This window comes from Zosterops lateralis, assembly GCF_965231275.1.
Source record: "Zosterops lateralis genome assembly, chromosome: 3".
NCBI lineage: Eukaryota > Metazoa > Chordata > Aves > Passeriformes > Zosteropidae > Zosterops > Zosterops lateralis.
This window is the reverse complement of record NC_139764.1, coordinates 14,452,100-14,523,942: the sequence shown is the minus strand read 5'-3', so window position 1 is coordinate 14,523,942 and position 71,843 is coordinate 14,452,100. Positions and strand designations below refer to the sequence as shown.

Sequence of the window (71,843 nt, the reverse complement as noted above, 5' to 3'; positions counted from 1 at the left end):
ACACAGAAACCAGCCTGATGGAACCCTTTACCCTCTGCTTCCAGTTTACACAGAAAAGGGTCCAGGGCCAGATTGAACAACAGAGGTGACATTGGGTCGCCCTGCTTGACACCAGAACTGATGTTAATGGGGTCAGTCTTCCCGTCTCTAGTGACAATGCACGTGGTGATACCCTTGTACTAACCAGATGGACAACATGGAGATCCACCCCTCTCCGGGTCAGACCCGCTATAATGTGTTTATGAGACACAGTGTCAAAAGCCTTAGCAATGTCCACAAATACGACCCCCAGGTGACAATGCTCCTGTTTAGCACTTCTCACCAAAAGCTGTAACAGCTTAAGGTTTTCAGAACAGCCAGACGCGCTGATAAAACCCCGCTGTCTGGGGTGAATGGGACATGCACATGACAGCCTCGCATTAGCAATCCTGGAGAAAATCCTAAACACCACTGATGCTATGGTGATAGGCCTCCAGTTATTGATATCACCAAGCCTCTCCTCACTGGAGGACTTGGGTATCAAAACTGTCCTGCAGTCCCGCAGTGAATCCGTTATTGTTCCTGTGACCAGCCAGAGGTTGAGAATCGCGGTCAACCGGGAGAACTTTGGGTCTAATTTAAGAAGGTGACCCAAAGTAATCTCATCTGGCCCAGGAGCAGAGGTTTCCCTCATCTCAGTCATGTTCTTATCCACCTCCTTTTCCGTAATCAGGTCCTGGAACGCGATGTTATCAGCTTCCCTATATACAGGCAAGGTTCCAAGACCTACAAAACCACCAGATGTTTCCCATTTAGCCTTAAACGCATTGTGGACAACGCTAGATGGTATTTGGCATTGCAGGGCTTCCGTGTTATCCAAAATGACCCGTGCCAACCGCCCCCTGTGAAACTGGAACAGTTTCTGGTATCTGAGATATTTCCCCCTCTTTCTAGCTCTTTTTTGCATCCACTTAGTTGTTGGTCTGGATGCACCACGGCCACGGGTCCTTTGTGACTTGGAACCCCTGGGACTTTTTGGGCTAAGCCCACTCAGGCCTTCGAGAAACAATCCATAAACCTCATTTACCACCACTTGCGGATCGTACCCTTCTATTATCTTTTTGAAGGCCTCCTGGCAACCAGAGAGTCCGCCTGCTGATAGCCTCAGCCCAACGATGTTCCGATAATGGAGCTCTGACTGTCCCTCACGTGGCCCTTCAGCAGACCAGGGAGGTTCTTCTCTCCCTGACTCACTGCCCTCCATTCCTAGATCTTTCCTTGAGGGACCTCCTCCCAGGCGGCGTCTCTTATCACTGATCTGCTTGACCGTCTTAGATGGTAAATACTCCATAATGAGCTGATTGATGTTCTTACTACCAGCAAACCTGGCCTCCAGCTGCCTTAGGAGATCCTCCTCCTCCTCAGTCCATACCTTCTTGTGGGCCCCTCTTAAAGATGTTACTTTGGAGCGGGAGGCCTCGATCCTTTCCCGATTTCGCACAAGAGGATGTTTAAACCTCTTGTGCTGGGCCAAACCCACCTTGGTAGCGAAACCGCATGAGCAAACCTCACAGACCCATTCTCCCAAAGGAACCACAGGTACTCTCCCTTTGCATCGAGGGACATGACAGGCGATACTGTGGTATTTCTGATTTCTCTTACCACATTTGGAGCATTCAAACATGATCTTACTTTGGCCATGTGCCCTTTTAAGATGTTCAATCAAGCCCAGCATCCAATTAAACCGGTCAGCACAGCGCAGACATGATGGACTTTTGTCCGGAACCGACACCACAAGTGTTTTAGGAGGTGACGGAACCCCGCTGGCTCCCGGCTGAGCCTCAGATGTTTTTGGCTCATCAGATTCTCTTACTTCACACTCAGCCTGCTTCTCCCTTACCACCCTCAAAGGCAAGATCTCATACGGTTCGGGAAGGTTGGCCAAACACTCTCTGGCATTATCCAGCTGTTCCCTTCTCAAAGACACCAAATTGGAGTTACAAAACTCCAATGGCACAAGATGGAAACTTTCCTCCCCAAATGGCAGAGGTGGACATGGAATTTTGGCCAGGACCTTTAGATCTAAAGGGTCGGTCTGTGTGGCCGTGGACACATAGCGTAGAACCGTTGTCTGTGCCATTGTCTGACCTTGATGGCGTTAGGTCAAGTCAAGATCAAGTGAGGGTAGTCCAAGCCCACAGTTGGAACCCTTGACCCAACTGTGGACTGTGTCCAACTTTGCCCGCGGACAAGGCCTTGGGCAACAGCGAACGGCTGCGCCAATAACTTATTTTCAGCAATTAGTGAAGCTACCGCTGGGTGGCGAGTCCAAATGATAGGGAGAAGTACGGAGTACCCCTCACACACACAGGGTCGGTGCTTCCCACTCAGAATTCACATCTCCACTGCATGGGGCAGATGGTTCTTTCGTCGGCTTAGTATCCCAAATTGAAGGTATTTTCTCCCCGTCTCCACCAGCTTGAATCCATAATTTCTTGTGCATTTGTTCCATTCGATCTTTCTCGATGAACATCTTCATCATGTCATCGGATGACTGGGCATTTCTGTGCAGTCTCCGAGCTTGCATGCTGGGAATCAATGCCGCCAATTTGGTGATGCCCAAACTGCCATCTCTCGTGCTTGAGTACAGGATGGCATTGCAGGTACTCGAGGGTAGGTGGAGCCACTCTTTAACTGCTGTTCAAAACTTCTGGTCAAGATTTTCCAAGAGTCCTGCTTTCAAATCTGAATGGTCAGCCAGGTAGGTTAGTCTAGGGATGGTGTATGTTTTGAGGATATCAATTTTCTGCAGAGGTTTGAGTGGAGCCCTATCAATTCATTCGAGCCAGAATTCCAGTATTGTATGGAGGTCAGATTTTGCTATTCCAGTCCAGGGGTCAATTTGCAGGCCCAGGTATTTCTCAGAGTTACCAGGGTCAATCATATTCAGGGGTGTACCATTGATAGTCCAGGCAGCACAGTCATTAACAGTGTAGGAGTCTTTTGTCGGCTTGATGTAAAAGCCGTGGCATTTTTCCCCCTGTGTTTTGAGGCCGGTGAGATTACAGAAGGTCTCTAGTATTTTGATGTTCCGTGTCATGTCCTCCCAGGAGTCACTCAGCAGGACCAGATCGTCTGCAAACGCCATTGCTGTGATGCTGCTCCCTCCACGGTGGTGCCCTTTGCTGCTCTCTTCCAACTCGCACAGGAGGGGATTCATAGCCAGGTTGAATAAGAAAGGAGACATTGGGTCACCCTGCTTTACTCCGACCTTTATCTGGATGTAATCCGTCTGTGTTTTTCCTGTGGCAATACACGTACGGATGTTTTCGTACATATTGCTCACCAAGCTGACAATGTGAGGATCAACTCCTCTTTGTTCCAGACTCTGTGCTGGTGACTTACTGTATCAAAAGCCTTAGCAATGTCCACAAAAACAACACCCAGTGGCCTGTGTTCTCTTTTGGCCGACCAAATTATGGATTGCAGAATTTTCAGGTTCTCAGAGCATCCTGCTGCTCTTATAAAGCCTCTCTGCCTAGGGTTGAGGGAGCACGCCTTAGTCAGTCTGGCTGTCATGATCCTGGAGAACAGCCATAGCAGGATGGACCCGATTGTGATGGGCCTCCAGTTGTTGATGTCCTTTAGGCGTTCTAGTTTGGTTGATTTGGGAATTAGAACAGTTCTGCACCCCCTCACCATGTCTGGGATCTTTCCTGATGTTAACCATAGGTTGAAAATCTCCATGGTCTGGGTGTATTTGGGATCCATCATCCTGATGTTTCTCAGAGTAATCCCATCTGGACCAGGAGCTGAGTTTTGGCACATCTCGTACACATTCTTCTCAATTTCTTTGGCTGTGATCAAGTCTCTGAAAGCAGTGTTGTCAGCTTTTCCTGTAATTTTGAAGTTTCCAAGGCTTTTGAATGACCCAGGTGTCTCCCATCTGGCTTTGAATGTTGAATAGATCTCACTGGGTTGAATATCACAGGATAAACATTCTATATCGTCCAGAATAATTCTAGCTAATTTTCCCCTATCAAGATGAAACAGGCGCTGAAAGCAAAGGTAGGTTCCTCTTTTAATGGCCCTCTTTTTCATCTACTTCTGAGGAGGTCTCCGTGGCTGTTGTAATTTTCGGGTCTCCTTGGTCTTATCTCTCTTATCTTGGGTTGCTCTTTTGATCTGGCTCATCGATTCAAGGCATCCAAAGCAGTCCTGGGCTGATTGATTGATCGTGGATTGCATCTCCTGGCCCTACAGCAGCTGCTTGAATGTCTCTGCAAAGGTGTTAATTGTCCCATCAGATAACCAGGCAGTAAGGCTTTCCCCGTAGTGAGTCTGCAGCTGTTTCTCCTTCTGTTGTTTTCTGTTCCTCAGCGGACCTTATCTGGGTGGCTTATCTCATCTTTTGTTCTCTCTCTGGCAGCTGGAGGTAGCTCAGCTACTCCACTATCCTCCTTATCTATGTCTGTTGGGTGGTGGCTCGTATTTCTCTTTGTCCTCCCCCTGGTGACTGGGCCCAGTGCATATTCCTTATCTTTCTCCTCCCCTTCATCTCCTTTATCTAGGTGGTGGCTTATCTCTTCCTTTGTTCTCGCTCTGGTAACTGGTCTCCTGGCTGAATTTTCATCTGTATTCTGTGTCTTGGGGAGGATTCTCCTTTTATCACTAATTTGTTTAGTCGTTTTGGTTGGAATATGCTCTGCAATTAACTTATTAGTATTCCAGTGCCCCTCGAACTGAGTTACCAATTTCACCAGCAATTCCTCTTCACGTGTCCAGCATCTTTTGTGGGCTCCCCGGTTGGATGTTTCTTTTGGGTGAGAAGCATGGATCCTCTCTTCGTTCCTTATCTCTGGGTGTGCTAATCTTTTGTGTTGACCTAAACCAATTTTAGTATTGAAATTCCTGCCACATACTCACAGATCCACCCTCCGACCTGAGATGAAACTTCCTCTGGTCCCTTGCATTTTGGAAAATGACAAACAATACTGTGATAGTTATTATTTTCCCTTCCACATTTAATACATCGAAAACGAACCCTCATTTTCCCATGGACCCCCTTCAAATGTTCAATCAGGCTTAAGACAGAGTTTACCCGAGTACCACAACAAGGACATGATGGATTCTTTTCTGGAACCGTCACCGTGGTGATGTTTCCCAGATTCTGTTCCCCACTGTTTGCCGGCAAAGCTGGATTTTTCGCCGACACAGGGGTAGGCTCAGGTCCAGGCTCGGGTCCAGGCTCGGGAGATGAGTCCCCAGTGTGTCTCTTGTGCCAGGTTCGCAGTTTCCCTCTCTATTCCCACTCGATGTCAGTGAAACCTGTTCATAAACCTCAGGCAACCCACTCAAACCCTCCCAGTTAGAGGAGAAATAAACACATTCAGAGTTATTAGCAAACAAATCCGATCTATAAAATTCCAAATTCACCAAAGAGAGTCATAGTTACTCCCGCCAGAGAGTCATAGTTACTTCTATCATAGTTACATAGTTACATAATGAGTGACCACCTTACAAGTCACCATTCCTGTTAGAGAGTTGTATTAAGGTCTTATGGTACAAATGATCATTCAGAATTACTAAACTCAGTAACATAAAAAGGTCAAGCTACAGCTTTATCTGTGTTGCAAACCCCTGGATTTTCATCTGAGGTTTGCAAGACTTGTGATTAACTTTAATCAGAATTGAGTCAGGATAACAGGGAATTAATTCCACAGAAATACTGCTACACTGAATGAAAGTTACTCTGTTTAATACATGGCTTTCAGTTTTAACTTGACAATTAGCACAGCCTAAGATTGAATAATTGTCCTGTTCAGACTCACACTGATGTTTATATGCCATGATGTCAGAATATTTAAAAATAGGCTGCATTTTAATGAAAAAAACTTTGGGTTGTCTGACTTTTTCCCCCACCATCAAATTCCAAGTTCCTATTATACTGCAACATGCCAAACCAGAAATAACTAGGCTTCTTTCTTCTGTGTTGTCTTGAGCAGAACTTACTGAACAAATATTCTTAACTTTAAGACTCATTGCTAACATTTTCCATGAAAGTTACAGCAGCTGATACCAAGTAAACATATGGGCTCTGAATTCTTTAGAAATCTGGCCTACAAGCAGTCTAATTGTGATTTTGGGAAGGGGCATGGAGATGAGGAACACTTGCTGTAAACTGTTGTGATGCATAAGCAGTGTCCAGCTAGCAGAAAGACTTTAAATAACCCACGAGGTATTGGCATCATGTGAGGAACCAGATTTCATACATGTCAGATCTCTGCTTCCTGCAGCGGGCACCTGCAGTCACTGAATTGCTTCCAACTGTCTGGGTCACTTAAGATGCTGACATTTTTCTAACATTTACTTCAGGGCAGTGTTTAGATGTTATCTGTGTTTCCTTCACAAAGGACCAGCAGGGTTTGGGAGATTTTATATTTAAAACAGAAATCAATGAGAACAACTATTTTTATAGTGTGTTTGCCTTACTTACAAAGTGTTGTATTTGCTGAAACCGACAAACTTTATCTTTGTGTTCATCTTTCTTATACTAATTGTATTACTCCAGGTAAATGGTATTTTATGTAATTTTGGATTCAAACACCCATTGAAGTCAGTGGAAGTCTTTTAACTGACAAAGTGGGATCTGCATCAAAGTCTCTAAGAATAAAAGAGAGGCAAAAAAAAAAAAAAAAAAAAAAAAAAAAAAAAAAAAAAAAAGGAATTGTGGTAATGGTCTGTAGATGATTTTTTATGTCAGTAAGTTAGAAACTTGCAATGCCTGCTTATTCCAACCAGAAGAGAGCACAAAGGGTAGGAAAAGTGTTACTGGATGCCACAGCTGAAGCTTTGCAGTGATTGGGAGCAATGGTTCTCTTGCCCCTGGGTAGCAACTCTTGAGAAATGATGATGCACTCCACTGAACTTGATACCAAGCCACTGTCATCCTCATGCTCCTTGATTTGTTTTCCTCCAGATTCTGTGTTAATTGTCCAAAAGTATTTTACATCTGAACACATTTTCACATGTTACTTTTGGTTGTGTTTATTTTACCTGGCAGCCTTTTTTTGCTGCGGTATTGATGTCCATACTTCTATTTTGCATTTATTTGTCTTTTTGTTACTTAACACAGTAACTAACTGCTGCAGTTAGTAGTTCATAGCAATAATTTTGATAACTCTGAAGCAGTGCTGTTACTCCTAATGGAAACTATAATTTTATTTGGGTCTTTTGTCAGTATAAGTGCAAAGAAATCATGCTGATAATCTTGTAATAACATTTTGTAGATTGCATATTGATTAAAAAAATAAAGTTGTATTTCAAACTAGCAGTTTCTTGTCCCTTCACTAGAAATTTATCAAGCTAGTTTTGAATTTACTGTAATTAACTGGTTGATCTTGATCATCAGGTATTGCAGCTTATTAGAAAGAACAGTTCTAGTCTGTGAGTGGGGAATATCACTCAGATAAAGCTGGTTGCAGAAAGCTCAGTGAAGCATTATATTACATTTATTATCATAAAATGGTTTGGGGTGGAAGGGCCATTGAAGATTATCCAGTTCCAATCCTCCTGCCATGTGTAGGGACAATTTTCCCTAGACCAGGTTGTGCAAAATTCCAGCCAACCATGAATGCTTCCAGGGGTGGGGTATCCACAGCTTTTCTGGGCAACCTGTGCCAGTGCCTCACCACCCTCACAGTAAAGAATTTCTTCCTAACATCTAATCCAAACCTGCCCTCTTTCAATTTAAAACTATTCTTCCTTGTCCTATCACTAATTTCTCTTGTAACAGCTTTTTGTAGCCCCCTTTAGGTGCTGGAAGGTGCTGTAAGGCCTCCCTGGAACCTTTCTCTTTTCCAGGGTGAACAGCCCCAGCTCTCTCAGTCTGTCTGCACAGGAGAGGTGCTCCAGCCCTCTGAGCATCTCCATGGCCACACACTGAACTTGCTCCAGCAGGTCTGGGTCCATCTTGTGTTGGGGGCCCCAGAGCTGGATGCAGCACTCTGACAGATTCTCACAATGATTTATGGCAGACCCCTTCCTGACTTATTTCATAGCAGTATCACCCAAAGAATACTGTGGTTTTTCCTATTGAGTGCTCCCTCATGTCTCTCTGGGATATTTGAATATAATGTAGCGACAACTGCTTAAGACTTTCACAAATTTCAAAGCCTGTTCTGTTACCAGGGAAACAGTGAGACCTCTGTGGGGAAATACAGGAATGAGGCAAGAGGTTTATGAGGCAGCCTTCAAACAATGGGCTTAAAGAATAAAATAACCGTGCCACTTGTCCTATGCTGCGGTGTCTGTAGCAAAGCAATCAGCTATTCTGGGAAACACCGGAAAATAGAGTTAACATCCATTTTCACTTCAGTGGTGTGCTATCCTTCAGTGAGCACCTGCAAATGGAAAGCAGGTATCTAGCAAAAGTATAGTTCTCTTACAGAGCTTAAACACTGTGCAACGTTTAAAAGTATCAGTGAACAACATGATTCAGGGACATGAAAAAAATGAGATGGCAAATTGCTAAAATATAAGTAAAAACATGAAAACATTTATTTTGGGACAGCTTCCTAGTATTTGCAATGCCTTGTATGTGGTATTTTATAGCACTGTTCTTTTCTTAGCAAAAACAACCTCTAATTTTTTACAATAACAAGCATAACATGTTGTAAGTGATGCTCATGCTCTCTGCTGAAGCCTCACTAATAAAAAGAAAAAAAAAAGCATTGGGCTCAAAATTCTTCTTTGCCATCCCAAATCCCAGTGTGATTAGGTATTTCTAATTATGGGTGGGTACAATCTAGTGTTACTTTGCATTGTGATGGCCTTTTTGGTTTAATTGAGAATAACTTTCACTTCCATTCCCAGCAATAAAAGTCCAAGGGGAAAAGTCAGAAGTAGGGATGTGCTGGGAGTAATGTGTGAGGAGTGACCAGCAGTGGGGGTAAGAGAGAAGAAGCAGCGAGTGAGCCGGCAGCTGGCAGGAGAGGGCAGCAAGCAGAGTGTGTTTTCACCGAGTTGTCTCTAAGGAGAACTGATGCCTCTCCAAGTCAAGTTGAAAAGTTTGCCGAGGAGCGGGACTGAAACAGAGAAGTGCGGGGAACCCATGCAGAGAAGCGCCTTCAAGGGAAGGTATTGAGAACAAAGTGGGGAATAGCTACGGGTGGTTGGGTGGAGAAACAAACTGAATGATCTCCTGGGGTGGGGAGAAGGAGCTGAAGCAGCTGGAAAAGGAACAGGGGGAACATGGGCAGAGCCACTGCAGGCACAGCAGGTGGCTATGAGGCTGATGTGGGGCACATTGAAGGTTCTCTACCCGAGCAGGGCAGGGCCAGGCCAGGCAGGGAGCCCTGCTTTCATCCAGTACACATCCTGCCATTGTGCACCAAGCAGAACCTGCTGGACCTGGAGCATCCCTGATTCATACATCTGCACTGCTCTCAGCAATGGTGACTTGTCCTCAGGACAATCTTGCTCATGCCATGGAAACGACAAGATCAATGCTGTAAGGAACGCAATGAAAATATCAAACAAAACCCAGCAGTGAAACAAGGAGGATTTAATGCAAGAATTTAGGCATTAGCCTGGTGATATCCAGAGGTGAGCTACCACTGTAACCGTCTTGGACTGCCGTCTAGGAAGGGATCATCATCTGTAGCATGGAGCAGATGTTACTGTCTAAATGTAAGTAAAGACACCAGGGTTTAGATGAGACTCCATCAGAAGTGGAGGGAACCAACTGCTGCCTGAATAGAAAAGGGAAAAGGCTGCTTTAGCCCCCTACATGTAAATCCATTACTGAATATCTTTGATGTTAATTATGTGATAGTAATGTCAAAATGAGAGTGCAGAAAATCTGCTCAGGGTAGATGTACACAAAAGTGGAGCTGGGGGTAAAAAGAAAAGAAGAAAACAAAGAAAAAGGAAAAGGTGTGTACAGCTGTGTATTAGGAAAACAGGAGCCCGTCCTTGTTCTCTCAGAAAAGGAAGATCAGGAATATGACCTTTAGCAGATACTGGGGTCCTGATATAAAGGCTTCCCACAGCCAATGTGGCAATGAAGGTTACTCTCCATACATCTGAGTTATTCTTTAGCAGAGTTAAATTGGTATTAATGAGGCAGTAAGAAGGACAGCCTGACTGCTTAGCTGTGCTTCAGCCTGTCTCTCAAAGTCACTTGCTGGGTGATTTTAGTGCTTGCTTGGTGCTGCAAATTCCACTGCTGGTGGAAAGGCCTGATGCAGTCACTCAGCTTTATTCCTCTTAGAATTACCAAATGCAAAGTTAGGCAGAGTAAACTGGCCTTGACCAAAACATGCTGCTTGGCTCTTACTTAACTTCACGCTAAAACTGCTGGACTTCTGCAATCATCTGCTCAACAGTGAACTTCCAGAAGCTACTTCAAATAAAGAGAAATGATGTTTCTGGCATTTACTCTCCCACTGCCTCTGTGTGGTTCTGCACACAGAGCTAATCCCTCCCCACTGGAGCCAGGGAGCCAGGAGCAGATGACTGGCAATTACAAACAGGTGAGGAAAGGGTGAAATTTCATGAAGAAAGGTGAAGAAGGGTAAAACCAGGTGGCAGGGATAGGACTTAAAGAGCCATGATGGCAAAGACAATGGACAAAAGAGGAGGGAGCTGGACTGTGGCTATTCTTGGGATGCAGATCACGAGGTTGGGGTCTCTCTGGGAAAAAAGAGTGGTATAAACATCTGTACATCATACCCAGGGAAAGAAGGCAGACAGCAAAGGAGGTGAGGGAACAGGGGCTGAGCACTGAGCCTGACACCAGCAGGAGTGTGATAGAAAGGCAAAGAATAAGCACAGTGAAATGGCCCCTCCCCACCCCAGGTGGCTGCTGTTTCCCTCTGAGGCTCTCTGTCCACATAAGGCATATGTATCAGGGTGAATATTTAGGAGAAGCAAGGCTTATTTCATCCTTAATTAGGCTTACTGGTACTACACAAGACTTTGAGCTTATTGAGGAGCTGAGATATACAGTACTAATTCAGTATATTCAATCCATCAGACTGCCATTTTTATATAGCAGTTTGTACAGGTCAGAGCCCTTCATAAACCACCCAATGTCCTGAAAACTTGTCATTAAATTGAATTAAGGGAGAGCTCTTTCTATAGTTCTGATAAAGTGGCTTAAATCAGGTAAAAAAAGAGAGGTTTATGAAGAAACAGGAGTCACACATGATAAATGAAAAAGGAACAAATCACAGGTCCCAGTATTATGTGTCTCAGAACTCTGAGGGAAATGATGGAACTTGTAACAAAATCACGCTGTTAATAAAATTGATTATGAGACTGGAGTGCCATATATCTATGAGTCAACAGCTGAAAACAAAGGGAACACATTAGAGGATATCTTTAAAATGAAATTACACCTCTGCTCGTGTCATGTTATCTCCGTGAGGACTGCCTGGATTCTCCAACCAGTTCATCCCAAGAATGATTGCTTCTACTTGGAAAGAAAAGGCAAGGTGTTTGTATAATATGCCTTGAGAAGGAATTTTGCAGCCCTGCAGTTGTGTGGCCGTGCTCCTCTCCAGCAGCAATGCTGGATTTAAACAGGAGAGGGCATTCATGACCAAGCATCTGAGTGTGCTGAGGGTTCCGCTTTCTTAGAGGGAAGACATTTGAAAACGGTAATCTTTTTTTTTTAATGATTAATAAAGGCTTATCATCCAAAAATAAATCTTCTCTAGACATCATGTACCAAAAGTAGTATAAATAATTACAAATTAAAACCTGTCTAGTAAACGAATGGTTGAGGTGCCCTTAAGCAGCACTATCCCAAATGCAGACAAAACCCCTGAAAAATCAGGAGGGTTTGAACAGCATGCTAATCTTTTCCGTAGCCTCTTCTCTAAAACTCTTGTGAGCTCTTAAAGACACTACGATGGGGAAAGCTGGACTGGAAGCTGAACCAAGACTGATGAAACCTTCATGTTTTTCCTGACTGTCATTTGTGCACTTGGGCGAGATATTTGGTAGGTCTCTGCCTCAGTTTCTTCTCTTAGAAGTGGGATTAAATGTAAAAAACCTCCATAAGCATGAAAATGACAACAGTGCTGTACTTTATACTGCAGGACACAGATAGTAGGTTAAGCTCACCATATCAAAGCTAGCCAGTCAGTATGAGTAATGCTACTCACAGATATTTTTATATTTTTCCCCTTGTTCAGAAATGACTGAATTTTTTGTGTGAGTACCAGGCTTTCTCATGCTGTTCAACTTGGATGAAAAGACACCCTCCCTAGGAATTTGTAAAAGAAATTCTATAAGGTATGTTGCTAGGCCACAGATGAAAACAGAAGTGTCTCAGTTAGCAGGAAGTACCCCCTGCAACCTCCCTGTGCAGCTTGCAAAGTCGTATTCCCATTCCCATTCCCACTTTATCCCCAGTGATACCTGTGTACTCTAAGTAGGTTTATCTGCTGTCCCAGCACGAAGGGAGCTGGCACTACCTGGTGACCAGCCCTTTGTTATTCACAATAGAGAGGGTATAATTTGGAACAGATGGGGGATGCCCACAGGGCCTTGTGGGAATGCAAATACAGAGACATGCTGTCCACCTCAAGTGCGGGGAAGGATAATTTGCTTTGGTCTGCAAATTTTCCTGTGGACATAGGCAAAGTCACCTGACCACTATCTGGGACAGCTGAGCAGTCCTTCAGTATCAAGCTCCCCAGCTCTCCTTCTTCTTGAAGTTGGATGCACAAACTGTTCTCACTCTAAGGTACTTTGTAACCCCTAGATAAACAGAGGGAGGTAGAAAGCAGGGAGCTCATTTATGAACCTTCTTTCTGCACTTGCACCTTTCCAGAAGCCCAGTACAGTGTTCTGGCAGGGGATGGCTCTGTGGCAGGTCTGGCTGCCTGATGAGGAAGGGGCAGCCAGCTGCAGGATCCTCATCTGTGACCTTCAGAGCCCAGCGAGATCCTCAAGGCTGCAGCTCCTTCCTGCTATCTCTGCTAACACAACAGGAAAAAAAAAAACAGTCAGCAGAAGAATAAGGACACTTTTGGTATGCACTAGCCCAGGCAGTTCCAAATGAGCACTGTGCTTGAAGAAAAAAAATATAGTTTATTATTTAAATTATTCTGTGAGCAAAGCAACATGGCTTGCCTTTTCCTCACAATGATGGAGGGCATACAGAACAGCTGAATATGCAACTGCTGTTTAATTCAAGACTTAAGCAGTGTCATTAAACATATTTTCTTGCAGAGAAAAATTACTTCAATAGCAAATTGCATTTGTCTCACTTGTGAAAACACAGTTTATTAAGGACGCTGCTTCTTCTATTTTGTAGGTGTTAGTCTGGCTATTTAACTAAGGGTCTGACAGTATTTTCATTAAAACATTTTCATTTTTCAGGATGTGTAAGCCTTAAAAATTAAAGCTTAGTGGGTGAGTCTCCTTTTCAGAAGCCAAACAGCACTGTAATGACACAGCTACCTTAAAAATTAAAAACAAAGGAAAAAGGAAGGAAAAAGAGATTATATTTCTAGGTTCTCAAGACCCTCAGGGCAACACTGACCAAAGGTGCATAAAGACCTAAGTACAGGTCTCCTACACATACAAGATTATATATTCTCCTACACATACGAGATTAATGAACATTTTTCCAGATTAGTAACCGCTAAATTAGTAGATCTCTGCATTAACATATGAACAGATTGCCGCAAATGTAAGCAATAATTGAGTAGCTGTACCAGATTGCCGCTGCTTTGCTGCAACACTTCGCTTCAGCTATCCCCGTTTAGGAGCTAATCACGACTTCAGGCTTTATTAGAGCAAAAACGACACGCTTTTGTAGCCAGCTTATAGAAGCATCCGTGACTTACAGGGACAAGGTACTCTGCAAACCTGAGATATTCTTAGAATATGTGGTTTTATTGCAAGGGTCGTGGGTAGAAAGGGCCTTCCCTTCAGCCACCAGCCTCGGCTGAAGGGAAGTCCCAGAGAGAGATCGAGAGAGCACCGGGGGTGCAGGCTAAGAAGAGGGGAGAGAGAGAGCAAGCTGGCAGGGGTCAGAGTGCAGGGGAAGAGAACAGAGGTAAGAGCAGGGAAAGGAGAGCAAGGTCCAGAGAGAGAGAGAGTGAAGAGAGCGAGGTCCTGATTACAATACATTATATCTCCTTTTGTGATGAATATTCTAATTTACAGTGACCAACCAATACAAGACACAAAATCCTATAGAATCTACATACAGCCTATAAGAACTACTACATTACCATGTGCTATATTTTAAACTCTAAAAACTACTCTTTAGACTTTTCTGTTTTGCTACGTTGACCTTGGAATCCCTTAGCCAGCAGAAAGGTATTGTTCAATCCAAAGGGATTCTCCTTCAGCTGGCCAGGCTATTGTCTTTAGGTTATATAGTAACTAAGACTCGGTATCCTACAACTCAAAGTAAGCTTCCATTTCTATCTCGACCACATATTTCACATTTTCAGAATCTTTTGCCAAGCGATCATATTTATAAGGTTTCCCTGATTCATCTTTCCCAACATCAGCTTTCCTAGGTGCGCTCCCACACCAACAGTGGAATCTCTCCAGACAAATCCTGTGCTCACAAACAAGGTGACGCTTCAGGCTGGAGCTTGGGGCCCACACCGGACAGCGGCGGGTCACACTCTGAGTTTTAAGCTCTGGCTTTGTCACCATAAAGAGCTGGCGGAGCTCCCGGGGGTGTGCGGGGGGCAGGAACCCTCAGGGCTCTCGGGGGTGTGACAGGAGCCCTCAGGGCCGGGAATTCTCGGGAGTGTGAGAGGAACAGGAGCCCTCAGGGCCGGCGGGGCAGGGCCGGGCCCGGGCGGGGCCTGTGGTAACGGCGCCTTAAAGGCGGGCGGGGGCTGAGGCGGCGGGTGGCGCTGCCATGGCTCACGGCAGCCCCGTGGTGAGGGGCCGGGCTGGGTTCGGCCGGGCTGGGCTAGGTTAGGCTGGGCTGGGCTAGGCTAGGCGAGCGGCGTCTGGCCGCTCCTCCTTGCGAGGGACACAGGGGACAGGGATGAGGGTGTGGAAGTCGCGTCCCGGCCAGGAGCCGCCGGCGGCGCGGGAAGCCCAAGGACGACATCGAAAGCCTGTTTTTTTTTTTCTTTAAAACAAACAAACAAACAAAAAAACCCAAAAAAACAAAAAAACAAAAAAAAAAAAAAAACCCACAAGCAACTAAATTTTTCTGTTGAAGATGACCGTCTGTGTGAGGGGTTGGCGCTGGGTGCAGGGCCGCGGTGGCACTTGGCGGGGCCAAGGGAGGAGGAGGCGGCGGCCTTTAGCCCCTGGCGGGTTTTGTCCGCCGCTCCCTCAAAGGACAGGAATCCCAGGGCAGCCTTGAAGGCTCTGCTGGAATGGGATGTGGATAAACCCCTCCTGCACACGAATATAACCAGAGTTTGGCAGTTCCCGCTATGGATGGCCTGGTTCTGGCGAAGGGTTGCCTGTTGCGTGTAAAGGGATTAAGCTGGGGTACAATAGCGTCTGTGCTGTAACCGTTTTTCTCTAATTTGCAAGCATGTGGTGTTTGAATTTTACAGTTGCTGTGCGCAGTTTTTATGTAGCACAATAAATATTTGTACTCACTGTAGCTTGGCAATCCTGGGGAGAGGAATAGGCCCGTTGAGAGATTTACATTCTGATTCTCTTCTGGGTTAGCAGTGAAGGCAGAGCGTTTGAAGTACGGGCTGATCAGCAGCTTTTAGCATAGTAGTACAAGAGGAATTTTCTTTTTCTTTCCTCATCTTCCTAGTGTCCTGAAAAAGTGCTGGGGGAATCTTTGGAGGTTGATATCCCCAATAAGAAATTATACATGAGTATGGTTGGTTTAAAGTAGTTGTGTCAGTTGCTTTTTCCAGAAAGTGTAACATGTTATTTCTTAATATCTTATTTTCTTTGAAAATGAATTGTTTATATTTTGCACTTTAGAACAGCTTTGGAGCAGTAAAACATTAATTTGATGTTTAAAAACATTAATCCAGAATCCTTTAAGGTTTCCTAAAATAGCTCAGCTTAATTTTGCACCTTGTGGAGGCTATTCTGGTGGTAATGATAGTCAAGATTAATAGGCTTTGAATTGCTAAATGCTCATTATCTTACATTTCTGCTGGAGTGTAGGAATCTTGAAGCTCATGTGTATCTGCTGTCCAGGTCTGTCTGGAGGATTCGGATTTAATCACTGACATGGGCAGAAGAAGGAATAAAATGTTCTGTTGTAGTCCTGTTGTAATGTAAGATGAATGATCTGTACTGATAAAAGTACAGATTTCCACTGCTAGGTTACTCTGCAGCATCAGACTATTTCCACAAATAAATAAATAAATAAATAAATCTCTGTTATTTTTTGTGGGTTCCTTACATTCTGCTTCTGATGGAACTGGCAAAGTTCATTTTTAGTAGCTTGTATTATTGCTTGGCCCTTAGGTAGGAACAGTGATTCTGGTATGATACAATGGGGTTAGACAAGCTTGTTTGAAAATACAGCAGAAGCCTAAGCAATAATTTGAGGCTCAAATCCAGTTCTTTTTTAGGGATATTAGATTTAAAAGACTGAGTGGACTTGCAGACCTTTGCATTTGACATTCTGTTTATTAAACTGATCTGTTCATGCTGTTCAGTTTGTAACAGCAGTTTATGAAGTGAGATTAGACTTTGTGCTATCTTTTCAAATGACTTAAAGCTCATCTTAGCTTGAAAATATTTTTTTCTAATGCAGCCTGAACTGTACAAGTCCATTATCGAAGATGTGATTGAAGGTGTGCGGGAACTCTTTGCAGAGGAGGGTGTAGAGGAGCAGGTTCTGAAAGACTTGAAGCAGGTTTGTTGGGTTCCCTTGCATTAATAGCAGCTGTGTTTGTGTTTTCCTTTTGAGATGATAGAGCTGCCCATTTCTTTGCCCTCCAAAACATGCAAACTTTTGCCCTAACTGGAATTACAAGTATCCTGGGGGGGATGTGGGGGCTGCTGGGAGCTGAAATTGGTTAGTTATTGCTGCCCTGTTTGTTGGATAGAATCAGTCAATTTACTCTTGGAAAAGCTGGGAATACCTGATTATCTTTCTTGATGTAGTTTCTTTTTAAAGCTGATATTTGTTGACCTTAATAATAATCTTCCTGCAGCTTTGGGAAACGAAAGTGACACAGTCTAAAGCAACAGAAGGCTTCTTCAGACACAGCCACTGTTCTCCACGGTTCAGTCTGCAGCTGCCACACAGTTCTCACAGCATTTTGCAGACTTCAGCAGGTCAGATGTTGTTGGACACAATGCATACAATTTAAGAATATCTCAGTAATTTGGGGATATTTTTGGAGGACTTGCAATAATCTTGGTTTGTGTATATATCTTACGTATATATCTAGCTTGATGTGGAGCAGTAATTATTTGAAAGCAGAATTTGACCAGTAAATGGTGATCTAAACTTTAATAAACGAATAGAATTCTGTCTACGTGCTCTTGACCAGCTGCTCATTTCCAGTAGCAAAACATGCAGGCAATTTTAGCCTTCTTGTCTGCAGTCCAATAGTGTAGCCCTTCAGCTGCAAATATACTTGCAGGGTTAAGCTCCTGCTTCCCCTTTTGATGTGTGTCCTGGTGTGTGCAGAGGTTTTATGGCTCATTTGTGCCACGCAGTTCTACTGTCAGGTTAGGATTTAATCTGGTTCTCAATTTGTTGAAATGTAATCCCTTGCTCAAACAGAAGAGAGGAAGCTTTTTAGGTTTTTTTTAGTTAGTTTTTCTAAAAGCAGCGTTCCTGTTGCAGAGGGGTACTTGACCTTCACACAGTCTCTGACATCAGGACCTCTTCTTCTCAATGAAGTCCAGCTGACCACTGTGGTATTGTTGTGGTAGAGTGTAGTACTCAGCTGAGACTCATCCCAAAGTGAGAGGCTGTTAGGACCTTTGCCAATGAAGGACAAGCCCCATATGAGATGATTTAATGAAAATCTGTGTTGTAGTGTATTTCAGGCTTGGGCAGGCATTCTTTATCTGTGAATCTGTGGGGTTCTTTTTTTTTTTTTTTTTTTCCTTTTTTGTGTTTGTTTTTTTTACAGTCTTCCTAGTTGTTGGAATCAAGTGTTTTATTTGTTCCATGTGACTGAAGAGAATATACTTTTGTGTTTGCATTCTATTGGAGGTTTTACATTTAATGAGCATTACTTTCTTACTCTTAAGTTTTTAAAAGGCAACACTAAGGCCAAGAAGTCTGAGTAAATCTGTTCATTTGTTTCTAAAAAGGGGATTTGAATTTCCCCAAGGCTAGAGATTTTCGAAGTAGTTAGGGCTACCTAAATTGCTTGCTTCCAAAAGTCTGGGAAAGTTTTCCCTTTGCCCTTTTTTCTCCCATGGAAGCTAGTATTGGGTGCTTTTGAAAATCTTATCCTACTGTTCTTACTTTTAGCATCATTGGATTTGCTCTGCTGTGAAAAAACTACTTGCATGTTTTCCTCAAGTTGACAAGGCAATACTTGTGCTCACTAATGAGGATGAACTGAAGTTAGATTGCTTTAGTTTCACCCATGTTTGATCTAAATTATTGAAAGATAATTGTATCTAAGAAATTAATGTGGGGTTTTTTTATATTTTTTATATAGCTTCTTTTGTCATCCAGGCTGGCAGAGGTTTTCACCATTTAACAGCAGCAAAGCTGGTATGTAGCTCTAGTGATGTTTTGCTTCAATTTTGATTATGTTGGACACCTAAATTTTTAAAATTGTTTGCCAGTTATCATTACACTTCAGGAAGGGAGAGTTGTAACACTGCTGCTTCTGTTGGAGCAGTGAAAAAGGATGGGATGTACCAGTTGGTTCTGCAAGAAGAGAAGCCAGAAGTGTTGGAAAGATACAGCTGCATGTATTTAGCCCACAGGATGAAAGTGAAGTGGAAATGCACAGCCATATATACTAAAAAAAAATAAAAATATTACTGGTTGTTAAAATAATGCATGGCTGGGAAATACTACCACTAGTGAAGCTGGGAGCAGCATTATCTGTGAGGTGTAGAAATCATCCAGAAGGAAAATTAGTGTTTTTATAGTTGACACGTTTGGAATGCTGGGCATAGCAAAATTTCTTTGGGGAGCAGCCACTAATTGCCAGAGCTTGATGAACTTAGCAAGTGCCTCCTGAGCCTCAAGCTAAGTAGCTTGTCAAGTTGATATATAATATTGGGAAGATGTTTGTGCAATATGTGAGTTTCCTGATTTAAAAGTTGGATTTCCTCAGAAGAGCTAGATTGAAAGAGAGCTGTATATCCAACTCTTTGCTCTTCAGGAGGAAAAGAGAATATGAAGTGACTTCATAGGCCTAGGTAAGAAACCTGTGCTGTGTGGAATAATGCAGAAGTTTAAGTAAAAGGGACTTTGAGTAGAAAAATGCCTTCTGGATGGTGGGTACATTGAGGGGATATGGAAAACGTTACCTTAACAAAAAGGGAATGTGATAGCTGGAAAGCAGGAAACACTTGGGGCAAACCATTACTCTGTCAGTGCAGAATACTCTTCATCTGCCTAGATCTCAAAAGCATGATGCAGCTTTCCAGTGAAGAACACAGAGGCCCTCACTGGTGTTTCCCGTGGCTGTTCCAGGTGTGCACTCAGTGCCCTGTCCTGCCTAAACCCAGCTCTTGTCTTGCAGGGGCCCCCACGAGTGGGTGTGACTCTTGCTCTCCCTTCCTGTGTTGCTTATCCTTTGCAGATGCCAGGTGGAGTGATGCTGCAGCCAGCACCAGGTAAGGGTAACGAGGGGATGTCAAAGTTTGCAGGGCCCTGGGGGTGTTGAAGAACAGTCCCAGGGACAGTAGATGAAACAGACGTGAAAGTAAAGCGGGTAGAGGCAGTTACCCTCCTCTTTGTGTTTTGTGTTTGTAGTGGCTGTGTGGGAGAAGTAACTGCATTGATTAGTTGGTGTGTCAGTTTTACAACTTATAACAAGTGTTTACCTGTGTCTGACTAATAAAAGAATCTCCTCCTTGTCTCTCTGGGACAATCTTCTATGTTTTGAAAAAGCTAAAGGCACTGTGGTGCTTCAGAGACAAATTGATTTCTTATTCAAATAAAATCCAACTATCCATTAACCTTTTTGATCTCATTCTTTTGGTGATAAAACTGCCTGTCCTGCTTGTGCAAAAACTCCTTGTACTGCTTAGGTGTGATCAGTGGAAGGCTTAGTTGAGTCATTGACTCTTCCCTCAAACAGCTTTTCTTTGATGAAAACTGATGTCTCTAGTTATCTCTTTCAGGTATAATTCCTCATGTCATGAGCCCTATAGACTGGTACCAGTGACTGTGTCTGTGTGAGCACGTGTGTGGGGAGAATAAAAAATCAAATGAAATTTGGAGCTTGGCTCTAGTACCTCAGTTCTAACACTGATAATAATAACTTTAAGCATTCAGTGTTTGGAGAGCTTTTCTTAAGAGATTATATGTAAATTCGTAGTTGTTTGGTTTTTTTAAAAACTAAACTAGCCAGTTTTTTTAGAGAGAATACCTAAAAGGTCATTAAAGGAATGAGCTCTCCCTGTAGCTGTGGACTAGTTTACTGTTTCATCTTGTATTCCTTTGTTTCTGAAATGACATGGAAAAATTTAAAACATAGATTTTATTTATTTATTTAAAATCTAGTCTATAGTTAAATTATTGAACTTACTGTCACAGGGTACTGTGTAGGCCAAACCCAAAAAGAGGTATTAAACATGATGGATTGGATAAAAGCCATGATTCAGAAACCTTCTGAATGCTTGATTTTCAAGGGCCAGAATTGTGCTTGAGGAAAGTTTTGCTTTGCAAATGTCCTTTATCTCATAGTTTGCCTGAGTGTTTGCACTTGTTTTTAGTGGTGACAGGTCAGTGGCTTGGATGAACTCGTAGTTTCACCTGCTGAAGCAGTTTTTAACTCTTCTCTCTGTAGGACAGCTCTACAAGGTGAATGTGCCTGTTGTGGTCACACAGGCCTCAGGAGATGGAAGCATTCTCCATTACCCTGTGCAGCAGATGTTTCATCCCCTTGGGCAAGCTTCAGTTCTGCAGGCCAGCCTTGCCAGTGTTGCACAGGTGAATGCATCTGCTGCCCATGCAGCTGGTGAAACGCTGCAGCCCCAGGAGACTGCTGGCCAACAGGCTGTGCTGTTTAAACCAAGCTACGTGGAAAAACAGCACCTGGAGAACTCTGCTGCTTTGGTCCAGAAGCCTCCTGTGAGTCTGCAGGAGTTTGAAATTAATGCAGCGTTGAATCAGTGCAGTGAATCCACAGAAAAATTCCAGCATGACAACCTTCACACAGCTGTGTTTACTCCAGAATGCTCTGAAGGACTTTTTGTTGATGAATCCTTGGCAAGCAGCTCAAGCAATGTCCTGCTGAATGTGGAGGGGCAGCTGGAAATGGAGCATCCAGAGCTGCTGCAGCAGCAGGTGTCTGATGATATCATTGACCTGATTATTGCAGGGGAAAGTTTGGATGAAAATGCATTTCTGAAGGATCAGGGCAGCCTTGCTTCCTCTGACAAGGTAAGGCCTTTTGTTTCTCAGCTAATGAAAACACATCTTTTAGAGATGGTTCTTTGAACACATTTCTAAGCACCTCTAAATGGGAAGAACAAAAGTTATTTTGATTTTATGGTTCATTCTTAAGCTTGTTTAGAATAGTAGTAGCTGACTGCTTGTTTTTACATTAAGAATTTGTCAAAACTACTGCTAAAATGCTGTGATTAATGAGCATATCAATTTAAAAATACTGAAAAATGTAATGGATAGATAGAATGTATTAGATTTGTTGATTACTTTTGAGAATCATGGGGCTTTTTTTGTGACTAAGCAGACATGAAAGACTCCTTGAGAGCTTCTGTATCATTCTGACACGGATCCGCATATGGATACGGGTCAGCTGTGGGCAAAGTGCCTTTGCAAGATCAGCTGGGATTGATTTAAACTTGTAGTGTGTGAAGAGCATTAAAGTTGTATTGAGAATGCATTCAGGATGAAAAGTCAAATTTGATAAGTGAAAATCTCCTTGAATAAAATGTATTTCCTTGGGGAAAAAGTCCTGGACGAAATAGAACCCAGCTAGAGCTGTGTGGGAAACTTGAATGATTTTAATTAACAAGCTGCTTTCCTGACCTCATCTAATTTTAGTTCCAGAAATTATTTGCAGATGTTTGAAGTTCAGGCTGGCTTGCTGACTTTGAGTTGCAATGCTCATATGTGATCGAGGCAAATTTATTAAATGCAAATTTAATGACAGTAATGCCAAACGTCCGTAAATAGAAAGCACGTTATGTTGCTCATCTGAACTCTGATGGCAGCATGATGAAGACTGTAGTGAGAATGGGAGGTCAAAACAAAGTGTTACTTTCTTGAACTAGAAAGAGTGTGTGGATGGGAATTAAGTGCTACAATAAAGATTTAATGAGAAACTGAAGATAGCTGAAACCTTAAAGCCCTTTTACGCTCCTGTGAATGCTCTGTTTAGGAATTCTACCACTTTTATGAACAGTAACTTGAAGTACTGAAATATTTACTGTCTCTCCCAGCTTTTTATATCTTATTTAAACAAAGCATTTTGAATGAGTTGAGGGAGAGGGATCAGTTCATCTTGACTTTTTATTTCAAAAATGAAAAATCCTATTTTTGGGGGTGGGGGAGTAGCTTCCATTTTTGTTTTTATGGGAGGTGATTTTTTTTTGCAATAGAAATTCTAAATGTCCACTTGATAGCCTTTGTTTTAGGGTTGTTTGAGTACAAGGGTGTTTAGAGTAAAGTGTAAGAAAATCTTTCTGTATTGCTGAGGATTATTTAACCTGGGTTCCATTTAAATTAGATGCAACACAATTTTTGCAAACGTACTGAGGTTTACAGGCTGTAGGACTTGAAACTCTCATATTATTGCCCCAGGCTTGTTGATTTATAAAACAAAAATGTCAGGCTTTGTGCTGACCGTGGCTTCCACTGTGGTGTTGATTCACGAGCTGTCCCTGGTCTCTTTCATGGCTGTCCCACGGAACCCACGGAGCAGACGGGATCTGATCTACCCCTGGAGAAGGATCTCTGCAGTGACATTGGAGGCATCAGTCAGCTCGATGGCACTGGGGATGTTTCTTCCAAGGAACAAATACCACATACGAAAGATAAAGAAGAGAATGAATTCATTGGCTTTATTGATTCAGAGGATCTAAGAGTTCTGGATGATGAGGAAGACTATGATGACGAATGTGACAGTTCTTCAAACATGGAGTCCAGCTGCAGTGATGGGGACAATGAGGACCTCCAGATTGATATAGTTGAGGAGGTAATTTACTTTTAAGCCTTTAGAAGCCCATAGCAATACTAGATCTCTCCTCACTGTTGAACTGTTGGACCTAGAACAGTTCCTGGTTAGTTTAAGGCAGGGCTTGCACAGTGAAGTTACAAACCTCTGGAGACAGGAGGTACTGCAGAGAAATTACTCGAAAACTCATGATGAGGAGTGGGACAAATGAAAGAACTGTTGGAAAGTAATTTGTTTATTGGATGAATTAAAATACTTAGCTACCAGAATTAAAGTTTTATTGTAAAACCCTGGCCTCTGTGGAATGGAATTCTGCTTTTTACTTAAGATATTATTTAAAGAATTAGATTTAAATAAGATTTATTTGAATAAGACCAGGATACAAATCTAGATTTTCTTTCCTTCTGAAGGACCACAGGAGATTAGACAGAGAACAGTGTGATACAAGAGCATTGTTCTCTGTTTAATGGCCTGTGTTTCCTAGATTTTCCTTTTTCTTAAAGATATGCAGTTTTGGACTTCACATAAATACAACTTGATCAGTATTCAGTTACTGGGATCTTTTTTCAGTTAGCAGTTTTGCTATTTTGACCTGTGGTTTTTGTTTAGAGTGTTTTGGGTTTTGAGAATGCAAACATGTAAAAGGTACTTGTATATGAGGTTGGTGCAATGTGGTCTTCACAGCCTCCAGGTCTTGATTTATTGGGTGTGTTTAATTCCAAGTATATTCAGTGCTATTCTGAAAGAGTGAATAAACCAGCATTTTCATCTCTAGGACCCCTTAAATTCTGGTGATGATGTCAGTGAACAGGACATTGCAGACTTGTTTGACACCGACAATGTGATAGTTTGTCAGTATGAAAAGGTACAGTAATATACTTTTATCTTTGTTCTTTAATCATCCTAAATAATATCTTCAGCAAATCCATGTCTGCTCTCCTGTCAGTGCCTTTTGAAGAAACTCTAATGCTGTAATAGAGTATTTAAATGATGTGTTTAGCTGACAATAGTCTAAAGACTTTCCTGCTGTTTTCTGAAAAGAGGATAATCATAATGGCCTATTAAAGGAAAAGGAAACAACAAGTCTGACAAAATTATGATTTGTAAAGGTGCAAAAGCTTGTTTATTTCCTTAACTTTTAAGTAAGATCAACATCTCTGTGGATGTATGTAGGCATATTCAGCTGTGAATTAAGGCTTTTAAAATGGATAACACAAAGAGAGGTGTATTACTTTCTTGTATATTTTTTTATTTGTCTTTGTAGTGCTTACTGAGAGATTTTCCTAACAGAATTTTGTTGTGCTTGAAAAACAAAGTAGATGTTATGTACCTTTTTGTCCTCGTTCATTTTAATGTTTAAAATTCAACCTTATTTTGAACTCCTGAAGATCAGATTAAGTCCTTTTAGCTATGGTATGGTTTTGGATGCTTACATGTAATTTAAAGGATAAAAAACTGCATATTTTAAAGTAAATATGCAAAAATGTGGTTGTAGTTTAAGAGTGTGCCTTGACTTTTTAAATATTCTTTCAAAAGTGACTAGTGATAACTTTTTGTGTGTCTAACTAGGCCTGTCCTAATAGCTGTCTATGATTTAGGACACAGAGAGTTACTAAGAAAATTGTCTTTATGAAATTGTGACAGATTGACTGTTCCTGAGACCAGTTATTTTGGAAAGTTATAGGAATATGTGTAGAAAATGCCTCTGAACTGAAGCCATGGGTGTCTGTGTTGTATTGAAAGGTGCACCAAATTTTGCAGCTTCAGAACTCAGATGTTGCAGTTTGCTATAGGTAGTGCATACTGTTATCTAGAGCAAGTTTTGTCTGAAATAAGCTGAAAAATTGCTTGAAAATCTGAAAGAAACTACTAGGGAGGTCAGCACTGGGCATGTCTTATAGGAAATTTAATATCAGATGTTATTAGAAATGGAGAGTTACAGAAGCTGGGGAAAGAATTTGGTAACTTTCCCCTTTGCAATAACAGATTTAATAAAACATGTAGGCCCAGCAGAAAGTAGATAAAAACAGTTATGTCTTAAAATACCTTGTTACCTTTAAGACAGTGTTGTTGGCAAAATTGCTGTCCTGTTTCTTTTCTTTCTGGAATTGAAAATAGACAATTCAAGGAATTTTCTGGAGATATTTTAAATTCCTTCTTTTAGTATTAAACAAAACTTTCTGCAGTATGGATTTCCTTGCAGGCCTTTAAAAAGAAGGAATATGCAAATTCTTTCTTACTCTTTTTTTTTTAGTAGCAGTATTTGCTTTTAAGCCAAGTTTTGATGCTTTTAGCCTGTTCCTAACACCTCTGTGCATGCAACATCTCTGCCATGCGAAAAAGAAAACTTTGTTGCATTTTAGTGAAGCTCCAGTGGTTAGCAAGGTGTGCTGTGTTTTGAGATTGCCCCATTACTGTTGTCTTGTCCTGCTGGTGTTGAGCTGTCACTCAACACTTTCTTTTAGGTAACACATTTTTTGAGAGGAGTAGTGGGATAAGAGAATGGGACATGATGGGATAAGATTCAGGAGGTTTCTCCCTTGGGAGGGCAGGGAGTTATTTATAAACAATGGAAATAAAATGCTTCCATTGAATATTTTTGGCCATAAAGATTTTAAAGTAAAAAGCAGATGTGTAAAACAGGTTGTGCTTAAACCTTGCTGGTTTTTTTTTTTAACAAATGGTCTCTAGTGTATATTTGTGGTTGCATTAATTTTGTTTATTACTTTTCATCAGATACATCGAACTAAGAACAAATGGAAGTTCTACTTAAAAGATGGAGTGATGTCCATTGAGGGTAAAGACCATGTTTTTGCAAAAGCCACTGGAGATGCAGAGTGGTGAAACCTCCAGTAGGTCTTTGAAGACTGTGACATTTCCTTATAAAACCTTCTGTGAGACAACTGGATTTTCTATTGTTGTGCCATAAAAAAACAAAACCAAAAAATCCCCCAAAACAAAAAAGTTGTAATAAAAATATGCAAAATCTGTGTTGTTAATCTGTTTAGTTTGCAAACTAAACCACTGTACTCTTAGCTACTCAGCTGTCTTTGCTGCTCTTCTCTGATTATTTAATTTTTTCCAATGAAGAAGCATCATTGGAATGAATAGCTTTAAAGTTTGAAATGTTATATCTGTTTGTAATTCAAGAAAGTAAAGAAATATTTATTGATTATAATTAAATAAATTTTAGTTCTTTTTTTTTCCAGTTCCTAAAAGCTGAGGTATGACTTCAAATATAAAATTACACTGTTGCGTTATTCTTTTCAAAGACTTTTGAGTTGGAAAAAAAGCAATATCTGTGCAGGTTTGAAACCTGTGGCTGTTTCAGCTGCACACTTCTCTTGATTTTTTTTTTTAGTTGCTTTGTTTTTTTTGGGCTTCAGTTTAAAGACATGCACTCTAGATGCAATAAGGGAAATGTCTGGGAAAGATCCTGGAGCTCTCAATATATGAGAATTATTATTGTTTATTCTATGCTAGCTGTGTCTACTGAGATGCAATGAGTAGTGTGATGTAACATTAAAATGTGATTTATTTTCACTGTCAATACAAAGTCATTTAAGTTTGCTACTGAATGTTTCCACTTCATTCTAGGACTACAGACCAGTAAACTGTGAATGGTACAAACTGTGCATAATAATAAAAGTGTCATCTCATATACATTTCTAGCACAGAGTTGTTTTTGTGTTCCCTCAGTATAAACTCTGCTTAGAGAAATGTGTACGAGCCATGCACGTGGCAGTAGCTCACCCTACCATGAGAACTGCTTTCCTCCCAGCCCTCAGCATCAACATTTTTGTTACTTCTTCTAGAAATAAAGGTCCAAAAGAAGCTTTGGGCCCTTGTCTTTCAGAGCTTCAGCTTTTCCCTGGCTGGCTCCTGTTCCTTGTAGGGCAAGATGGGCAATTCCACGGTAAAGCTGCAGCCAGGCCGCCTCAGAACAGGATCATCCCACTGGAAGGGCAGTGCTACACTAAGGCACGACTCCCGTGTCTGTGGGAATGAGACATTGTGAGGCATTTTGGTTATCTCTAATCCCTGAGAGGTTGCAGAGCCTGGCAGAAGGGGAAAAAAAAAGAAATGTGAAAGTAGGAGAGAATGAAGAATGAATGTATGGAAGAAATGAAGGGAAAAATCCCAGCCCTTGTTCATAATGGTACAAACTCTTGTGGTAATGCCATAAGGCAGGAAGTAGTTTTTTAACAGTTATTGAGTTTATTGCATGCTTTTTTTAATGCATCTGCTACTCTCCAGTATCAAAGACAGGACACTGAACTAGAGAACTTGAACCAAGTGTGGTATTTCTTTTGTCTTTTATCGATGCTGCCGCTGGAATGTGAAGAATTGTGTATTCAGAGGCAGTTAAAATATTCCAGTGTATGATTTCTTTTCCCCCATTTGGATGACTTGTAGCTGCACTGATGCTACACTTCAGGCCTATAAATGCACAAGAAATGCACCCTTTATCACATGATAGATGCTTTTAGGTTTCAGCACTCTCTCACAGGCTCTGAGGTGCTCATGCTCTGTAAATGTGCACATTATGAACTGTGGGACCATTTCCAATGTCAGACTGGCACAGGAATCCATGGGACAGGACTGGATATGCACCATTCACTAAGCACCACAAAGGCTGTGAATGGTGCTTCTGAACTCAACCTGTTTTTCCTGGTCACTATTAAATAAAGTGGCTAAAGAGCACTTAGTTTTTATCTAATTTTAAAGATAATATTAGTAAAGAATTACAGCTTCGAACAGTATGTATACAGCTAAACACATCTGAGGTCAGACATTTTTATACTAAAAAAAAAAAAATCCTATTAAAATGTAAGCTCTAGCCTGTGACTTGAGCAGTAGCCAGTGCTTTTGATCTGAGTAGTTTATGAATTAATGTTTTTTATTGCTGCTTCTTACAGTTTAGCAAACATATTGCTGCAGACATGACAGGATGAGGTGTGCAATACCAGTTAAGGCCTTCAAAGATACTTCAGTAAATGGCTGCCTAAAACTTTACACCAAAAAGAAGGTAAAGTCAAAATAATGAGATAGAATAACAAGTGTAACTTGTATGAGAAGCTCTGGTATGAATCTAAATCTCTTATTAAAGTTTTAATTATTTGCTTACTTTCATGTGAAGACAAATTCTAAGTATAAATTACATTTCATATTTTGTCAGTGGTTTTTATTTTTTTTTTAAACAACAATTTTGTAAATGGTGGATTTCACTCTACTTACAGCAGGTACAAGAAGAATGCCCACAGAGACTTTCTGCTTGGCTGTTACTTCTGCAGCTCTGTATGGCAGATCCTACCAGTTGTTAATTCTAACTCATCTCCCTTGCCTGTAGTTTCCTGCCCATGTTATGTGGTGGGGAGGGTGTGCTGGCAAGCTCTTGTCCTGTTGAAACATAATGCAAGTAAATCAGTTGTTGCCACTTAAGATATTGTGCTGTCATGTCCTAAATCAGGACTCCTTCATGTGATGTCAGAAGAAATGAGTCTCAAAAATCAGTTTTATCTCCAGGTGACAGAGAAGTTTTAGGCCCAGTAGCTTTTTTTTTTAGACGAGTACCTGTGTATTATAGTTAAATATCCTATCACAGTCCTATTTGATCATTGTCTAATAAGCTCAAGAGCTGGTGTGTGTAAAGAGGTGCATCATATGGAATTTGTATTGATTGCTAAACCACTGAGTTTTTAAAGATCCTCCTCTGTTCCTGCTTCATTCCTCACCTGTGAGAACTGCTTATGAGCACAGCTGTGCTTACATCCAGAGCTTTTGTACTGATTGAAATCATGGCATTATGCTGAAGGTAAGAGTGGGTCAGAGATGTTATTTCTAATTATTGCAATTATGAACTAATGATAGACCAGTCACTAGTTACAAAAAGAATTGCTTTCATTTATGTGAAGCAAAGTTAGCTTGTGGTGCAGTGTTTTGGCAACAAGAGGAGTGCTTTAGAACTCAGTTGCTGTCATAGACATGAAAGCAAAGGACTCAGCTGAAAAGGAGAATGTAAAAGGTTTAGAATGATTGCAATAGGACCGTTCTTTTATGTGTCAGACTCTGACTTATTTAAATTAGCAGTGCAGTCACAAATCTGGACTGGGTATTTAGCGTGATCACTTACCATCAGGCAACGCATAGTGAAAGAAAAGAGAGATTTTAATGGGAAAACATTGTCATGAAACGGTAACTACTCTGCTACTCTGCTTCATCACCTGGAAATAGACTTGGACTGTGTGTGCTCTGGTGCATTCCTGAATGCCGCTGGCACTGGTGATGTCAGAGAGTGGAGAGGTGGGAATCATTCCTGAGACTGTCCCAGGAGGGAAAACCAGGCAGCACTTCCCTGCCTGTGCAGGAAGCAGCACTCCTGCTGTTGAGAGGGAGCCTTTACAGTTCACCTCATTTGTGTGTGTACACATGTAATACCCTGAAGTGAGTCCTGTGTGCAGCAGGGGGGGTTTTGCATCCCTTGTGATTTCCAGATCCCATATGGCTGTGTATGGGTTAATAATTTGAGTAAATTACCCACCAGCTTAAACTGAGATCTAATGTAAACTGCAAAATTGTCAGTGACAAAGGTTCAATGTATCAACTTTCCTCCTTGGTGACATCTTTACAGCTTATTGCTTGAACACTCTTCTTTAACTGTGTGTAGGTGGCTGTGTAATTGGAAGTTTCTTTTGATGAAATGGAGGCATCTAGTTTAGTGCCTCTTTCTTTAAACCAACAATGCCAGCACAGCTGATGGGAATGAAAAATGAAGCCGTGAAAGGTAGCAAACAGGCTTTAAATACTCCAGGGAAGCAGATATGGAGGAAAAGAAGCTGGGCTCCAATCACTGCAGTAGCTGTTAGCTTCAAGAGCAACTTGACTACTCCTGGACTTTTCTGGTTCCCCATGCAGAAAAATTTTGCCTAATAGTCACCTTCCACACCCATCATCACAAAGGAAGAGAAGGGAAAACACCACTTTGAACGTCAGAACAGTTATGTTGCATAAAATAACTGACTGCCATGTTTATTTATTATGAAATGTTCAAGATATTATAAAACAATCCTTAGTCACTAAAATAATCACAACTGGCCTTGCAAAGTGCTGCATCTCTTGGCATTCCGGGTTAATTTTCCTTGTGGGATGTCTTGTCCCGTGGTGCAGGGTAGGGCTTATCTAAAGCTGACAAGAGCAGGAATGCTTGGGAGGCTTTGCTGGGGGCTGTGGCTACGCCGCCGTTCTTGCAGTTGGAGTTATTATAAGCAGAGAAATAGTTCATCCTGTAGAGCTCTGCCCGGCTCTTGCAGCAACCAAACTTGCTCATCAGCAGGAAGAAATCCCTCCGAAATGCTTTGGTGAAAATGGCGTAGAGAAAGGGGTTTGCACAGGAGTTGACTGGGTAAAATAAAACTAGCAGGATCTTGGAGTTGGTCACTGTGATGAGAGGAACTTTGAAGGCAGCAGATATGGCAAAAAAGGAGATAGGGGCCATGCAGGTGAAATCCGTGAAGATCAGTATTGCCATTCTCTTGGCGACCTTGGTGTCCTTATTGGCAGCCACCAGCTCCGGGTTCTGCACAGCGATGTAAATCTTGATGTAGCAAGCACAAATGACGACGAAGGCGACAACATTCAGCACCAAGATGAGCAGGATGTAGGCTTGGGACAGGCCCGTTTCGATATCCATGGGCAAGCAGATGCTGACCTTCATGTAGCTGCTGACGCCGAAGAGAGGCAGCACGGCGATGCCGATGGAGAAGAGCCAGCCCCCGAGCATGATGGGCACGGCGTGCCGTAGGCGCAGTTTGCGGTCCAGCTGCATGGCGTAGGTGATGGTGTGCCAGCGCTCCAGGGTGATCACTGTCAGCGTGTACACCGAGAGTTCACTGGCAAACACCGTGAAGAAGCCGGCGGTGCTGCAGCCGCTGCCCGTCTGCCAGTCGATGGCGTGGTTGTAGTACTGGCCGCTGGTCTGGGCGTCCACGGAGGCGATGAGCAGGAGGTACAGCCCCATGCAGAAGTCAGCGAAGGACAGGTTGCACATGAGGAAGCGAGGGACGGTCAGCTTGTAGTGGCTGGTCAGGAGAACGAGGAGCACGGTGAAATTGCCGGCGATGGCGAGAATGTTTATAAACCAGATCAGCACTCTCAGGAAGCTGTATCCCAGGATGTCTTCACAGGGATTGAAGGCGTCCGGTTCCGGAGTGCATGTGAGGACTTTGGGCTGACAAAAGTCATACTCAAAGTCAAAGCCGGCCATTTCGCTGTCATCAAAAATGTTTGAGTAGCTGTAGGGAGAACTTTCATCATCTGTTGCAAAGGGGTATGTGTTCCTCTCCACTGACCACAGCAACGTGTTGTTGGAGTCAACTCTGTAACCATGAAAAAACCACCCCCCCAAACAGAAGTGAACTATTTGTTACATGCTACTCACATTCTTTTGCAAAAGACAACAGATAACAGTTGTTTTAAAACAATGACTTCCTCCATGTGTTTCTACAGGGTGTTTACAAATAACGAAGCCTTGTAAGGATGCTTTGTGTTTGGGAAGCAGCCTTGGAGAGCAGTAGGGGTCACAGTCCCATCCACAGAAATGCTCTCTTATACAACTTGCTTATTTGTAAGTACTTCACTTTTACTGCTTTGTGAAGGAGGCATCCTTCTCATGCTGCTGGTTGGCTGCAGTCCAAGCTACAGTAACACTTGGGCTGATGGATTACAGCTTTGATGCACAGAGGTTTCACAGGCAATTGTAGAAGCCATACCAAAATAACCTATGGATTTTAACTGTGCACCTTTGCTCCTCTTAGGAAAGGCACTTAGCAAACTAATTCCTGAGACTATGTATGGCTTGGGAGGTGCTGAGGAATTTGCTGTTTGCAGTATTGTAGGGCGAGGAGTGCATGGTTAACTAAATCACACTGATAGGTATGAATGTATTTAATATAGGCTGCACCCAATGCCTAATAAAAAATGTTGTAGGTTTTTGAGATAGACTCCTAAAATCTCTAGGTCATCAAGAGCATAGTGATAAGCCTACCAAAGAAGAAATGTTTTAAAAGAAAACATTGTCTTTTCTGGCACTTGCCTGCCATAACTAGGTGCCTATTTCCCAACTTCCCAATCTCCTGACTGTGATTGTTTGGTGGGCAAACACTCAGTCTGCAGTGTGAGACTTGGGAAATATCTCTATTGAGGACAACCCTTGAGAAAACTGGTAGCTTTAGGATAATTTAAGTACATGCTTAAGCTTCCACATCTACTGAAGCATGCCCGTTAAATGATATTTCTGGAGCAGGGTCTTAACTGGCAAATGAAACTGAGCTGCTTTTCAGCTATTCCTGTGGGGTAAATAACATCCCAAACTCGTTATCCTAACTCCTCTCTCTATATGGAAAACTGCCCAATGTCTTGCGTTTACTTGCCTGGCTCAAACTGGAAGAGCAGGGAATACATTTGACTCTATTTACTTATAAAAATGGTTATGATTTTCTGAGAGGCCGTGTGAATGTGCTGCTATGTGCAAGCTGGATTTTTTTATTTATTATTTTTTACATTTTTTTACTAATAAGAACTCAGGACTTTCAGATGATTTCTGCTGTGGTTCTGCAGCCATTAAGCCCATAACCTTACTTTCACTTGCTTATTATAATGCCTGCTCAGAGAATTGCTGGGATTGGGATTTGCCAAAGCAAAAAGCTTCAGGAGCCAATAGGCTGGGCAGACTATTTAATGCACAGCAGGAGTATAACAGATGCTAATCCAAAACAAGCAGACAGATAAAACCAAATGGCAAGAGTAGGAGGCCTCACCAACCAGCAAATAAGATAATGTCCAAGGAAGTAATTATCCTAATGAATCAATCACATTTCAGCTGTATTTAGCCATTGGAATTTTGTGACCATAACCTTGTTTCTTCTAGACTTTAGAATGCTTTGACGCCATGTCTGGGCTGCTAAGAAGTCCCAAGGTCTCCCATTTAGCTGCAGAGGGATGAAGAATAGCAAATCTTTAAACTTCTCCCTTAAAAGCTTGGTTAAAGCCTGTCATCCAGCACAGCCAACACAACAGTTTTGATATTAGCCTTTCTCATTGTCACACTGAACACTGTCAAGCAAAACTGTGATGATATGAAAAGACATGTTTAGATGGAGTAAACCACTAGCATGGGGTCATCACACTTCTAGCTCAGGGACTCCATTCTACCATGGAAAACTATAGATATGCAGAGTTCTAATTATCCTTTCTATAGGCAAAAAGAAAAAAAGTTAACACTGGCAGCTCTTCTTTGAATCATACCAACAACTGCATTTATTTCGGGGAATGGAAAGTCTCCATGTTGGCCACTAACTTCTGTAAATATTTAATCATTGTTTTGAGGTCCTTTCAGAATACAGAAGACAAAGTGGAATCAGCAAAGCTTGTGAAATCATGAGGGTTTTTTTATTCCCCTTTCCTTCTGAACATCCAAATCTTGGTTTAATGATAGTAAAATTACCACTGTGCAACTTGTAGAGGTGACTGAATTGGCAGGCAAAGACCTGCTTAGTGAAAAAGCATGTGAACAGCAGAAAGGGGAAGAGGTCTGTATTTGCTACTTCCCTAATCTCTATGCAGAGAGGTACTTACAGCATTTCGTTAGTTGGTTTCCTCATGGTGCTTTCACACTCCTTGGAGAAGTTGTCAAAAATGGAAAGCAACAAATTCTGTCTGCAAGAGGGATGAGAAGAAAGTTAAGTTTCAGGCTGGATTTTGGCCAAAGCCTTGTCTTCTCTGCAAGTGATCTTCACAGATGTAAGGTAAGCCAGCACTGGCCTCAAGGCAGCACAAAGGTCCCTGCAGACATCTGGAAGTGGGAAGGAGAAGACTTCAAATACTGTGAAAATAGGCATTGTAAGGGTGTGTAAGGGTGTGTAAGGATGGTGCTCTTCCAGGTGAGGTGAATCTTCCCCAGATGACCCTATTTTAAAAACTGTGGGATCCGGAGGTAGAGTTTGCATGCTTGAAGTAAAGGAGTTTGAATAGTACAAGTTGAAAGATTATACATTTGGCAAAATCTCTGGTTTTGAGGCTTTGAAAGTAGCAGCCAGGTACTCTACCAGTATGAATGGAAATGGTTTTGTCTCACCTCATTGCTGATGCCCCTGGTAGGGGATCAGTCATCTCCTGATTTGCATGGGGTTTTCTCCCCAGCAATTTACTAAGAAAACAGTCACTCAATATAGTGACTTACTAAGGCACACCTATTTTAATAGACCATGCTCATGCTGCAAAGTCAAGCATGTATCAGAACAGTATCAGAAATGTCGTTATCTTTATTGGAATAAATACTGTTTTTTCTCTGCCAGAGTTGCTCCTGAATTTAATACACTCAGAGATGTGATCTGTGACTGAATCAGTTCATTAGCAATGGAAATGCTTGACAGTAGAATCTTTGTTTTGTTCTTGCAGAATCAAAAACTCCTTAGTAAAATGAGGTAGGCAGAGAAAGCATAGATTAACCCCTAATTTTACCCTAAAGAACTGGAATCTGTGCCTGCCTTTCCAGGACATCCCTGAAGTGAAGGCATGGGAGTGACACTGCTTAATCCTCTTACATCTGCCTGCTCAGCATATGATCGCTGTGGCCATCATTTGAGATGGACAAGAAACGAGGCACCTTCATGGCTCAAACTAAACTCATCCGAGGTTGCTTTGGCTGCCTAAATCCAACTGGGGGTTGGTTTCTTTGAAACATAAATGCTGAAAAATGAGCTCCAGTTGTCTTGGATTAACTGCCCCAAGTTTGTGGATGCAAAGCTCTCCCTGTGCCATGGTTTCCAGCTGTGGGGAGAACAATGCTGTCTATTACTTGAAATGGTTGGAACTAAACTGTGTAACCTCTCTCTGCAGGCTTGTGGTGGGCCCTAATTTTGGTGGATAATTGAATGCTTGCCCTTTCTACTATGTCATCATATCACCTGTATTAATTAAGCTAAAGGCCACAGGGGGTTATTTTATTTTTTTTTAATTAGGGCAATGTGCTATTGATAAAGGTCTGTCTTCTGTGTGCCAGTAGGCTTTTAATTGAGATACCAAGAAAAATATAAGCTTTAAACAAACTTAGAATAATGTTTCTGCTGACAGATCCAGGGCACAGGATGGGACCCACTTCTGCTCTAAAATAAATGGACATCATTTTCCTGGCTTTAGCAGAGATTTGCTGTTTCCTGCAAGGCCTTGCAATGGACCACAGCTTCCCTGTAACTGGAATAAAGATAATCAAACCTTGTAAGCTGAATAAAGCAGAATTGCCGTTTTGGAGCTTCTGAAGCACTGCAGTACAATAATGTGCTATTTGGACTTACTTTTCTGTCCTTAGATTTCGAAAAGCACAGCAGTGGCTGGGATATGTTAGGACAGCTTCCAGAAGACTTCTGAATTTATCCAGTGGTGGCAGCCTCTTTAACGAGTAAGATGACGTTGCATTTAAGACCTGAATGGCCTCAAGCCCGTAACTAGGCAGGGACTCCAGTGCTGTTGAAGAAATATCCCTGTGAAACAGAGAGAGAATTCTCTTTTCTTTTCATCCCTATACAAACACCACAAAAGCATGATGGTAGGTAAGAGCAACTGGTTTGTTCACAAAGGTTCAGATCTACAAAGCCACTTCAGCACCTGATGCCCAGCTCAGAGACATGGTCAGTGAAACTACAGAGCAGCAGGGTAAGAGCATCCCTGTGGCTCAGCAGCTCCAGCCAGGCAAGGAACTCTCTTGGTCCTGAGGAAAATGAAACCCACCATTCCAGGGGTTGTGTCCTGACCTCTCCATTTGAAATCCATGCATGGAGTGAGGGATGCCTCAGAACCAGAGACAGGGAGAGAAGAAGGTGGGCAATAGTGACTCTCCAGCTAGCTAACAGGTAGGACACCCTCCTTCCTCTCTGCTTGGCCCGAAGGGCTGTTCTAGATGCTTTAATTAAATGGCTATTAATTAAAACCCCAAAAGAATTGGCCATTCTTGCCAACACAAACTTAAGCAGTTTGGCTTATAGTAACTGCAGAGTGATTTTTTGTGTGAAGAAAGTCCATCAGTGATGAAGGATTTTCAGAGTCAGGACATTAAACAAAGGAAAAAAAAGGCCCACCATTCTGAAAGTGATACCAGTAGTACTGTGTTCCATAAAGCATCAATAAAAGGCACAAAAAAGGCATGTGCAGCACAGAGTGTTAGTTACAGAACCACATGCTGTGTTTTATTGCATGGAGTTAGAGCCAGGGCAGCCCTCCAGTCAGTCCTTGATTAATAAATCATGAGGATGATAATAACGAGTTTTATTCAGTATGCGCTTACAGCGTGCAATCAACTGGTTCGCTTTTATAAACAAATTAAACCAATATATATTGCCAAAACATATCCATCCTACCAAAGGACAAGTCAGTTTACAATGTCAGAATATAAGACAGGATCAGGAATAGGATCAGGAAGATCTGACTCAAATAAAGCAAAACCCAAAATGTTTAAGAGGTGTAGATCAATGCCAACACTAGAAGTGATATGTGTTTGCCAGGGTGCAAACTCCTTTCACTCTGTAATTTCATGGCATCTTGTTGACATGTTTCTACTTTGTACACAGAGGGTAAGGCTGGAGGCCTGTGTTTGCTGTGGTGACACAGCTCTGGTGGCAGTTCCCACAGGACACTCAGGGAGCTGTGGATACTTACAGGACATCTGGCCCTGTGGCCCCTCTCAGGGCGTCGTTGTGTATCCGCCTGAGGTTCTTGTTGTCCTTCAGGATTCTGTGGAAGCAAAAATGAACTCTCTTTACATCTGTATCTTTAAAATCGCTTTTTTGGTTTCTTCTTCATGCCTGTTTCAATTCTTTCTCCCACCACAGCAGTGGTTGTTGCACTGCCTAGCTGGTGAGTCCTTGTTTTTCCCACTCGACCTTTACTTCCTCTGCTGCCATCAGATCATGATCATCTACACTTAAATCTGGTAAATTCCAAATTCTTCTGACTTAAACCAGGAACAACCAGGCAGGTTCTTGCACTACCATAACAAAGACACATTTTGCCCAAACCAAGAGACTAGTCCTCTGGTGTGTGAGAGGGATTAAAAACTATTGATGTTTCCAGACATAAACTGTAGATTCTTTAGTCTGGGCTACTGTTGAAGTTTTTACATTACTTTATGAAATTTTCTTAAGAATTATGAGCTTTTCTCACAAAAGCTGTGCTATTTTAAGGGATGTTGTTTCAGGAAAAGCAGTGAGAACGGCAGGATTAACAACTGAGCCACAATGACACTGAAAGATGCAGTTTTCTCATGGGTATTGGGAAGCAGAAGACATAGCCAGTTAAACTGAAGGAAGAGCCTCTGACTGTATTTAAATTGTTATTTACTGTTTAATATACTGAGGAGGGATAGCATACTCACAATTGATTCAGCTTTGTCCCATTGAAGGCATGGCTGTGGATATCTTCAAATCCATTTTTATACAACTTGCTGAAAATTAAATAAACATAAGAGAAAAGGATTTGGAAAAGGTGAGGTTGTGTTATGTACTACAAGTTTCAAACCTCAGCGCTGCATTCATTTTAATGATTAGAGGCTCTGGCTATAAAGAATGAAGGTAACTATAGCTCTTAAATGAAGAAAGATGCAGTTTCAATTCTCTAAGCTGCTTCCTGTTTAGCTGCTGAAGAGAACTTCTGCTGAGGTATAGATCCTCCCCCTGCTGAGGGGCTCACCTGTGCCTACCTGGGAGTGAGATCCAGGAACAAGACATTAGTCCAGGTAAGCTCCTGGCACGCAGACAACAACCTGGAGGCTGAAGACCTGGATTTTGTGGTGTCAGGGGGTGCAGATGGAAGACTGCAAGGCCTAGAGATGTGTCAGATGGAAAGCAACTGTAAAGCCTGGAGGGAGCTGCGGGATTGCAGATCCTCTATGGAGGAACAAATCTTCCAAGAGACAGCTTTGCAGAGAGGCAGGGGTGAGCTGTGCATCATCCAGCAGTCAGTGAGTTATCAGCTTCTCCAAAGTGCTGCTGCCAGGCTTGATTTGTACTGTGGAAGCCTTGCTGTCCCCTGCACTGCACAGGGACACTGCATGCCACCCTGCTTCCTGATTCCCCACCCTGGGGCCAGACACCTAAATCCTGGGCTCTGCTACATCTCAAGTCCAGCTCTTTTCCTTCATTAGGAGATGTAGCCTCTTGGTCTAATAAATCTGTTTGTGATATTAAGTTCCTGTATCCAATAGAAATTCAATACAGTCACTTGTAGATATTATTCTTTTCTTTCATATTAAGCCCTATTAGAAAACCTGGAACTGTTTATGAATTAAACGACATTTCTGTTGCTTTTCCACTTGTTTTTGGGATAGCACAAAATGGTCCTATGAAACCTGCTCCCACGTGCTCAAGTGTGGGGAGCACCTGATTCCATTTGATAGTGGTACCTCCCTCAGCACAATGCTGGAATTAGCCATAGCCTTAAAGACCATGACAATACATGGGATCAATTTCCCAATCCACAAGGAATGTTAGCTGCTGGAAAGGCTAAATTAGCTATTTGCAGTGCAAAGTATGACTGCAGGGTGACTTTACACCTCCATAGATTACTTGTGTTTCACCAGACCATGCTGTACCAAGAGGAATTACTCCACCTAATTACAGCTAACCACATGGGGTGGAGCTAACACATAGCTCCACAATTAGGAAGCTGCTGCTAAGATAATTCTTTTCTTCTTGTGGTGAGCTCCCAATCACAAAAGGATGGGAGAAAAATTACTGTTGGCTGTTTCCTGACTTAGATTTCCTCCCATTTAATACACTTTAGGGTTACAGTAAAGACTTTAAGCACCTTTCTCCATCTCTTTTATGTTCATTTTCTTGCACCATTAGCAGAATCATAATTTTGCTGAAGTTATTTTGAGAACTTTTTGGGAGGAAAGAGGCTCATAAGATGAAATGATGCACTAATCCAAGCAATTGCTTCTCTTTAGCGTTGTGTAGGAGTAGCATTCAGTCACATTTATGCCCAGTTTCTCTCTCATTTCCAGAAGGTATTGGTCAATACATAAAATCTGGGTTAAAATTACTGTCATGCTGGCACATCAGCCTGATGAAGAGTCCAGCAGATGCTGCAGTTGTTGCTCATGTACACAGATCTTTGCAGGTGCAAGTACCCATGGAGTTTTGGGCAGGGCTCCCGTTGGATGTTCACTGGAGCTTCGCCCCCAAAGGCTGGTGTCACTGGGCTGCCCTGGGGCTTGTGGCTGCCACACCAAGTGGGTGCCTGCTGCTGCTCTCCATGGCTCACAGGGGCCTTCCTTGAGAAACCCAAATTCTGGCCACATCCTGCTGAGAGGCTCAGCTTGTGAATTCTCCTCTTCCAGAACTACTTTGTGGAAGTTTTTTCTGAAGACAAGTGAGCTGTGAAATCCATACAGAGTTCTTGCTGTGCTGAAAGAGGACATCTCACTTTGGCTTTCTGCTGCTTTCTGCAGTCCTCGGGTGGGGCATCTCACAGCATCAAACCCCCACCCACCTGACAGGGGGCTGCAACAATGAACCCACTCCTGGCTAAAAGGAAAGTCTTGGGTGTGGAGATTTATAAGAAAGTGAGCTAAGGCAAAAGAAATCAGGGCAAGAAGCAGCATCCGTAGTTTGTACCAATTTACTCTGTGTCTCCATGCTTCTTCTTTAGAGGGACCCTGTGCAGCTGAAGCTCAGCTCCCTCAGACTGCTTGGTGCCTGAAAGCTGTTTCAAAAAACTACATCCCTGAGGTAAGAACAGAGACTTTGGCCTCCAATGAAGTTTTTGTAGTTTATATCTTGATGGTATTTTTAAAAACAACATTGCGTGGAAGATGAAGATTTAGATCCCTGGTCCTATTTTTTTTCCTAACTGAAATTATTTTTTGGATAAAACTCTGCTCTTCATCTTGTAGAACATCCCTATGTTTCTTAGGCATTTAAAATTCAACACACAATACATATATATATATATTATGGGGCTTAATGTCAAGATTTTCATGAAGTCAACCCACTTCCCTCAAGCAGAAGTGTTATCTTCACAGAAGGAACTGGAGCTGGGATTATTTTACTCACAGTGTCAGTGATTCATTGTTCATCCCTTGGAAAGCATTTTGTGGTATAATTGTCATACGCAAGTTATCACAGAGCTCCCTTTGGAAGGAAAGAAAAAAGGTATTTTTGTCAGTGACTCAGGAACAAGATGGAAAACACTCGCAGCTGGGTTAGGATGGGTCTCTACTTACAAAATAAAATGAGCTTCCAGTGAAAAGATCTGTGTCAGGTCTGGAAATTGTCTTATTCCAGTGTTACAAATGCTCCTAGAGAAAAGCATAATCCCTGTTTATAAAAGAAAATATTACCAGAGTGGATACAACAATAAGCTGACTTGGTAGGTCTAGGTCTAACAGTCGCTTTCAAAAGTGACACATCTAATTTTTTATGTAGGCTCCAAAGGTATTTGTAAGGCCTGTAAAAATCAAGGTTTTTAGAATTCTCAAGGAGTGTCTTAGAGGAGCAGCATATGTTCTCACTACATTAAGCATGAGGGAAAGATTTTAGTTACATCTTTTGTTTAGTACTCTGTTAGTCTAAAAGCTTTATTCTAGAAATAAGCACTTACCAGAACTACTTTGCAGACTTCTGTTTTGTCCATCACTGCCCTGGCCTTGTACAATGAAAGACCTCACTATTGGCTAACTCCAGGTTAAAGCTATTGTAAACAATGTATGTATATCTAGGATACTGTAATGCATGAAAAACCTTTTTCCTTACACTCTTTAATTTGATTTGGAAGAAATAATAAATAAAGTCAACAGAAAATGAATAGAACTCTTTCTTACAAGTATTTTAGCCTTGGAAGATTTCTGAACGCTCCATCCTCAATGTGCAACAGATTTTTCGTGTTCAGGATTAATCTGCAATGAGGGGAAAATACTTCAGTGTTATAATCAATATAGGTTTGGGAGGGCCCTGTGTTTTGCTTGTGATTTGCTTTCTCAAAAAACAGCTGGCAAATATGCTGCTGGATGCATTTTGAGCCACTGTTGGTAATAAAAATGGCTTGCAAGTTTTAGGCAGCCAACAAAAGTTAATACTGCCTGAATTCTCATGGTTCTCTGAGCTGGTCTGGTTTGGCTATCCTGGTCACTGCTGGGAGTTAGCATTTTGGGCTTGGACATGGGGGTCAAGCCTGGACCAGACTGTGTGTGCCTGGTCCTTGCTCCACAATCAGATCCTTTTAAATCACCCCTTGTTTTCATTACATTGCTGATGCTCTTCCTAGCCAGGAAAGGCAGTTCCTCAGATAGTTTAACCTCTTAGGAGCACCGTGGACTTCCTTAGAGCAGTGGTTGGTAGAAGTGGATCAGCAGAAACTGGGAGAGAAGGGTGTGACAAGTCCTGTTTGCTAGTGGTCACTCAAAAACCAGGCAGATCTCAAAATCAAGGAGCACTTTCTGCAACTCAACTACTGGTAAAGCTCTGTTTGCCCTAAAGGCCAATTACTGTAGCCCACCTCCCTCCCAGTGCATAACTTAAAAAGGTTTTAGCATGTGAAGTGGCAAGGAAAGTTGAAATTCAAGGATGCCATTGAACTCGCTACCCAGATCATCCATTGAATGTGGACTTGAGCTCAGCTTGGGACATCAAGTCCTTGCAATGTGAGTCCTGTACAGGACTTAAGATTCATGGAGGTTTTCTTGCCTGCTTCCTGTAGCTCTTTAATGGTCTTGCTCAGCTTTTGGGGTTTGGAAGACAGGCATAAGACAAGCTATCCATAAACTATAGGTGAATGCATGGGGTCAAATCATTAATTCTTTCCCTAAACACACCACTGATTCTAGTGGAAGTTGTACTCAATCAGAGGTTGATTAATCTGTGTCCCTTGCTTATGTGAGTAACTGGCTTCAGTGATGTTCACATATAAAAAGAGATGAACTTGTCCTCACTCAGTTGCACAATTTTCAGCCACTCACTGGTCATGCTGTGCAAAAAAGGCAGTAATGAGATCCTGAATCAGATTTAGAGTTTCCAATTTCACTAAATATTTCAGAGCGTTCTCCTAGTCATTGCTTTTAACTCTCTCCCCCAGATGCCTGTGCTATGCAGGTCAAGTTTAAAATCAGTGCATGTTCTGTTTGAGTAATATTTTAGTGCTCTACAGAAGAGCTATGCATACTAAGCAGCTGTATTTAAATAATATAGGGCTTTGAAAACGGCATCTTCAAAAAGAAAGATTTTTCTCATCTGTTGTCATCCCAAATTATTTCCTCACTTAGAAAACCTGACAGTGCCAAAGCTCCACTCCTGCCACTGAGCTCACTGAAAGCAGTGGGACTCTGTGCAGGGATGTCTCTGCATGAGCTAGATCTCCAAGGCCAGGCCTTATAGAGTGCTCACTATTTCATAGAGTACTTTGGAGAGAAATGTTTCTCATCATAGATCTCAGTCAAAGCCAATCAAAATAACAGAGACAGATTTGGTCCAGGAATACTTCTCTGCAGACTGTTTATTCCTTGATGATCCGAAACCACAACATGGATGCTTTTTTTTTAACTGGTGCTCACATTTCAGACAAGGTGGGAAGGCTGTCAAAGGCACTTGCTTCTATTCTCTCCAGGGAGTCGCTCTGAGAGATTTCACTACAATGAAAACAGCAGACACAAAGCAACACATTACCAAAAGAGGCCCCAGCAATCAGCTTTCCACTTTATTTCCTCCTGTTATGCACACTTGTTCAACTTCTCCTATGAGTGTTGTCTGTGCCTCACCTCAGACATCCTGGCAGCCGTGCCAGTGGGGTTTGAGACAGGACCAGCCTTTTCTGGCTTGGCAAAAGGGAAAGCCAACCCTTAGGAATGAGTACTGCTGTGACAGCCAATCTCCATTTCCTCAGTAAATTGCAGGTAAGCTAGACACTGAAGGCCAGAACTAATGTAAACAGAGTGAGCCCAAGCCTTGTGAGCCTTTTCCTCCCTCTCATTGTTGATTCTGCTTAGTGAATTTATTTGTGGGGTGAGGACATGGATAATGTCCTCAGTGCTTCATACGATATTATCAAGTCAGAACTATGGGCATCTAATCCACAGATGAAGAAATACACAGATAGGGATTCAGCACACTTTACGAACAATTTTTGGATTTAAACACCATTTTCATTACATGTATGCAAGCTGAATGGAAGTGGCTCTTTTCATCATGACACAGATCAACATGACTGTATTTGGTGGTACTCTCCACCAAATTGTGGATCGTGATGTACAGATGCTCCTATTCCACAGGTACTCAAGGTTAATCAATACTGACATAGAAAAACAAAATCCACTTATTAGATGCCTTTTAAATGCTTGTTAGATTAAGATCTAAGAGGCTATGCAAAACTGAGTCCTGAAAGTAAATAGTATACAGTTATGCATATATAAGGGAAAGGTCTTCACAATTTCTTAACAGAATTGACTAGAAGGGCACACAAAGTAAACCTAAGATTATACACTCTCAAGAAAAAATATTTTCTGAACAACTGGAATGTGTCTACACTGTTAGAGTCAGTATTGTCACAGTCCTGAGTGTTAGCTTAATTCACTTACAATTATGAAAAGACAACTCTATTGTTGATACAAAATCCTTTAGACCAGAATGAATTCTGTATTTCATTTGTAGTGGCAAAGGGGGATGCACACTAAAAATCACACAGCTAATGTGTATGTGTGTCTTAAAGAATTATCAAGGATTTTTTTCATCATCATAATTCAGTGAGAATGTTAGTTTTGGTATTGCACTGGTTACTTATAAATGAAAGATGGATGTAGAGTAAGTGGCCTGCTGAACACCTGGTTCTCAGAGGTCCACAGGCTGGGAGGGATCAGTGCCTGCTCACAGAACATTTTTGGGGTCTGAAACATGGTTCTTCCATAGGATCCTCCCTGTCAGCCACAGTTTTTCCATTTACATATGTTGGAATGACTTATGGCATGAGAATAATTTCGGAGAGTGGTGTGTTGCCAAATATGCCAAGTAGCTGACCCAGAGATTTATAATTATAAAATACGCATTTTTCAAAGTAGCACTAAATCTCAATAAAATCATGAAGTGTTCTACAAACTCACTTTGGAAAAAATACATTGATTCACACACAGTTAATTTGGAGAGATTCATTAAAAGCACATAAAAAGATCAATTAAATACTTGTTATGGAGGAGAAAATGTCCAAGAACAAGCCCTTTTTTATGAAGAATTTGACATGTGTCCAGTTTGAGAGTAGCCTTAAGTCATACAGGTAGGAGAAATTTTGTAGATTTAAATTGGTCTCCAGTGTGAAAATGATTAAGTTCTCATTAAACATTCAGATGCAAGTGAATTCAAGAATACAGCACCACTGGCTTCTCCTTTAATACTATATTGCAGTTCGGCATGTGCAGCAGAGAAGTACAAAGAGTGCACCTTGAAAAGAAAACAGCAACTTCTGTGCTGCTGCTTAGGTTCTGGGGGAGGTCATTCCCCTGCTCGTCACTGCACTGCTGTGTCATCAGCTTTGTCCTTTAGAGGCCACTCAATGCAGACAAAATAAAAAATAATAAATAAAGGAGACTCAAGCATGCCATTTCAGCTGGAATAACAGTAGAAATGAGGGCAAGAGGGATGAGAAGAGCCTTATGGTCTGAATCCTTGATGGAAAACAGGTACAATGCTGAGGGTCAAGAAGCAGAGCAGACCCAGTGTGCAAAATTACAGCACTTGCAAACTGAAAGATCTAAGAAAGGGCTCAGTCCTACTGAACCCCTGCCAAGCTTATCTCTCACTGCAAAATGCTGAAGAAATGTCTTATTTGGGTCTTCTATAAATGTATAACCACAGAGTGCCATGGCTGTCATTGCAGAGGTAATGTTTGATGATAGAAATCTATCTCCCCTGCTAATGAAATGCTTCTCTCATCAGTTACTAAGCTGTATCCAGTTGTCTCTGGCACGATTAATATTTCATTATTTGATCTTTAAATGGCTGTTAAAAATCACACATTTTCAAAGGATCTTTTGTATACTCTTTACATGAAAGGAATGCTATGTTTATCCCCTGTGTATTTTTTTTTTCATCAATAGAGTGCATTAGCCACATGTTTTTACATTATTATAAAAGGATGGTTTTTGTAAGAAATTAAGGAAAAGCCTATGGAAAATATTGACAACTTACATGATGAAGGCGTCTTGAAGTCCTTCAAATGCATGTGATGGGATTACTTTTACAGGGAGATGAGTAAATGATCTGAAAAAAAAAAAGAGGGAGGAAAGGCTTGTAAGGCATGAGGTTTCCTTGTTTATAATTGTACCATTACGGTAGGGAGAAAACCAATAAAGCATAATGCCACCTTATTTTTCTCACAGTTCTCTGTACCCTTGGGGCCAGATCAATTTGTCATTGATCTTAGTTAAATGGAATTCAAAAGATATTGGGTCAGTTCCTCAACGGCATAAATTTGAGAGTAATCACCATCAAATCAATAATAATCATAACCTATTAAGTAAATTTATGGCCTGATGAAAGAAAGTAGGCTGCTACATTCACAGTTAAGGAAGCTACAGGCTATTTAAAATTAGATCCTCAGAAGAAGTGGCTTGCACATAAAGCTTTCTCTATTAAAACAGTATCTTTGTGTTTGCTGCACCATGTTCTCCTCCCAGCAATATCCCTGTAATGTTGCACTGTGGCATCATGAATGTGGCTGTACACAAAGGGTAAAAGAACTTCAGATCAGGCTGGTATAATGGAATTCTTTTATTTTTTAAAATAAATTCCATCAGTGTAGTTAGTTGATTCAAAGCAAGTGTGGATTTTAATTTTTAATTTTTCAGTTTCTCTGATTGAGAAATTAAAAATTTTGTGGGAGACAGAGCCACATTTTACCATTCTCCACATCTGAACCGCAGTACTTTTACCAGCCAATTTATCTATCCATGACCACACTCTCCCTGATAACAGCCATAGGAAAATATTTAACATATTTCAAAATGTTATCTCTGTGTAAACAGATAATTGCTCCATTTTCCTTTAGAATGACAAATATCTAGTCAGAGACATTTGTTTCTCATCCTTAAACTCACTCCCTCAAGGCTTTTTTGACTGAAATATTTCCTTGCTATTCACATAATCTGCTTTGTTTTCATTGTTATCATAATCCTTTATATGAAGAAATATGTTTATTATTGTCAATATTTATGTTAAATGTTCATCAAGTTTTATATATATATATATATTTATATATTTAAAAATATGTCATACCTACACATTATAAAGGCAGGCTGTCATATATACTGTGTCTAGAGGTTACTAATCTGGATGTACCAAGGAGTCTGGATGTCACTTTCCAGCTATGTTCCAAGAAGTCTGTGTGGTTTGGGGCAAATCATTTCATTCCCTCGGATCTCGTCTTCCTGTCAGTAAACTGGGAATAACAATGCTTCCCTACCTAACAAGGGTGATATAAGGATATATATGTTTGCCATGCCATTGTGATTGGGTCACACCTGTCTCTAGATTGATGCTGGCGTGTTTTGCTGTGTGTGAGGCTTGGCTAAATCAGAAGTGAAACTAAGTCATGCAGCTTGAAGAATGTGTTTTTTTCCTGAAGGGTAGAGATAGGTAGAAGTAATCTCCTGTAGGTTTTAACACTCTGAGTCAAAGGGAAAAGAATTTCAGGAAAAAGCAAAAAGTAGAAGCTGAGAAATTCCTGCTCTATAACCCTGTAACTGCACCATTAGCTCAGGCTGCTTGGAAAACAAAGCATATCTTTTGTGGAACTGCTTGCAAAAACAAAGGAAATGGAAATGTGACTGAAGGTGCAAAACATAAAGTCAAATCTTGGCTTTCAGTTGCATCAGGCCATGAAACTACTACCTCCTTGTGACCTGCTAGTGGGTGAGCAGTGTGCTGGTTGTAAGGGTGATGGCTTGGAGTGACAGGTGACAATCTTCAAGGTCCTTTTCAACCCAAACCATTCTATGATTCTATGAAACTGTGCAACCCCATCTCTCTCAGTCTGTCTCTAGGAGAGATGCTTCCTCCCACTGAGCATTTTTGTGGCTTCCTCTGGACTTTTTATGCTGGAAGCCCTTGAGCTGGATGCAGCTTTCCAGGTGGGCTCTCACAAGAGTGGAATAGAGGGGGAGAATCCCCTCCCTTGCCCTGCTGCCCATGCTGCTTTGGATGCAGCCCAGAGTACCACTGGCTTTCTGGGCTGCCAGCACACACTGATGGCTCAAATCCAAGCTCTCATTCACCAGCACCCCCAAGTCCCTCTCAGGACTGCTCTCAATCCATCCTCTTCCTAGCCTGTATTTGTGCTTGGGATTGCCCTGGCCCACATGCAGGACCTTGCACTTGGCCTTGCTGAACTCCATGAGGTTTGCACAGTCTCAAGGCCTCGAGCCTCTCCCACCTCTCAAGGTCCCTCTCCTCCAGTATGTTGATCCCACAACACAGCTTGGTGCCATCCCCAAACCTGCAGAGGATGAGCTCTGTCCCACTGACCACGCTGCCAACAAAGATGGAAATCAGAGCTGCTCCCAGTATGACCCCAGCATGAGGAATGTCACTTGTCACTGCTCTCCAGTCAGACACTGAGCCATTGACTAACTCTGAGCGCAGCCATCCAGCCAACTCCTTATCCACCAAGCCCCACACCCATCAAACCCATCTCTCTCCAATTTTAACACAAGGATGTCATGCGGGCCAGTGTCAAATGCTTTGCACAAGTCCAGGTAGATGATGTCAGTGCCACCATTTATTATCATCCACCACTGCTGTAATCCTGTCCTAGAAGGCAATCCAATTTGTCAGGCATAAGATTTGCCCTTAATGAAGCCACATTGGCTGTCACCAATCACCTCCTTAGCTTCCATGTGCCTTTGCATGGTTTCCAGGAGGATCTGCTCCAGGATCTTTCCAGGCATAAAGGCGAGACTGAGTATGTATTTATTTCTCTTTGTAAAAATTTGGGTTATTTCCCCCCTTTTCTTAATTCCATCAGAGCATTAGCTTTCCTAACCTAATCCTGGTCTGCTTAATTTTTCTATGCTCCTCCCAGGCTACCTGCACTTCCTTCCACTCTATAGTCCTTCTTTTTGTGTTTGAGTTTGTCCAGGAGTTCCTTGTTCATCCATGCAGGCCTCTTGGTGATTTGCCTGACTTCCTCTTTGTTGGGATGTATCACTCCTGAGCCTGGAGCTGATCTCTGAATATCAGCCAGCTTTCTTGGGCCCCTTTTTCCTCCAGGGCTGTAGGTGCCTGAAAAGACCAAAGGCTGCTGAAGTCAGGGGTAATGATCTTGCTGTGTGCCCTCCTCACTGTCCTGAGGTCCTCAAACTACATCATTTATGGTCCCAGCAGCCAAGGCTGCCCTTCTAGCCCCACTAGCCCCTCCTTGTTGGTGAGAACAAGGACCACACTGCACCTCTCCTCCTTGGCTCCTCTATCCCTTGAAGACAGAAGTTATCATCAAAGGATTCCAGGAACCTCTTGGATTGCTTATGTTCTACTGCTGTTGAGGTCCCCCGTGAGGACCAGGAATTGTGAACATGAGCCTGTTCCTCTCTGTCTGCAGATGACTCATCTGCTCAGTCTTCCTGGTGGGATGGCCTGTTCAGATTTCTTTCTTCTTTCTTTTCAGCACTCAGAATGTGAAACTCAGATATGGCCATTCAGCTGAGGAAGCTTTTGACTAAAAATGTTTTTACAAAGCTACAAACCTTTTATATATCTAACTAGTCCCCACTGCTGGCTTGACTTCTGTAGCTCATGAAAGGAGGGGTACACCCATCTTTAATACAACTTGCCTGCACTGTTTTGAAGGCTATTGTTAAAAGATATATGTCTGCACTTTTAAGAAAACCTGTAAAGTTTTTTTTATATCTAATGCATCGTAACTTGTATGCTTGTACTCGTTGCTGTCATTCAGCGCTGAAAATTCTGCAGCTCCACAGAATTGCAGGGCTTCTCATCCTTGGAAGAGGACAGAAAGAAGTGGAGAGCCAGCCAGACTTCCTGGCATTCAGCAGCCTTTGGCATTTCTATATTATCAAGATTGGTTTTCAAGGTACATAATTCTAGGCAGTAAGGTTTGAAATGGCCAAGCTAAATGTATTTAAGGCTATCCAGGAACATTGGGAAAGACAGGAACTGCCACCACATAGACTCGAGCTCCAAGAAAAGCTTTTGAGAGATCTGGATGCCCCAGGAGCTCAGCACCCCTTGCAGTCCTGCTGAGGAGGAGTCAAAGCCCAAGCCCACTGACACCACTGGAGGAAATCGCTGTATTACAGAACTGACCTTTTGCAAAAAGTGTTTAGTTGAAGTCATAAATAATAACAATAACATAAAAAGCACAGGCCCAATAGCAATAGGTATGAATGAGTTACTGTAGCTGGATTGGTTGCTATATTTTAATATGTCTATTTTATAGGATTACCTGCATTTTTAATGCCCAAAAGGTGAATGCATAAGGTATACTCTTGTTGGTAAGCATTTTAATCTGTAGCATCCTTAAAGTTGGGAGGATTGCGAATATTGATTGAAACTATAGCTGAAAATCCACTATTTTCCTAAGGTTTTCATCAGCTTCTGGGGGCAGTGTAAAGGGTCAGCATTGAATTTTTGAAGCCCTGCATGTTGGGCATTATGTACCTGAAATGCACAGAAGCACCCAAACAGCATTTTTCACAAGGTGATGATGGGTGATATAATCTCCTATGGAAGACACTTTGTCCCCTGAAACTGAATTCTTTTGACAATCCCAAAGAGCCAAATATGCTCCCAATGGAGACAATTGTCTTCTTCTTCAGGCTTTTGCCACAAAGTTTTGTATTTGATATTTTGTAATTTGGTGCCTAATCACATCTCCCTCACCCCCACTGCAGAAGCTCTGCACACAGGGGCACACATTCAGGTACAGCAAGGTGAACCTCACCGTGAAATGAAGTTTTTGAAGGGGCAAAAAGGTCTTAAGTTATCCAATGCCCATTGCTGCATAGCTGGAGTTGAGTGCAAACTAGATTTTGCTTAAAACCCCAAAAGTACATATAAGATTTCAAAAGAAGGAAAATCATGTTTTGTTTCAAAACAGAACAGTGTATTAAGGATTATTTTTCAGCTGAGACTAAGAGGACATATAGCTGCTGTAGCCAAAGGGCATTCAAAGGTGTCAGAATAATGGAGGTTCTGTAGTGCTTGTGTAATGTCCAAACTAAAAACAGGAACTTGAGAAAAATATGGTCAATTCAGGACTGTATAAACCCCATAATTCTGCAACCTGTCAGAAGTCTAATAAGTCTGAAAAAAGTTTTTAAGCAATAATGTGACATGGCGAGGATAACTCGGGTGAAGAAAAGTGGCTGAAATTTCCCTATGGGATATATACTACGGATATAACAAAGTATCAAAAATACATTTGCAAGCACAGATCATTGCAGAATCCGATTTTACTCAGAAATGGCTGGAGTTAAATATTGGAGCTTATTTTCTTGACTGACCATACAATTAAGAAGTAGTTTTCTGAGGTCTGGATTCTGTGTTACAGCAGCACTGATGGAAGGAGGTAGGCACCTCAGGAACTGTGCTGGAACAACCTAAACCAGCATTTCCTCTCCAAATTATTATTGCACTTGCAGGCATCACACTGTGATTCCCGTGGTGCATGCGATTCCCCCTGGCTATGAGGGAACAAAATTAACATGTTCTTCCTTCTCTCTCATACACAGAGCTGTGCGGGGGAAGAAAGGAGCTAGGGAGAGTATGGAAAAAGAGGCAGGCAGCACTAAAAAAAGCTCCAAAAGCTGTATGAATAAGAGAGATGAGAAAGAGTAAGACAGAGGGGAAGACAATAAATAAATGGATAAGAAGAAACTGGTATGAAAACCAAAGGAAGAGATGAAAGAAAAGTAAAAGAGGTTGAATAACAACTAAACAAAAGAGTGAGGATACATGTACCGGTACATTCATATGTACAGCCCTTTAATTGTATGATGAATGCAAGCTTTCTATTAAAAAAACATACAAAGAAGTGGAAATTTTAATAGTATAGATTCAGGTTCAGTAAAAATCAGGTTGGAAGCAGAAGGAGCTGGGCATGCCTGTTAAAGACAGGGATTTTTTTTTTCCCCCTCTAAGTGTAAATATTTTCTCTGTAGGAGTATTGAGCTAAATCTTAGTTGAACTCTTTTCTGACTATAAAGTTGGTTTCTACAGCCAGCCTAATAGTGGGACTTTGTGTACAATCATCAGGATTAAATGTTCTTTTGAAGGTAGAAGGGAAAATTTTTTCTCTCCTTTTTGTCCATTACCTAGCCCTGTTGCTCTCAGTGAGGCAGAACTGGCAGCAGCCATAAACCCATTATCTGTCCTAAGATGATCACTGAGGTTGAGATGTGGTTTCTTCTTGGGGTGACAGATGGAAAAAGGAGGAATAAAAGATGAAACCAAAACAGAGAAAGAATAAAATCACGAACATTGAGAGCTCTTGATAACCTCTCTGGGCTGTGAAGTGCACTGTCCTAAAAAACAGTTCACTGCCTGTTCTGCATGTGCTGTGAATTCTGGAGAAGAAACATGATGGGAGAATCTCCTGTTCCCATGGGCTCTGCTTTCTCTGACACTAAGGTAACACAGGGAAATAGGGAAGGTACAAATCCAGGACATAGATTTTTCTAGAATCTCTGACTTTGGAGGAATGGTTCACATGGCTCTAGATTATTACAAATTAGGTTTTCTTGCTCCTATGCATTCTTGAGCTGGGGAGAAAGGGAAGAGGAGATCAGGGTTAGTATCATCCCTAGGGAATTTCAAGAGCAAGTGAAATTTACAAACAAGTCAGATGAAAATGGAAAACACAGGCTTTGTTACCAAAAGGGTCATAATATGAAAACACCAGCTCAGAGATAACCAAGGGATCCTGGAAATGGCAAGAATCCTATCGGCTGCTCTTCTAATCCCATATTTTGATGCCATGATGGTTTAGGTCAGGGCTTTAACTGAGCCCATAAACAACAAAATACCTACATATATCAATTATTTGGTCTGGTCTCCTAGATCATGAGCTTGGATTATGGTGCATGAGTGGGGAAAGGGAATGTCCATGATGCCTTGTTATTTTAATTTAATCCTAATTCCCAGCAAAATATTAAGCATTTAAAAAGTTATGATGGACAACCCTGCAGAGATCTAAACAGCTGTCAAAACTCACAGCAGGTTTTTTACTAAGAGAGGAGGAAAAGAGATTAGTCAATAACTTGTCAATGAGCTGAACCTCAAGAAGATGCAATGAGCACAGTGAAGAGGATTTTGGTGCTTCAGGATAGAGGGAAAATTAATTGCACAAACTTTGGGAGAAGAGGTTACAAGAAGTCCAAAAGAGTTGCAAAAGAAAAAAACCCCAAACCCTAGGACTGACAGAAGGCTTAAGGTGACTTCTCAATATTTTATTCAGGTTTCTTTAAATCTAACCATGCCACTACGAGGTTTTGGAACAGGAAAGGCAGTTTCTGCCTCCTGCCACAGCGAGAGAGCACGGACAGCCCTGACACCTGCACCCCGTTTTTCTCTCATTGAGGCTACTGGAGAGCGAGAGAGTTTGCCTCTTGAGAAAAGTCCCGAAAGGATGCGCGCCTCCTTCCCACGGGGAAAACTCCGCGTCCGGGTCGGTTTAAACTTTGAAAGTTTGCAAACTCCAGCCGCGCGTTCGGCACCTCGGCGCGGCCGGGGATGCTCCAAGCCCGCCGGGCGGGTGGAAAGGCACCGCGGTCCCCCCGCTCCCTATCCCTATCCCTATCCCTATCCCTGCCCGAGCATCCCGCGGTACTTACGCGCGGGCGGGCGCGGGCAGCGCGCCCTGTGGCGGCGGCGGGCAGCGCAGCGCTCCGTGTGTGCAGGCACAGCGCACCGGGCAGCGCCCGCCCGCCCGCACCGGCCCCGGCAGCGGCGGCAGCAGCGGCAGAAACAGCAGCAGCAGCAGCGAGGGCACCATGGCCGGCCCCGCTCGCCTCCCGCCGCCTCTCGCTCGCCTCTGCCCGCCCGCAGCCCGCCCGGGACCCGACCCCCGCCCCTCCGCCCGCCTCCCCCCGCCCCGGGGCGGGATCGCCGCCCGCCGCTCCGGGTGATGCGCTCCGGCCCCCGGGCATCCCCGGGGACACCCTCCCTCCGCCGCTCTGACTGGGAAAGCTGGCTGCGAAGCCCACGGCAGAAGTTTTCCGTGGATTTTAAGAAGTTCTGGTCCCCACGGCCCTGCCTAAGAGGGACCACGAGCGGTGCTGCCCGTTCCTAAGTGGAAAGATCCCCAGTGCCCCTCCTTCCTAGTGGGAAAGCTGTGAGGAGATGTGGGTCCTGCGAGCAGTCATTTAGCTGGCTGTGAGTGTCTTTGAGAACTCGTACCTGGGAGAAAATACGGAAAATATGCTGCTTTTCCCTTAACGGGGTGAATGCCTGTTGTGCGGATCCAGCAGCCTCGTTAGATGATGGAAGTGGTTGGGATACAAATGCCCGTGTCAAATGCACTCTTACGGCCCCACTCACGGTCGCTGGATCGCTGATGAAGAATTATAATTTGCCTGCTGGGTGATGGGAGAGGCATTTCTGAGTACATGACTTGTAACTTTATGATCAATTATACCCTTTGTGTGGAAGCAGCAATCATGTTCTCAGCTCTACTTCTCTTCACAAAGGTCCATCCATTTTGTAAAGGACTGTTTTCCATGTAACTATCATTATTGCTGTTGTTGTTATTGTTTATTGCTACAGCTGTAGCTTTGAGAATCTAGAAAGTAGCTAGTTAGAAGCTAGTTAGAAATCAGGATCTTATTTATGGTGAGTGATGGAGCAAGCCACCAAAAAGATAATTGTTCACCAGAGCAGGCTTAGTAAAATAAGTATAAGGGTATGGGCACATCATCCTATCCCTCTCTTCAAGTGTATCCAGGAAAAGTCAGAGTCAAGGAGAGAATGACCCAGCAACACATGGGACTTGTCTGACAACAGTTCTTCAAATTTTAAAATCATGGAATCAAATCATAAGGCCTTATACACTTCAGGAATAAAATGTGGGACAGGAAGGAGGCATGAGACGTGTGGTTTGGGGCATCCCTGTGCTCTCAGCAGGGACTGAGTCGTGGGAATCATTGACAACTGCTAAGGAACTCCCCTGGACTGGCCTCAACAGCATGACCTGTGTCCATCTGGACCAGGAACTGGAACCAAATCTTGCACAGGAGGGTAGGGTGTCAAAGCTCCACTTTGCTGTCCTTTCCAAGAGCCCTACCATCCACTCAGCCTTCTTCCTTCGGTGTTATCTGCTCCACTTTAGCTGATGGTGATGTTAGCTTTTATCCTGACCTTGCAATGGTTCTGAGGTGTGCTCCATCACTTTATTTCACTATGCTCAGTACACCCTTGTATCCAACACTACAGCAGGGTCGTTCTGCCTGTCCACAATACTGCCTATACTCCCAAAATCAGGCAAAGTAGTGCATCATCATAAAAAATACCCCAAACCCAACAAAATTAAAAAAGAAAATTTGTTTGACAAGCCATCCTGGAAGAACATGGGGCAGCAGCATGGCTGAGTGACATCTGTTGTCACTCTTTGGCTGGTGTGTGTCATGGGTTGCCCCCATTATCCACAACATTTGATGGTTTGCAGGATTTCACTGATGGCTCAGATGCCTCTGAGGATATTTTTATCGAGGGTGTTAGAACAGTGTGTGGTGTTTGAGGACGTGACTACTTTTCTCAGCAGAGTCCCTGCCAGGAGAGGTGGCACTGCTCTGCCTGTGTCACACCTGGGACACAAGGCACTGTGAGTGGCCTCTGTGACCTTCAGGTCTTGCTGTGGGGTTGTCATGTGAATTGTAGGGACAGACTGGCCTTGCTGAGATGTAACCATTTTGGGCAAAAGTGGTTTTGTGTGCTGCAGCCATATGAGAGCTGGTTAGCTCAAACTGGTCTGGGTATGAGCTGCACTCTTGTCTTTGGCAGCAATGCCAACATAGCAAAGGCTGCAGGGTAATTTCTCTGTCCTTACCTTCTCTTTTTCCTTCAGCATTTTGACCTCCAAGTAAAATACCAGTGGCTGTGAGGGGTTTCATAACTTAAGGCTCACTGAGGGGCTGGGTTTGTGCTGATATCAAGACATACCAGATCTCTGAGCCTCCTCCTGCCCATTCAGCAAGTTTGGCAGAGCATTACGATTAGCTGCATAATTGTAAATCTTGTATTTATAATATATGTGTTTTTATGCTCATGTGTGTAAGAGTATATATCTTGTGACTAAAAGCAAAAGCCATTTAATAATCTATAACATACTTAATTGCATTCAGCCCACTGATTTGCATTCAGCCCACTTTTACCCTCCTGAAAGTGCACCTATCCCTGAACACCATGCCCCCTCAAACTGAGAAATGTTACCCATATATATCAAAACGTTTTGATGCCAATTTTTTTAACACACCTAAATTAAACTTGTAAGCAAAAAACTTTATTTCTGTTGAAAAGACATGATCATTAATCATGCTGTTTGCACATCTGTTCCTGAGTTAATAACTATTCAAGATGAAGCAATTATTATCTGCGGTATAGGCATATATTCATGTATAGGTGTTTAGGTGTTTAATCTGAACTGACAGATTCAGGAGTAACAGCAGTTTGTACATGGAGAAGCTTTCTACAGTTCTGTAAATACTACAAAACTACAACAAAGAGTTTCACATCTACATTCTTACATGGCTATATGGTTATAATGAATGCCAACATATGTATTTTGCAGTTCAAGGAACCATCTTTTTTCTGGCAGTCCTTAAGTAGGAGCTTGATTTCGATGACTTGAAGATTCACTGGAGTCACAGGGAATTAAAGATATGCCTGATGTTATTCCTCTGCTCAAGTGCTGGCAGGGATTGCTTTACACATGTTGGAGTGCTCTCCTGAATCCTTGCCTCAAGGCCGCTGTGCAGAAGTGTATGTGAGCCCTTCTGCACAGAGCAACTGCAGGAGTGATAACAGCTGCCACAGCTGCAGCTGTAGGTTGTAGGTTTGCTCTGCACAGCAAAAAATGCAAACATGAAAACCCCCCAGTCCTTACCCCTTTGGATCTGCCACTGACTTGAAATGTGGGGCTGATGGAGTAAGGACTGGCAGATCTGGCTTGGAGGAGCTGGTACAAGGTTTCTCACTCAGGGCTGCAGCCTGTCAGCCCACTTTGTTCAGGAGCGACCCAGAACTTGCAGTCATCGTAGACCCAGTTTAGGCCAGTTATTCTAATTTATTATCTTTCCTTCTCTTTCCCCATTTATTAACCTTAACATGCCTTTTTACAGTTCTTCAGAGAAGTGGTGCCAGTGGAATACTCCTGTGTAGAAAAAATTGCTTCTGAGATACAGAACACAGCTAATTACAGTGCTACAATTAGCTGAATGCCCTTAACAGAGTCCAAGGGGGGAAATCATAGTGCAGCAGCTGCTGTAACATATGCTTTTCTAGTTTCCAGAAGATAACAGTGAGCATGTAGGCTGCCATGGACTGAGCTTTCTGCCTGAAAAGCAGAGCAGCCTGCAGATGCTCCAGTATTTCTTCTACCCAGGCTCTGTTAGAGAAGTCTGATGCTGCGTACGTCTGTCAGGAGGAATTATGTTTTTTGTTTGGCTTTTCTCTCCTACATGCAGACAGACTTATAAAGATGCAATGGTGATTCAGATCCCGTTGTTCCTGAGTGCACACTTCATCCCAAGGACAGGTGTCACACCAAGAGCAGCACAGAGGTAACAGGCAGCATGCCACATCACAGGAGTTTGTGCTCACTGCTTTCTGTGAGAGGATTTTTTTTTTTTTTCCTGTGGTACTGGAAAGGTGAAGTGCTTCTCTGTGTACTGTTTAGTGAATTAAACCTAAAGTGGCTCATTATTTTCTTCCTATAGATGAACTTGGCCAGAATAGTTGATATAGCCCTGCTAATATACCACTCAATGTGCTGAGCTGTGTTAATTACAGGTGAATTAGAACTGACAATGATTGAGTCAGCTTAGTCAAGTACTGCTTCCCATTTAACACAAACCTTCGACTCCCTTCCATTACTTGAATTTTTAATCACATTTTTAGCATTTCACTGTTTTTTGCTTTAACCGGGCTCAACTACAAAAAAGAAATGTGTTTGTAAAGATGTTGTTAGAAATATGTCACTACAGCCACAAAGCAGCAAGCAGTAAGTAACTTTGGACCACATCCATCCTCCTGGGTACTGATTAATAGGAGAGTTTGTTTACAGAAAGTGGGTCTCTGTTATTTAGCCAATTACTTAATGATCCACTCTTTCTTCAGTTTGTCTGGCAGCATTGAGCTGTGATTTGTGGCAATTCCTGACCAAAAAACCATTAAATTTTTTGGGAAGGGCCAGGATATATAAATCAGTGATTTACCTCCAATAAAGGCTGGAGAAAGGATGCTGAGAGAGAAAGAAGCCTGTGGCTCATCTGTAAGCAGTTGGAAAATAATCTGAACCCGGTATAATTGTACAGGTTTTTGTACAATTGTTACTGTGCCTCAGGACTTCACTGTGTGTGCTTTCAGTGCAATGCCAGAACTGTAGGTTCTTCATGAATATGATGACAGGATTAGTGCTTGTGTCTTTATGAATTAGAAGACAGTGATCATTTTGTGGGTATTCTGCATCCTTTTGTGGAGGCTGAGTGCACTGGGGAGTTTACCCTGGGCTCTCAGCAGTGGGCCCAGCTCTGCAGTGGAGGGTAAATTAGCACAGTCAGGGGAGTGGGATTTTTCCCACTTGGGCCCTAGTATTAGTTCTCTGACTGCCCCATCAGTTAAGTCTGGCTTATCTGTAACTGTGTGTGAGCTACACTTCCAGGTGTGAAGTGAGGCCAGTGGGGTTCCTTGTCTGCACCAGCATCTGAGTGCCTGCAGGGGCACTGAACAGAAAAGGCAGGCTGTGAATTCATACAAGGTACAGTTACACAGCCAAGCCTAAAGGCTGGGTAAGCTTTGAAGTAGGATGAGTTGTAAGCTTTATTCACTAGATGACAAACCTCCTGGTCTTTGATCCAGTAATCCATGTGTCAGTTGGATGATAAATCCAATAATTAGGTACAGTGTAATCCTACAGTCCCTCTTCCTAAGATTTTCTTTCACCTTTTTATTTATTTTTTTGTCTGTTATCTCAAAATGTCAAAAGAGGGTGGTACAGCCTTTTGCAAAGAGGTTTGAGCCATTCACAATGAGATTTGAGCCTGATTCCTCTGTCACTTTTAGCACATATTATACACTGATTTAAAGACTATTTTAAAATAAATTAAAGCCATCATGAGAAATGAAGGGAGGCCTGCTCTTCTGGGATGTGTTTGATGCTTACCTTGTTGAATTCAGGAAGAAGGCATTATTAAAGACATAAAAGCTGTCTCTGTATCAAGAGCTTAAAAACACTCCAAGGGAAACAAAAACTTGTGCTTAGCTGCTGTAATTTAAGAGCCAAATTCTGGTCGTGTTTGTAATGGCATAAATTTAATTTGATTGAGCTCTGGATTAGCATTGCTGCAAATGAGACCAAAATGTGACTTCCAAAGTTCATGAGGTAAGAAGGAGTTTTGCACCCAACCTTGTTAATCTTACATATGTAAGCTCTGTGCTGTGGGATGCCACCTTGGACAAAAGTACCTGTGGCACATTTGATCCCTTTTTAATGGTCCTAGTCTGAATGGTTATCTGAATGGTTATTTTTTATTCTATCAGTAGATGTAGCCAGATTGGTAAAATTCCACTGAGTTACACTTTGCCACTCCCATGATATTTGGATACTGAGTAAAAAAAAATAATGGCATGCTGCCTAGATCCTGAGATTTTGGTTCAAGTATTTCATGGACTTTCAGGTTCAAAAGGGCTGCAATTACATGGAGTTTCAATGGCTACATAAGGCAGGCCAGCTTGTGAGATTCTGACAGTGCAGAGATGGATAGGGGACAGTCTAAAAAGACTCCAATGATTTCAATAATTAAATATTGGTTTAATAGTCAATATAAGTAAATTAGATAAAAATAATAGCTCACAAACTGTTGATAAAAAATCAGAAATGCCCTACTATATTGATTTAAAAATATATATATTTTTGTAATATTATGAAATAGTTAGGAAGGCAATTAATACTCTTGTTTTTCCTGGGAGTTCATTAACATCGAAGTTCTTGAGTTAGACAAAGATATGTAGATTTACAAGGGAGAATAATTCCAAGTCTTGGTGTTCATTTCAAAAAGCAGTTGTGTTACCCATCTTCCGCTTGTTCACTTTCTTACCTTTTCCACTGACATCCAAGAGGGTTACATTATTTCAAGGTCAGTATTTCCAAGGGTGATCCTCTCCAAGGGTGCAGGACCTTGTGTAATTGGCCATCAGTCAGAAAATGCATTAATAATGATAAAGCATGTAGGAATGATTTCTGCTTGCCCTTATATAACTTACAAAGCATAAAGCTCTTTTTTCCCCAACTCAATGTCAAATTAATGGAGTCTGTCAGCTGTTTAGGTAATGAGCTATAGCAGATATTATGTTTCTGGAGGAGATGTGTGTGTGTGTTGCATTTTCAGGCCAGAATCCAGAAAGATGAATGCTTTCAACTATCTTGACAACCAGATTATCTCTTTGAATATACAGTGCCCAGTAGCCCTAAAGAAAGACTATTTTGTAAAACCTTTTAATGATTACTGGCAGAAATTCAAGAAAAATGAATGGTATTTTGATTTACACCAGTATCAAGTGAGACTGGAATTAAGATGTAAGTGATAGGCACTTTTGGTTTACTTGTGATTAGCCTAATATGCTATTTATTTATTTATTTATTTATCTTTTTTCCTGTCAATAATGTTTCACTGGTGTGGATAAGGAGTTAGTATAATGCTCGGGAACAGCCCCAGGAGATGACTGACCCCACATCTTTAATTTCTCACCTGGGCTTAGCTGTGATGTGTTTTTGCAGAAGTCAATAGTATCACCTGATGTTGAAGAGCTTGGGCTGATACCAAATTCTCTGCCTACCTGTTAGCTATCCAACCACTGCAGCAGCAGCACCCATCTTCAAGGTTTTTCCTGTAAACTTATTGTAAAGCTCATGGAAGGAATGAGACTCCTCTGAAAAAGTGGTCCCCAGTCATGCAAACTGTATAAAGAGCCATCCAGGGTAAACCAGGGAGCTCTGGGCAAAGGCATGAAGATGATGCCCAGCTCACCCTGGAGCTGGGTTCCTGGAGGCAAACAGCTGCATCCATTCAGAGCTGCAAAGCATGTTTGGGAGGAGGAAATCCTTGCAATCTCATCCTTGTCTTTTAAAGAGTTTCCACTAAAGGGCAGAAATGCTGCTGCCTCTGAGGGGAAGGGAGCTTGGGTTTGGTGCCTTTCCTGCTCAAAAGTGACTTGGATTTGTGCCTCCCACTTTCCAGATGAGTGGTGCAGCTCTTGGTTGGGGCTTGAGCACCTGCAAGCTGCTGCCTGGAGTAAAGGAAGGTATGAGCTAATTTTTCTTATGTTTTTATAGTTTGCTATAACTTTTGCTTGCATTATTTTTTCCTCTACAATTTCTGATTCAGATTAGCTGAGAGTTCTTTGCTGCTGTGGCTTTATTGTGTTTCTCTGTTATGTGCTATTATTGCTAATGTCCTTCTGAGATATGTCTCTGGAAAACTTTTTCTCATCAGGACACATTCTTGTTCTCCCACTGAGCTTAGCCTAAGGAATGAAAGGAAGTGTTTTGTCAGGCTTGCCAGGGCCAGTCTTGTTTGAATACCAGCCAAAGAAGACTAAGATTGAATCCTCAGATGGTGGCTCACATCACCAAAGCCCAATGAAGTGAGGAAGTGCCAAAGATTATCTTTGTGCAGTGCTTCTGGTTATTTACTTATTTGGATTTGGAGCAATTGTCTACTTTCATATGTTAATTTGGGATGTCCCACTGCCCTACTTGAGCTGTGTTCTCCCATGTGCAGCCTCTTGGTGGTGCATTCCCTGATATGCCTCACATCCCTCTTGGCTTCTTTTGGGTTGTAAGAGCTTCCTGCTCCCTCAAAGGCATTTGTGCCAGCAAAGCAAGTCTTGGCACACTTCAGCTCTTCCCAGTCCCACCTCTCCTGCCCTGGCCCTGCCAGCCCAAGGTGCCCAGAAGAGCAGGTCCCTGAGGCCTGTGGAGCTCTCCCTGTATGTTCACTGCACTGCTACCCTGAGATGTGATTTTTCCAGCTCCCACACAGCATCCTTTCCTACTCCTTTCTGTTTGCTCTGTTCGCACTCTCCTACCTCCCCATACCAGCCTAAGAAGCCAAAGGCTTTGCCAGCTGTAGGTGTGCTGCTGCCCTGCCGTGCCTCTTGCTGGCTCCCCTGAGCACAGATGAAGCCTGTGTGTGAAGGGGAGCTGAAAAGAGCTCTGACTTAGGCAGCCAGCAGTTGCTGCATGCCCAGATCACAAGCAACCACCCTTTGGCTCAACTCTCCTGTCTCCAGCTCATTCCTTTTGGCTCAGAGTAAGTGTGGGATTGTGTGCATGGCTGCCAGAGGAGAGTGTTTTCCAGATAAAATGAAGCAGAATATGGGTGGGATAATTATCAGAAAGATGTTTCATGGATCTGCCCCTACTTTCCTTTTTCTCTTCTTTCTCAGTGTGCTCTGTGCCTTTCCCAAGGGCAGGCTGGCCAGGATCCTAATCTTTCTTTTCTGTCATGAGGGCACTCCTTGGTGTAGCTGCTGAGAATGGGGCCAGGTTGTGTCAGTGTGGGATGTCAGTTGTTTTAAGCCCTCACTTCAGCTGCTTTGGGGTCAAATAAATGGGAAATAGGGTGCACTTTTTATGAGTTCATATGTAATTGCTGCAGCTCCATGGATGAAATTTGTTCAGCACATCTCTTGGTTGTGAAAACTGTAGAGGTCAAGATAGTCCCTTTTCACACCTTTCCTCATTACCTTTTGATGTGTGCCTTGTTTAGATGAGCAACTGAGAAACTTAAAAATGATAAGCAAATATTCTCTTTAAAAAAAAGAAAAGTTTTGTTGCTTTGGTCTTTATTAAATAAATATTTAATTGATTACCAAATCCTAAAAGATGGAGGGAGTTTCAATGCTCCTTATGTGTCCCTGAAACCTTTTTACAGATTTGTATTCTGCTAAGGGGAGTAAGGGGCTCAGAATGAAAGTAGAAGCAAACATTTTAATTTGTGATAAACAAAAACTAAAGGAGATGAGTGATTTTTAATTCTATACTTTTTAAATTTGTGAGCATGTGTGAAGAGTGAAGTACTTGTAACAACAAGAAGTTATTTGCTTTTTTAAAAAAATTGTCTCTAATGTCTGGGATGCCTTTCAGTTATTGAAATTGCATTGGTGTGAGCAATCTCATGAAAAGCAAGTTGAGCACATTGATAGAACTGAAGTTAGTTGTATGCATTAATCCCATTGAGTTTAAGAGGATGAATGGTGAAGGTACAGCTACCAGTGGATACTCTTGTCCTGAAAAGGTCTGCTAAAGAGGTGAATATTTGCTGAAGCTGCTATGGGAGGCAAGTGTATATCCCATCCCCCATTTCCCTAGATGAAGCAGTGAAACCCAACCTTTGTAACCCAGTCCATTTGTGTATGTTCAGTCATTCCAAGTTCATGCAGGTGTGACAGGGTGGAATTTATCCCAGGGTGTAGTCCTACATCAGTCTTTAGATACGACTTTACTTCTGTATATAACTGATGCAATTTAGGTGTGCAAAAGAAACCTGAGTTATGGATGGTCTGGGAAAATGGACTGGGCAGACATATTTTTGAGAGAGCACTTGTTTAATGAACTGGCTTGGTGCCAACCCAGATCTAACCAGATTGTCCTCATGCCAAAGTCGAGGCAGATGGCTTGTGAGAAATGGCTTGCAGAATGGAAAAGAACAGCAGGAAGTTTTCACTGGTTTGGAAAGGCTCAGTCTTGATTCAGAAATTGTGTTCCAGAGAAAAGCACAACCTGGTTGGGAGATGAAGATAGGTCTGAGGCTCTCCTGTCCCCTCTGCCCCTGGCTTGGGATGTCATGGGAGAGCTGCACCTCAGCAAAGGGGGTTCAAATATGGCATTATTTCACTTTCTCCACATACCAGAAGTACAAAGGGAAGATCCCTCTGTCACCTGTCAAATTAGGCAGAACCAACCTGCTCCATTTCCCTAAGGACCCTTTCACGGAAGAGCACTCTTAGTGTGGATGACAGGTCATTGCAGAGGGCAGTGTGGCTGGATCTGTGGGATGACTGGAGTGTGGAACTCCTCGTGCATCCAGTCATAGTCTGACTGAGTGATGAGTGTTGAGAGGCACAGCTCATTGTGAAAATCAAAAGCACTTGGTATCAGGCCAAGACATATCTGAAATGGAAAAACCTTTTGAAATCCCGTAATAGTTATAGTCCATCCAAATGAAAATTAACTCTAAGTTCAATCCTTAATTACCCCTGCTCTTTCTTTGCTCATTGACACTAAAGCTGTACACAAATGTACATACTCTGTGGCTTGAGGCCAGCCTTTACCTATGTTTAACATTGCAAAGAGTGAGAAATGCACAGGGCGGAAACGTGAAGCTGTGATGTAAAATGCAAATAACTACCAATAACTTGCACCATTCTCTGTCACCCTGCTCCCATTCAAATCCCATTCAAAGGCTGAATAGGGATTCCATTTCCACAGCTTAGCCATCAAGGTGCTTCTGAAAACAGGACTTCCCAGTGTGGATCTACTATTTCCACAATGTTGTTGGGATAAATCCAACATCATCAATACCTAAATAGATGGGAAAACAATAGCAAACTTTTATATAGTGCTTTTATATTTAGCACTTTCCAGTCCTTCAAGCATCCCTCTTCACAGACCAGTGTTACTGAAAGATAAGAGCAGAGGCATCTGGAAGCCAACTCATTCATCATTGGCACATGGGGAGTTCAAGTTATACTTTAATCCCTAGCCCTTTCTTATTTTACAGGGGTAAATAGTGATTTCTGTGTGAGCTGGTACTCTGGGTGCTCAGTTCTGCTCCTGCAGGCTCAGATGTGATGCAACAAGGAGCACATCCACAGCTGGATCTGCTGCAGGCCATTCAAGTCTCCAGAGTAGCCCATTGATTCATCTGGCTGTCACATCCTCAGATTGTATAGCATCCTCAATTTCCCAGATTTTTTTTTTGTATTAAGAACCCGGTGTTTAGATATCTCTAATAGTTTCCTGCCCAGTAGGCCAGGTGCTTAAATCCCCACTCAATGACATAGATATTTGTGTTTCTGCACATGAGAAACTTCCAGTGATGCAAAGGAAAGCTGCCCAAATAAATCAAAGGATCAACCAACTCTGTTTGTTTGTCTACAGTGCTAGTTGCTCACAAACTCTCCTGTGTCTGTACTCTGCATATTCTGTAAGGACTAATTCTGCACCTTAGCATCCTCAGCGAGTCTTCATCATGCCTTCCACTGAAATACTTCAGAGTTAAAGCACAAGTGAGATCACTCCTATATGCTGTGATGTCATGTTAATACTCTTGCACTAAGTAAAACCCAATGCAGTGATCTTGAGAAAACATTTATGATGTATATAAGTTTAAATGCATCTAAATCCATTCTATTTTCTGCTACAAGGAAATTGTGATATTTTTTGTCTCCTTGATTTGATTTTTTTCTTTTTGTTTTCAGATCTTGTCATAATACAAAAATTGCAAATGAAGGCACAAGTTTTACAGTTTTGTCTTTTCAGATTTTTTTTTTGCATAGAGACCCCACAGTGTAATGTGCCTTAATTAACAGAAAGCAAGAATGGATTGCATAAACTCCCAGTGAATATTGTCTTAGTAAATTAAATCTGATTTAATGCTTTAAGCCGAAGACATATTTGCATAGCTAATGAAACTGATTAACTTGGAATTAATTTGAAATGTTTAGTCATAAGGCTTAAAACTAAAGTGATGTTAGTAATGTGTTGATTATTATTAGTACTCAAGATAATCAGGCTTGCTGGATGATTAAATGTAAATACATAGTAAAAAAATTGGTTCAGGTTAATAAACAATTTCAAATAGGAAAATGCCCCATGATGATAAAGTGAAACGAAGGAGTGTTAATTGTACAAGCAGAAGTTAAGAAAGCTTGAGTTCCCCTTGTCTGCTGGAAGTGGGTGAAAAGCTGCTTCTTTTTAGCTTCCCAGTGATTTGATAATGATTTCTTTGTGGTCTGTGTTACACTTGTGCCCGGGAACACTCAGTATGGGCCATGGACCTGACGTACCCAAGTGCTGTACAAACAGATCTCGGTGAGCTGGGGAAGTGTGGGCAGGAATTAATGGGTGGAGGAGATAGATTTTGTGCATGGACAGCAGGGACCTTGGTTTGCCAGAAACCTCATTGCAGCTGTGATTTTTTTTTTTCTTAGTTCTGCCAGCTTTGTAGGAAAATTTTGGGATGGGGTTGCAAGGAGGACAATGTAGAGGCTTTCAGAGATGTACAGGAAAATCCCCCTTTGAGATAAGGTGTCTATTGGACAAAGCATGGAAGTGTTTGCTTAAAAATGAAGTGGTTGTTGTGCTAATAGGTGGTGCTCCTGACTTACAAGGATGCAGAGGTCGCCAATCGCTTTGCAATAAAATTAGCTATTTAAATAGCAGTTTTTTCTGTTCTTTGAATTTTTGTAGTGTGAGAGTCAGACCAGAGTCGACTAGACAATTTCTTCACTTGGTTACACTAATGTAAATACCAATTAAACAGATGTACAAATTTGTTTTTCACAGAGCTGTGAGTAGAATTTGACCCAGAGAATCATCTTTTGACCCCACATTAGCATACTCTTATGCTTTGTCTATAAATTAGGTGGAAGGAGTATAAATCAAATCAACTTTTGCTCATCAAAAAGAAGAGCAAAAGTGTTTGATTTCTCTCAGATTCTTTTTCAGGCTGGACTGTCCACAGAGCTTATAAAGAACAAAGACAATGTTGGGGGATGGCAAATATCCTCTTCTGGGTCTGATAAACATGTCAGTTTGGGCCAGCTGACTGTTGTGGCCAATGTGCTGGAGTCAGTGTAAAAGGTGATGTGAACTTTCCTCATCCACTTCACTGTGAAGTCTGTAGTAAGAAGCTTTACCTTCATGTCCCAAGTAAAACTAATGGTCGTATGACCATTTTTGTTTCAGAAGGTGCTGTGGAAACTTGCAGCAGAAGGGTAGCAACAAGCCTGTGGTGATGCACCCATGGTGATTATTGGCAACAGAAAAACAGATGGAAAGAGCAAAACTACCTGTTCCACATCCCATTGCATCTCCTCATCATGTCTCCTTTACACTTCAATGCCTGGGTCTTATCCCTCCATGACTCTCTCCTTCCCAATGTTTGAAGATGTGTGTGGGATGAATTTTTTGTTTTCCTTTCTATTTGGCTCTCCTTCCTTCATACCACTAGGTTTTGGTTCAGATCATTTTGACCTAATTCTCTCTTTTGACTCCTTAAGATGAAGTTTTGCAATGCCTGTGGCTTATAATCCTATCTCTGTTATGGCTGGTGAAGTCTTGATAGCCACAAGAAAAAGGCTAAATTTAACTAAGCTGAGAACCCCTTCCTGCACAGTATCACAGTGTGCTGCCACTCATTCTGATATCTCAGGGGGCCTTCCCTGTAGGATATCATCATTAATTCCATAAAATTCTCTAGGATGCTGGGCTGTCAATAGTTAGACAGCATAAACATGAGTTTTCTAGGCTGAGCAGCAGTGCTGTGCAGCTCTGTCATCTCTGTAACTTAGCAGGGTCTGCTCCCATTTCCATACAGATCCACTTCTTGCTCCCTAAATCACCCTGTAGAGGTGACAGCTCTATCCTCCTGGGTAATGTGAGTGCATTCATGGGATGTTTCAGGAACTGATGTTTGTGTTTGTTGTGGCATTTTAAGTAAGTGAAGAGTGACTCGGAGCGGAATAAGGACAGGGAGACACGTCCTGGTGTGAAGGCAGATGACCCTGATTGTGTGGGCACATTGTGTGACTCTGCCAGATGCTTCTGCATGGTCATCTTTGAGTCTGTCAGCTGAACTCTTCCTCTCATCAAGTGATGGTAGTACCTCTTCCTTCATGCCATCAACTTCAGAGGTTTTATGTTGTGAGTTTAAAGTACCTGCCATGATGGCGCCCTGGCCTCTGTCTGGATGTTCTGGGTCCTGCTGTAATAAAATAATCTGGCTTTCATACATCATTCACGAGTCCCACCAGCTTCTCTATGTCCAGGGAGCCCTGTGTGGTAACCTTGTTCCATGGAAAGGTATCATGTTTGTAATACTGTCCAAATGCTGCTACAATATAACCCACCTGTACGCATGTGTGTGCAGTGCCCAAGGGGTGCTCAGATTTTCTTGTTACAGCAAAAATTGAAAGGAATTTTAGCGAAAACCACTCAATTCAGGGCAGAATCGGACCCATTGTGAGGTTCAGGATCGTTCTGTACGCTGATAATGTTGTTAGAAAAAACTGCCTCTCTTGCCTCCATTACTGCATAAAATATCTAACCCTGCACTGTGTATAATGCATGAGAACAATGTTTATAACACGAGCTTTCTGCTTATAATGTAATAGTGTTCTTGGTCAGCATCCCTTGATGTTTTACAACCGAATTGTAAGTCCATTTAAATGATTTAGTATACCACAGCCTGGTTAGTAAGCACAGGTAAACAAGTTCTCTGGGAAGATTTAAACTGTAAGGACAGTCACTATAAAGTCTATCAGAAATTCATTGCACTTCACAGATGGAACAGATAAAAAAAAGTCCTTAACTGCAGACAGCAGGGAAAGAAAATCCTAAATTACCAAGATGCAATGAAATCTTCTTGCAGGGTGCAAATTGTTGGAAAACAATTTTTATCTATTATTTAAAAGAGAAGATGAAAACTGGTCTTGGTGACGAGCTATTTTATAAATTTCCAGATGACCTGTCCCCAGTGGGGGGTTATGTTTGGGTGTACAGTGAAGGGGAACTCATTGTAATGACTTTTTGTGCTGCCAAAACCTGCCACCCATCTACAGACTGAGAAGTGTCTGTTCTGATAGTCCCAAGCAGTTAAAAATCACACATAGCTTTCATGCAAACCAGTCCACCATGAACAAGAGTAAATGTACGGGTTTTTAATCTTGTTTCCTATTGTTTGGCTTTTAGGGGTTGCTTTTTTTCTGCTCTCTCAACTTCTGTCTGTGGCCTTGAGCATCAGATGCTTATTTTGTAGCTGGTGAGTTGAAAAACACATCAGCTATTGGAAGATTTGCCATTTAGTCAATCAAGATGACAACATTAAATTGAAAAGGAGCATCAACAACCACAGTAGCTGGCTATGAATATGGACTAGAAAATTTAGAGCAAGTGATAGTTTTCAGAGCTGTGAGGTGCCAACAAAGTATAGAAAAGCAGGACAGAGCCAGCAGAGAGGCTCAGAGCTGGAGGGAAGGAGCATCTGTGAAATGGCTGTCAAAGCCACAAGTTTGAAATTTTTGGAAGTCTGTAGAACTACAGTTAGTAAAGATTTGCCAGTTAATGCTGGATCAAGATTTTAGTTGTCCTCCTTAAATAGGAGTCTCTTTGCTTAATGAGGAGCTCTCCTCAGGCTGGCTAAACTGCAGCAGTGAACTTGCTCTTGGTGCACATCCATTGTGGTGGCCCAGAGTGACTCGCTGGAGTCAATGAAGTTAGTGTCTGAAATCAGTGCTATATCTGATTCAGAGCTCTTGGCTTCATCCTCCAGTTTTGTTGCAAGCCAGATTTTGAGGCACAGGGAAATGGGATAACATCCTTAACATAATAAGACTTAGGAAAAAAAGGAAAATATTTTTGTCCTTTAATCCTGAATTCCTGGTTTTACTATTTTGCACTGAAGAATTTTACTAATAAAGAATTAAATTGCCCCCATACCATTGCTCTTGCAGGAAATTTTAATAGCCTGCCAAGTTGTACTGTGTTTAAAGGAGAAACTTTGCTGTGCTGAATTTGTGATCCTCCAACATCGATCTTGCTCTGGGGATATGGGAACCAAAGTACCTCCTACTATCACTTTTCCCTCATCCTTTATGCAAGCACATATCAAGTCCTTCTTTTGTAAAGTTACTAACTTAGTAACTGCTTATGCACAGAGGAACTGAGACGCTGAAATATCTTTTTGCTTTGTGACCCCATCACTTGCCTGATAAGAAAGCAAACCATTTCCCTGTGGCACTTTCATCTTCTGTAGCACCCAGACAATAGATGGACATGTTTTGTTGAGTTCTGGGCAGGTTTCACCCACTGTGAAAATGTATATAATGCTCAAGGAGGTCCTGTTACTGACAATAGGTGTTAAGTGGTGTCTGAATTCTGACTGTTGGCTGGTTGGGTATTGACTCAGTGCAAACAAAGAGAAGGCTCTTCCCAAAATCTTCCTGTCAGTCATTTATAGTGCACCATTGCCTCTGCTGCAGGGGTCCTTATGTGGGCATCCTTTGCACATGCCATGCAGGAATATTTAGACTGAATTCCTCCTGAAGGTGCAGTTTGCAGTAAAGTTGTTTTAGGATGGTAAATGTAAAGAGATCTTTGACTCTGTAAAGAGGTCTGAGAGTTTAGGTCTGTGTTTGTATGATACTGGCAAAAAAAGGCCTTGAGCACAAGAAAGGTAACAGTGACTAATATTTAAAAATTACAGTCTATAGAACACTGTAATTTTCCATTAAAACAAATTGCATTTTCATTTCAAATGTCTATTATTGATGATGAAATAGATTTATGCCCTCACTAAAGATCCCTACACCAATCCTGCCCCTACCACTGCTAACACCCACTACCTGAAACCCATGACACATCAAAGCCCTGCATCTTTTTGAAGTCTGCAGTCATGCATTTGCTTGGCTGTGCTTAGTTCCAAGGGAATGTGCTGCAGGGACATTGGGAAAGTTCTGGCTTTGCTGCTGCAGACCAACACAATTTGTGCAGGGCACAAAAATTAACTGGCTAAGCAAGCTGAGACAATATTTCTTTCCCTACTGAAAGGAGGAAAATAAAATTTCATGCTTCTATTTGTGGGCATTGTAGGTGTGGAGGTTCTGTTTGCTAAAATTTGAAAATGATAAGGGAGTAGTAGACAGCTAATGTGGTTGGATCTTATTTCTACAAAGCTGTTGATTCTCTTAATGCAGTAGAAGTTATGTTGTCCACCATTTGTTTTTCGTAGTCCACATCTTTGTCACTGTGGAGTTTAGATGGTGTTCAGCAAGAAAAGGTGATGATTTCTGCAGTGACTGGTCCTTTACATAGGAATATAAATTGTTGATAAAAATATTCCATACCTGCTGAACCTGTGCTGGATTCCCAGTGGCCCAGGGTCCTGCCCAAGGAGTGCAGCCTGCAACCCTCCTGTCCCTGCACTTGGCAGGCTGGGGGATGGCAGGGCTATTTGCTGCCTGGATGGTGCTTTTGGTAAAGACACAGACAGTGTCTGCTTCCAAGACGTTTTCTTCCTTACTTTCACCATTCCCATCCCATCTACCCTCGTTTTCTTCCAGGGTAGCACACAAGGAGTTGCACTTTGCCAAAAAGATCTCATATGTGCACACACTTACTTACACTTATTGTGACCTTTTTGGTCAGCTGAAGCATGCAAGGGCATGCTTGATTCACCACTTCTACAGAAAACATGTAGAACTGACTGCTGTAGAAATTGCTTAAAGTCAGATTTAAGGAAAAGAATAAATCCTGAATGTTTGATGCCCATAATGTGCTGGAATTGGATTGGGAGAGAAACGGTTCGTATTTCAATCTGTGAAGTGATGTGCTTTGGTATCAAATCTAGGTGAGTGGAATTCATGGTTCGTGTATTAAATCAGGTTTATGCTTATGTCATACCAGTGTCCCTTTGAGGATAACCAGAGCACAGTTCTTGCTCAGTAATAAAGGTGTAGCAAGAGACTCTGGTCCCTTACAAGTGATATTCACTTTGCTTTTGAACATTTTACCATTTCCACTGCTAGGGATGAGAAAGCAGATGAAAGAGTTCAGCAAACCTTATTTCTCACTGATGTCTTTTCTAAGTAAGCACAGCATTTCAGTTTGATTTACTACAATTTTTTTTCTCCCATGGAAAGATTATAAACTAGAGAGCATACTGACTGGAAGAAAATGGCTGCTAATCTTCTGAAACTAATGTTTAATCAGTGATGGAAAGAAAATAAGTAACTAAAAAGCTTTATCCAGCTAATTAAATAAAGCTGGTTATTCTGCTGGAAACAGTTAATGAACCTCAAGTAATATAATTATTTTCAGAATATTAAAGCAGGAAAAAAGTGATTACTTATTTAAGACTAAATAATTACAATGTATTCTTCACTATAAGAGGTTATAGATGCCAAAGACTAAATAACCACTGTGCTTCTGATTCTCCATAAAAGGGTGTTTCTCAGGAGTTATTGCATCTTAAGTCGAGCTTGTACTGAATTTTCTTCTCTTAAGGTTATCTCCAATGATCTCTAAGGGAATTTGCCTCCCTTGGTGCCTGTT

The 71,843-nt window shown here is 42.0% G+C and overlaps 2 protein-coding genes across 2 annotated transcripts in view; one reads left to right on the top strand and one right to left on the bottom strand.

Moving 5' to 3' along the window:
* GTF2A1L (general transcription factor IIA subunit 1 like) overlaps positions 1-26,900 on the top strand; it is a 42,757-nt gene extending 15,857 nt beyond the window's left edge. Inside the window, exons 2-9 of the mRNA XM_083858607.1 lie at positions 16,715-16,816; positions 17,118-17,241; positions 18,591-18,646; positions 19,632-19,725; positions 20,904-21,499; positions 23,004-23,276; positions 24,031-24,120; positions 25,992-26,900. Of these exons, the coding sequence (XP_083714733.1) occupies positions 16,715-16,816; positions 17,118-17,241; positions 18,591-18,646; positions 19,632-19,725; positions 20,904-21,499; positions 23,004-23,276; positions 24,031-24,120; positions 25,992-26,099 (1,443 nt within the window). The 3' untranslated portion in view covers positions 26,100-26,900. The remainder of the gene's footprint in view (positions 1-16,714; positions 16,817-17,117; positions 17,242-18,590; positions 18,647-19,631; positions 19,726-20,903; positions 21,500-23,003; positions 23,277-24,030; positions 24,121-25,991) is intronic.
* Positions 26,901-30,384: 3,484 nt separating this feature from the next.
* LOC310907866 (lutropin-choriogonadotropic hormone receptor) lies at positions 30,385-53,288 on the bottom strand (the record flags this gene model as incomplete). Its single annotated transcript, XM_083858362.1, has 11 exons — positions 30,385-31,630; positions 33,888-33,968; positions 35,606-35,791; positions 36,963-37,037; positions 37,678-37,746; positions 40,358-40,435; positions 40,528-40,602; positions 41,125-41,199; positions 42,850-42,924; positions 45,470-45,541; positions 53,128-53,288. 11 exons carry the CDS (start codon positions 53,286-53,288, stop codon positions 30,385-30,387), a joined length of 2,193 nt encoding a protein of 730 aa, XP_083714488.1.
* Positions 53,289-71,843: the final 18,555 nt, after the last annotated feature.